Raw genomic sequence first — 72,089 nt, forward strand, 5'->3', positions numbered from 1 at the left:
GAGCAGATCCTTTCACATGTTCAACGATGCGCTCTTTATCTTTGATAATGGTAGCAACGGTCGAACGGCTAAGGCCAAGCGAGCGGCCAATGTTTGTTGGCGTTTCTCCCTTCTCGGATCGCTTTATAATGTCCACTTTAATTTCCATGGTGATGGCCTTTCTTTTCTTCGATGCACTACCATCAGAAGAGTCCGCCTTGCGCTTGGGAGCCATAACAAAGAGCAAAAAGTTACAAAAACGATACAACACGAGGGAGAGAGAGGCAGTGTAAACAACCAAAATGGCGTATGGGCGAGGACTGAGCGTAGCGAAGCGACGCCGTCCTCTCCCCCACAAAGCGTATTCTTCCGCCGTGCGCCTGGAACTAGTTCGCGTTTGTTTACGTTGCTTAGCGAACGCTAAACCGCGTAAGACGGAACGACGCAAAATATTATTTTTTTATATTTTTATGGGGGCGCGTTCGTAACCACGAAACATCGTAAGTCGAGACCAGCGTAACCCGAGGACTTACTGTATATATATATATATATATATATATATATATATATATATATATATATATGTGTGTGTGTGTGTGTGTGTGTGTGTAAATATATATGTATATATATATTAGAATATATATATATATTGATATAATATATATATCTATATATATATATATATATTATATCCAGGATGTTTGCTATGCCAAGTTTGCAGCCCCCAGACGGGCTAGTACTAAATACGGCAAAACAGTGTAGAAAAAAAAAAAACACGCAGGTAGACTGCTTACTAAAGTAGCACCTATATATATATATATATATATATATATATATATATATATATATATATATATATATATATATATTCCAGGATGTTTGCTATGCAGGTTGGGCAGCCCTCTGACGTTTTCCAAAATATGTAATAAATTCTATAAAGCAGGCCTACCAACCCTTCCGCTTTTTGCGGGGGGCCACCGCATTTTGAAAATACCTCCCGCATTGGCACTCGATTCTCCCGCGTTTAGATAAAATCTCCCGAACTTTATTTGTTTAAGTTCGTAATTGTTACTAATGCTTATTTTTAATTATTTCCTGGAATATTTTGATAAAAATGTTCAACACAATCATACGTATTAACAACAAAAATGATAAATTTGAACAACAAACGTTACATTGCTAAGTAGTTTTTTCAATAAGAACTTCACCTCTCAGAGAGCCAGTCAATATTGAAGGGACAATAGAATCACTTATTGCCTGTAAAACGAATGAGTTCACCCATAAGGCTTGCTATGTGTAGGATGGTTGAACTTGTGTAATGTCAGTTGCCGAGAGGGCAGCGCGATTGGCGCCAATGTAGCCTGCGTGTCTGCAACCAGGGTTGCCCTTTTGAAGAATTTTGTTTATTATTGTGGCTTTCTGGTGACATCTGGCAACCCTCCATGACTTTTCCGACCACAGGCCACGGCACTGACGAAAAAAATTCCTCACTTTGCTTTTTATGTTTTATTATGAAAATAAAAATATAAAACATATCCTGCTTATTTATACAAATGAATATTATTGAAATCCTTTATTTTTCTTCGTCAAAAATACTTTATATTGAGCTAGTGACGTGTAGTTTTCTAACATCACGGAAAATAATTCTACATTGGGAAATACGCATTCTAACCATTAAATCATAAATAAAGTAAAAAAAATCAGATGAACTGCATATGGTAACACTGCTAAAAACCACTGTTGTGAAGAAAAAACGGCATCACTGTCTGCAACTCACTTGCTGTCACGCCTCTGTATAGACTGGACGTGTAATAAACCACTCTAGTGACACACGGGTTTCCTTCTGTTTCCTACATGGCGCAGTGAGTAGGATTCATAAAGAATAATCATGTCTACACCAGGGAGACCATCTTTCACGGCAAGGAGGGCACAACGATCCTCCAGGGGTGCCCACAGTACTCCCGTCGGAGTGGCATCAAGATCACCAGCTCTGCAACATGTGGTTGCCGAGGGTCGGGATGCATTGCAAGCCCTTAACGACCGTTTGGCTACAATGGCGAGTGGCTTGCATCTACAGAGCGGCCCCAGGGCCTCGGCCCTACCGCTACCAGAGAAGTGTGCTTTGGAAATGTCATCAGCCTCCTACAGGACTTGGAAACGGTTCATGACACATTGGCTTAGGCTACATAAGCTTCAACCAGCGGATCCAGTTCAACACATCAAGCTTCATTGCATCCCAGAGTTGCAACGTACACTGGATGCCAGGTATAGTGATTTACAGTGGGCTAACTTGTCCCCAGAAGGGGTTTTGGATGCTATAGGGGCCATGGTTCTGCGTGCATCGAACCAGGCTGTGCATTGGGCTGAGTTTTTTGTGTATATGCAAGGGCGTGAGGAATCCATTAGCGAATATTTTGCAAAGTGCTCTCAAAAGATCACGGACTGTGGCTTCCAGTGCCCTAGGTGTCATTGTGATTTGTCGAATATATGTTCATCAGAAAGCTTATGGTAGGTCTAAGGGATGAGATATTGAAAAGAGACCTTTACAGGTCATGTGATTCTGTTTGTAGTGTAGATCCCCTAAGGGCAGTGTGTGCAACATGCGAAGCAGCCCGCAAAGATGCATCTATGCCCCAGCATGACACCTGGCATCAAGAGCCATGTGCGGCCGATGTGGAGACAGACCCCAGCCACCCCCGAGTGTGCAGCAATGAAGAGTAGTGAGAGGGCCTCGGTTCTCATCAGTGCTCGTGTGTGTGGGAACTGCGGAGTGCAGCACAAGCCCAGAAAGGTGTTGTGCCCAGCGAGAAATAATGTTTATCATGGCTGCCAAAAAATTGGCCACTTGAAACGGTTTTGTAGAAGCAAGTAGAAGATGGTGAATGATGCCCCTGCTTCATCAGTAACACTGGGGGCAGTCACTGCTGGGGTACAACCCAGTATGCAGCCTACTATACAAGTGGTAGTGTCTTCATCAGTGCATAGCCCTTGGCCTAAGGGTCACAGCCCTGCACAGGCTGTGGTAGACACTGGGGCCCAAGTGTGTGTTGCAGGCCCCACCCTGCTGTTGACCCTCGTTGTAAGGCCTACCCTTTCACAACGCTGTGGGGCCCTACGTGACGTTCCCAACATTAGACTGGAGTGTATGGGAACTGGCCCCCTTTGCGTTCAATATGGTAACAGGACAACCATCCAAGAAGTGTACTTCATCAAGTCTGCGAGGTCATTCTTTCTTTCATTGGCTGCTTGCAAGGACCTTGGCCTTGTGCCCCAGTCCTTTCCCCACCACTTACCGGTGTCAGCAAGCCTCGCACTGGAGCATGAGGTACTCACCCCCATTGGGCAGTCCTTGCCTAAGCCCTCATCCATACCCTTCCCACCAGTGGAGGAGAAAGTCCCAAAGTTGGAGCAGTGCTCTTGCACCATTTTTCGTCATCGACATTCAATACAGAAAGGGAGCCCCTCCCTGTCATGGAGGGTAAGCCGCACCATATTCATCTACTGCCAGGGGCAATGCCCTATGCATGCCACACCCCAGCATCTGTGCCCAAGCATTGGGAATCAGAAGTGAAGATGCAGTTGGACCAGGACATCAAGAAAGGCATCATTGAGGAGGTACCGACTGGTGAAGCAACAGAATGGTGCGAGGATGGTCGTTGTTGCCAAGAAGTCAGGTCAGCCCCGCCGCACCATGGATTTTCAACGTCTCAATGCCTCCTGCAGAAGAGAGACTCATCACACCCCTGCTCCTTTCGACATGATCTCAGGGGTACCCTTACATTCCTTTAAGACGGTGGCAGATGCGCATTGGGGTTTCCACCAGGTGGAGTTAGATGAAGAAAGCCGCAAACTCACAACCTTTATCACTCCCTGGGGGCGTTATCAGTACAGAAGAACACCCATGGGACACTGTTCAGCTTCAGATGCCTACACCAAGAGGTTTGATGACGCCATCAAGGACATTCTCCAAAAACACAGGTGTGTGGATGATACTCTTCTATATGACTACAGCGTCGAAGAGGCCTTCTCGCACATGTATAATTTCTTGGACACATGTGCCAAAAAGGGAATAACCCTCAAGCCAGAGAAATTCAGCTTCTGCCAAAGAGAAGTGAGCTTCATTGGATTCCAGCTAGGATGGGATTCCTATAGGCCCACAGAAGAGAGTCTAGTTGCCATACAGAGATTCCCTATGCCTGACAACCGCTCGGTCACTGACATCAGGTCATGGTTTGGCTTTGTCAACCAGTTGGCACCCTTCCTTGCCACTGCCCCGCTGATGGAACCCTTCAGAGACCTCCTGAAGAAGTCTGCAAGCAAGAATGTCTACTGGGATAACAACCTACAAGAGAGATTCCACCAAGCACAGGAGGCCATATGCAAGCTGGCCAAGGATGGGCTGGTATACTATGACAAGACCCGACCCACGGCAGCCCTAACAGATTGGAGCATAGATGGGATCGGGTTTGTTATCCTGCAGCAGCACTGTGCTTGTACCTCAACTGATGTCCCATTCTACTGCATTGGTGGGTGCCGTATTGCCCTATGTGGGAGCCGTCACTGTCACAAGCTGAAGCTGGGTATGCTGCTGTTGAGGGAGAGGCAGTAGCTGTCACGTGGTGTCTCAAGAAGGCCAGGCTACTCCTGTTGGGCTACCCCAACTTATTGATCGTGACTGACCACCGCCCGCTGGTCAAGCTCCTGGGTGATAGAGAGCTGAAGGATATACTGAACCCAAGACTCTTCCGTCTCAAGGAGAAAACCCTGCAATACAGGTTCCAGGTAAGATACCTACCAGGGAAGAGGAACTGCGCTGCTGACTTCTTATCACGTTTCCCTGCTCTCCGTTGTGAACCAGATGACAAGGACTCTGAACTTGAAAAGGATATGACTGCTGCCCTTGTCGCTGCTTCAGCCACTGCCCTTGAGCAAGAATGCCTCATACTTGACGAGGAGAGGGTCAAAGTAGCAGCCTCTAAAGACCCCGTATACCAGTTGTTGGTAGCTAAAGTGACAGCAAATGACTGGCGCCCACAGAAGGCACAGGAGTTGGCCTGCCTACGTCAGTTCTACACAGTTAGGGACAGGTTATCTATGGTAGAAGACCTGATAGTCTGCACTTAAAAGCAAGGATGCCCACGTCTGCTCATCCCAGAGGAACTCCACCTTCAAGTCATCCCAGGCCTTCACGCAGGAAATCAGGGGGTGGACTCCATGCTTCGCAGGGCTAGGCAATCAGTTTACTGGCCAGGCATGGAAGGTGACCTGCAGAGCCACAGGGATGGATGTGCCTCTTGTGATACACATGCTCCATCACAACCTGCTGAACCATTAGTACTCACAGCACCCCCAGAATATCCATTCCAGTCAACGGTGGTGGACATGCTACAGTTGGAGGGCCATATGTACATGGCCTATGCAGACAGGTTCACCGGGTGGCTGGAAGTCGCACACTTTCCACATGGTACAACGTCATCAAGAATCATATCAGTGTTGAGGACGTACTTCACAAGATGGGGAGCACCAGAGCTAATCTCGACAGATGGGGGCACAAACCTCATTAGCGAAGAGACCACCTCATTCTTCAGAAAATGGGGGGTTACTGTACGCCTTTTGCCAGCCCATTACCCCCAGTCCAATGGAAGGGCTGAAGCAGCAGTCAAGACCGCCAAGAGGATCATCAGGGCAAATATAGGCAACGGAGGTAGCCTCGATTGCAACAAGGCATCTCTGGCAATTCTTCAGTACCTCAACACCCCTCCTAAGGGGTTCGACAAGTCACCAGCACAGCTTGCCATCGGTAGGCAGTTCAGAGATGGAGTCCAACGCCCAGACAGCATTACAAGGTGGAGAGACACTGGGACGAGATCATCCAGAAGAGGGAACTACAAATGGCAGAGTCCCAGAAGGAGACCCAACCACTTGCTGGGACCAGGGAGCTTCTACCCATTGTTGTAGGCTGCAGGGTAAGAGTGCAGGATCATGTAACCAAAACCTGGGCCCGATCTGGGTTGGTAGTGGAGTCCAAGAGCCACCGACAGTATCTCATTAGGCTGGATGGAAGCGGTCGAGTGTCACTCAGAAACAGGAAGCACCAGAAAGTGATAAAACGTCAGCCCCCAACGTCGTCAGCAACTTCCCCACGCCCGGACCCCGCTCCACCTCGTCCAAAAAGGCGAGTATGCCATGGGTGATGTCGAGTGTTAACCCATGCTCATGCTTGTACAGTAAGTTCCAAAACTGAAGCGACAAATTTCAGAGAATTTCATTCGAAATTCACTAACTGGCAACTACAACTCATAGCTGAAAAATTTTTTTTTTTTTCTACAGTGAAAGCTCTTTCAAGCAAAATAAAGCTAACATAAGATGCACAAATATCAAATCTATGATATTTATAACAATCATAAGAAAAAATTACGGTAATAGTAATTATTTTAAAGTATAGCAATTACTTCAAACTATAGAAACGAAACAATTTGAAATTCTCGTTCAACACAGGATTACCAACATTACCAATGTATATTTCGAGCAATGTGGAAACAAATATTTAATATTATAGTGTATTATCATTTATTTTAGCAAAGATGCATAAAACCATGCAAGTATCAATAGAATGTGAAGGGAAAATCTCCGCGACATTAAGCATAACCAACATGAATGCACTAGATTCAATAGAGAAGTTGGGTGTGGTTGATAGTTCTGATTCTAGCTTCTAGGACCGAGCATAAAACACCATCTTCGAGAGAGGCTCTAACTTCTGCGGCTACCTTCAGGTGACTAGGCCTAGTTCCGGGCATTGCAAGGCTTACAATGCAGGGCCACTGTCTGTTATTTAAGCAAAGATAGAACCTTCAGGACCGATACCAGGACCTGTCCTTGCACCTGGGAAACAAACTCGCTATACAAAAAATAAGAAAGACGGTCATAAGCAACCAGAACACCCGTAAATATCACCACCTGGTTAAGTAGGGAGACGACAGACCCCAACCACACCTCCCCCCCTCTACCTCTACCTCTACCCACAATACTAACTCCGCCTTTTTCACTTCAACCTTTTACCTCAAATCTTCGAATCATATCCCAACCGTGAAATTTAAGACTGAATTTGCGTAAGTGGGCGTATCATAAGAGTGATATCACCCAAATTCATATTTCCACGGACAACCAGTAATCAGTTATTTCCAGTCAAGCATTAGTTGTTGTAAACAGAAAATTTGTGAGTTTTTGGGGCTTATATATATATATAATTATAAGATCTATATATATAGATATAGAAGAAAGCACCCGAGCATGACCAATAGGCCTAGTGCTTGATTCTTAAAACAGAACTGGTTATTCCTGACTAGATAAAAAGGACCTGAGAGAGAGAGAGAGAGAGAGAGAGAGAGAGAGAGCATAACAGGAGATACTCGAATTAAAATAGTGCTCGCCAAGCGTATTCACACTCCGGATCGTATGGACAAGAAAAGTCTTACTTATGCACTGAAAAAAAAAGGTGGAAACCTACGAAAATACTTGTTTGGTGCGACCCTGAACGCAATTCCATGTGCAAAAGTGTGCACAATTGAAAAATTCGATGAAATTATTAACTAACAAGCTGGGAAATATATTTCCTTGATTCTTGACATGGGCGTAACCAATGCTAAACGCTCATATAACTTGGATTTTGTCTTATTTGTATTTCATTTAATCAGATGGTAAACTTCTCTGTGCTTTATCAAAAGAAACATAATAACTTTCGATATAACGCTATATAAGTAGAAAGTTAATTTACAAATATTAGGCCAATGCTTATGCACTCGGTTCCTGCTGCCACTCTATAACACTTGATATCACGCTTTGAGACCCGCAAATGTTTCTTTGGGGAATTTTTTTTTTCTTTTAATAAACAATTATTGAACTAATTATATACTAACTGACAACCCCATGAGTTTCTAAAGAAGTACGATCAATTCTGAGGTTTGTCGCTTCACTTCTGGAACTTACTGTACCACTGTAAAATGGTCTTATATTGACCCTCGTGCTTTTCTTGTCTTCTATTTTTGATAAGCCGAATTGGCTACAATTAATTTTTGCAGACATATTTTTATGCATATTCATGTTGCTGCCATGCATGTCAATTTATGCTGTGATAACTGTGCATTAACCTTGCATTTTTCCTGTAAGATTTTTTTTCTTGCATATTTTCTTTGTGTGTAAATATATGTATTTAATACATGTTTGCTTATTGCCATCTCTGATTATTTACATTTAATATTATGCCATTCTGCCATGCCATAATCTTAGGGGGGTGGGGGTGGGGGGGGGGGGGGGGGGGGGGGGGTGGGGGTATGAATTAGGATTGGTTGAACTTGTGTCATGTCTGTTGCCGAGAGGGCAGCGCCATTGACGCCAATGTAGCCTGCGTGTCTGCAACTCACTTGCAGTCACTCTGTATAGACTGGACGTGTAATAAAGCACTCTAGTGACACACGGGTTTCCTTCTGTTTCTTACACTATGAGTATAAACCAAACAATGAATTACATATGCATATAACGCAGCACACACTAATGTTAAAAAATGATATAACTCTGTCATATTCTGCCCATAAAATACAGTGCAATAATATGCACAACAGGCTGCAAACAACACGGCATTTTGTCATTTAGATAATTATATGTACTTTTTTTAATTTGGTGTATTTAATCATGAAATAATGCATCTATGTTCTTAGTAGGTAGATAAAATGCGATATATTGAGAATTATTGTATGAATGTTATTAAAATATGACATTCTGCCTTGGATTTAGGAATCCAACGCAATTTTTTTAAATCTCCAGCATTTTCTTTTTATATAAAATCAGCAAAAGTTTCAGGTAGGGTTGAAAGGTCTGCAAAGCCAAAGTCCTTAATTACTCAATTGCTTTTTTTTTCTTTTACTGCCGTGTTTATTTCGTCTAAGTCTGGTTATATATATATATATATATATATATATATATATATATAATTATATATATATAGATATCTATATATATATCTATAGATATATTATATTAGTATATATATAGATATATATATTATATAATATATCTATATATATAATATATATAAAGTGTGTGTGTAGGTAGATAACTGAATCACGAAAATTTGAAACACGATGAATATATAAATAAAGGTAAAAGCCACGAAGGAACGTAAAACAGTGGAGATGCTGCGAGATATGTATGTATGTATATGAATATGTATGTGTGTGTGTGTATTTCCCACAGAATTTTCAGACTCCTCGATAGTAGCCATTTGTTGATCTATGACATCATTGCATGGGCTGTATATCCTTCATATGAGTGTACGATGATAACCAAATCTAAACAAACTTTTACTTAAGATTTACAACCTTACTATTGTATTTACAAAATGTATAGTACAAAATTAATTAAATATAATGTCATTATTTTATACTTCCAAAATATTTTAAGCTCATAATGTTACAAACTAAAATATTATTATAGTGTACGTTAGTTTACATGTCCAACCGGTGCCTCAGCCATCTTGTATCAGCTGCCCGACTTCTGTACTTCGCCAGCCCATCCTCCATACAGGTAGTGACGTTAGTTTTAGGCTTCGATAATACAAAAGTCATAGTAGTAGTTATTTATCTAGCAAGAAAAAGAACGTTTGAAACCATAACTCTAGTGGCTCGTTGTGAACTCTGCAACTCCTTTAATAAACATAGGTGTTATATACTACCTAAGCCTAGGTTGTTGTACCGGTGCCTGTTTAGGTTAATAGGTATAGCCTAGCTGGTAACTTACGGTAAGGTTAACTTAAGGTTGTTTTATTTATACGTTAAAGGTAATTAACCGCTTCACCTCTAGGTATATTTCTGTAAGTCCTAAACAGCATCCGTATCCTAGGCCTACCACGTAAATGGAAGGCGATTACCTATTCACCGTAGGTTTTTAGGTTATTCCTGTATTAGGGATAAACGTCAGAAATTAAGGCTTGGAGTTTTTCCGAAAAATATTTAGGCTAGGTATTATACCTAGCTAGCTAGTACTAGCTAGGCTAGGTACTACCTAGTAGCTAACTAGGTAGCTAGCTATCTACTACATTGTTTCCTAGACGAATTGGGCATTTTCATTGGAAATGTTTAGTGAACCCACTGTAACCCCACTGCGGTAGGCTAGGCCTACACCTGTAATGGCGGCCCTTTATGTGTATTAAGTATTTTGGTGCAGGAATGATTAAGTAGGTAGTACAGTCGAGAAGCAAGGTGCAACTAGCGAAGCCTTCTTAATCTAACTTAGGATGCCAGCTGTCGATGGATAGTACTACCTAGCCTAGTACTCGCTTACTGATCAGTGGTAGCCTTACATAACCTCCTTCCTTAGGCTTATCCTGACCTAAATCTTGTGGCTTCTCACAGAGGTCCATCCAGTAGGTCTATGTTAGACGTGGGTTGCAGTGGGTTAACAAAATATGGGTTAAACTGACAAGTACTACTTAGGCCTATACCTAGGCTATAGGCACTCTGTTTTTTCCATCGGGCCACTCGCCTGTGGTGCTCTCTCATGGTAGCACTCCCGGGCTTTAAATAATTACGCTATATGGGTATTTCTACAGAAGCAATATGCGGTGGCCTTAGTCTATGGCAATTGACGTTTTACTATGTTATTTTACTTACTGAACAAGAATTTTAAGTAATATTTATTCGGACGACTGTAATTAACCCCCAGGGGCCAGTACTAAAAATGGCAAAATACATTGGACGCCCCAATCCCTAGTGGATGTCGTATCTGCGGTTACGTTCCTTGCAGTCCGTGCAGAACTATTCTTTAGATTTTTAGAATTACCCTGCAAGAAACGTAACCGCGGATACGACATTCACTAGGGATTGGGGCGTCCAATGTATTTCGCCGTGTTTAGTACTGGGCCCGGGGGGGTTAATTACAGTCGTTCGAATAAATATTACCTAAAATTCTTGTAAAGTAGGTAAAACTGCATAGAGAAACCGCAACTGCCATAGTCTGGGCCGCCGCGGATAGGTACCCTAGATCTACCGCTGTGTGTAAGTGTTAGGTAAATAAAAGGATATCTGGGTGTACATTTGCAACAGAGGTATTTCTAAGTATCGAGGACATGGCTGCTTTTATCTCGCGAAATTTATTTGGCACAGGATATTGGTACAGCAGCCGTATACTTATTGCGATAGATATTGGTACGGCTGGGAATTGTGCATGCGTCAATTTCAGACTTCCTTCTGTACAAATAAGAGTGTGGTGGGGGTACATCAGATTCTGTCAGTGGTGCTTTATTGCGCTATTGACTTGCTGTAGGTACAGCAGTTGACTGTATCCATTTACCAGTTTGCTAATCATGCAGCAGTTGCCATACACTGTTGCGTAGAGCTATTGGTATGACACTAGAAGATCAGCGACAGTAGTAATAATAGTGGAACTGAATTGTGTCGCTGAACATGTTCAGTTCAAAATGTCAAAGTGAACACTATACTGTCATCACCAAAATATTTTGACAGTAAATGAAAATATAAAAAATCCCTAATACTTAAACACACTTAGATTTTGACTACATGAAAAAATAAAACTAAACTAATTCATCTGTGTACTTCAAATCGTCTTTGAATCTCCTCTGAACAGTGTAATAGTAATACGTCAGTTTTTGCCGAAAAACAGATGTTTTCAGGTTTCAACAAGCTGGAAAAAGGCAATAGATGTCTACAAAGAGTCAAACTTTCAGAAATTGTATACCCTTAGGTCACAAAGTATCGAATCTTCCTAAAACCCCCTTCTAGTCCCACCCCTTTGACATTTTTCTGGGGCGTGCCCTTAATTACAAGGCAATATTGCAAGAGAAATAGAGCAAAATTATGAAGTGAGAACACGTCAATGCACATATTTAACAAATACTATGATAAACGGAACAGAAATAAAAGGTTGAAATAATATAACATGATTATAAAACAAATGGGGAAAAGTAATATATATAACTTAATGTATGAATCCCCCCAAAATTCTCCACTCGTTAAGGTTGATAATGCAACGTGATTGGCTAGATACATGTCTACCCCAAAATCCCCCCACCATTCCTCTCAGGAGTGGGTATCTGAAACAAAAGCTCCCCTATGACGTGGCACTTGCACCGTAGGATTTGGCCTCGTAACTGAAGTAGTATTAGGTGGATATTGTCTATGAAACTGCTCCAAAATTGATTTTATCGATTATTTCCGCTTTTATTTCGTCTTTCAAATGTCATAAATAAGTGGAAATAACACAATAACACGGCAAAACTTTCCCCCAAGTTTTTTAACCCACCCAAAATCCCTCATTCCGATTGGTCCCTATTAGCGTAGGATAGAGTTGAATGGCATAATTTTCCCAAGAGATTTGCCCCACCCAAAACCCCGCATTCCCATCAGTCCCCCTTACCGTAGGATAGAGTTCAAAGGTAAATTCTCAGTTAATTACAGCTGTCCCCCAAAAACTAATGTTGAATTGTCAGTAAGCAACCAAAATACTATAGGAAACTGCAATTTGCCGCTAAGTACCTGCCATGTATCGATAACTTAGATTTACCACAATAGTAAAGTGTTTTGATAATTTACTGTATGCAAATTACACCGTTAATATTCGAAATAGGATATTGTTTATTATTGTTGAATGTAAGCTGCCTTTTCGGGGTGGCAAATGGAACAGCCAGACCCCAATTCCATTAAACAGATGCTAAACCAAGTTACGACATGTCGTATCTGGCTAAAACGCACTTTATAAAAATAAAAAGTATATACTGATATACTTACGTGTAATGAAGTAACATGTAGCTTAGCAGAATAGGTGTGGTCCGATAAAGTTGACATCTTGCTGTAGTGAACAGTGAGAGAAGCAATTTTCCTGACACTGCGTCTGGCTGTTCCATTCGCCTACCCGAAAAGGCAGCTTACATTCAACAATAATAACTATCCTATTTCGAATATTAATGGTGTAGTTCACATACAGTAAATTATTAAAACACTTTTCAGTTGCAAATATACACCCATATATCCTTTTCTTTACCTAAAACTTCCACAGTGTAACTATTTAAAGCCGGGACGCAGTGTTACCATACGTGAGCACCACAAGCGTGTGGACAGATGGAAAAAAAGAACGATTTTAGGTACCCACTGTGCCCCTTTTGTTCAGTAAGCTAACTACTAGTAGGGTTGGGTAGTAGTTTACTTGGGAACCAGACCATGGTGTAGTTTTCAGTTTTACACAAATAACAGAGACGGTCATTCTGAGGAACCACTCCACGTGTAGATATTGTTTTTTAATTAGTCTTTTGACTGAACTGTGTATATAGACCTAAAATTTGAAAAGTGAGAAAAATTTACCCTTTATTTTTCATATTTATCTCAGAGGGGTTGGGCTAAAACTTACTTTAATTGCTTGCGCAGCCAGATTCCTGCCTGTCATTGACCGGGACATGTTCCTCTTCCATAAGTAGACATAACCTTTCCTATACCTAATGCCAAGTCTTGTCCTAACCAGATCTTGCCTACTTAACATAATCTAGGGCGATGTCCTCAGACCTGGCTGGGGGCAAACCCCCAAAAAGGCAGTAACCGCGACTGACAGGAATCAGGCTACATCTCTAAAGTACTTCAACCTGGGTTAATGCTAAACATGTTGTCCTGCGGAGTTATTCTGCTTGACGACACCAAAGACAGTAAATTTTTAAAATTATTTTTGGAAATTTTTCAAGTTTCACAGGTACTGGTTCATTCACACTTTTTTACATTGTTCAGTCAGATAATTTCATCAATAAACAGTAGGCCTGTCATGGTGCTGAGCTCTTCCTTAGAATTACTAAAGTGGTTAATATATAAGTAATAGCAACTTTGTAGAAAAGTATGTTTAATATTAAGAATATGAAGGAGACTCAAGAGGCACAGCATTAAAACTCCAAGCCAGGCAACTATTCACAATCTTGACAACTATAAATCTGTATCAACTAAAATGAAAATTTCATGGCATCACCACATAAGACATGAGTGACCCTGCAGTCTGCAGTATTACCATCTAATTGAATGAAATGTGCAATTTTCCTGTGATGTGATGAGTTGCAGTGGGTGGAATGTACATTAGGCTAGAGCATTTAGTTTGGACGAGAAGAACAGCAATCACTGAATATCTCACATTCACATCGTTAAATTTTGAATGAATAGAAAATGGCAACGGATGACATGGAGGGTGAAAGATGTGTATTTCTGGGTTCAACCTGTGTCTGCCGGTGAAAAGTTCGTGTAGCTCACTTTTCCAAGTGTAGATAGATCCTAAATATACCAGAGAAAAGCTAGCATGGTATGCTGAAGTTACTACCTTCAGCTCGATCACCCCAAGGGCGTCGGTATAGCACTAGGGCGAGTGGAAGCCACTACCAACGGGTCTTCTTGCCAATTAGAGGATTCCTTTCAAAATTCCTCCCACAGCGACTGCTGTTACAACGGTTACTCCTCTTACCTTCCGCTTGCACTAGCTACTACTACTACTACACGGCCGCCATCTTCATTCCTGTAATTAGCTTTGTGTATGTGCACGCATTTTGTTACAGCTCCCTGGTATTCGTTTGATTTAGCGATGTCGTCTGTGGAACTTCCTCCTTCAGCTAAGTTGAGTACTCCAATTTGTGTTTTCGTAACTCATACAGTTACGGTGCATCCCAATTTTGCCTTCGGCCCCTCAGAAAACGTATTGGCTTAGCCGCCATTTTGGGAGCATCATCAGAACGCGTGTGGTTCTGTTACACATTATTTCCCTTCTAAATTTATATTATGTCAATTGTTATATACACATATACACTATAGTCATCAGTGACGTATTTTCATATTACGTGCTTATTTATTAACCGATCGAGTTAGGATTGGTTCGGAGTAAGGCCTAACACGCTCATGATGTCCTCTGGGGTTTAAAGAAAGGTTGATTACTTTATATTTTATCATCTGCCCCCCCCCCCTCTCTTTTTCTCAAGAGCGTGTTCATGCCTATCTCTACGTAATTTTATCATATTGTATATGTGAAATTGTTAGGCTTCTAGTACCCTATCGCATTTATCACGGGAGAGGAGAAAGTCCTCTCTCTCTCTCTCTCTCTCTCTCTCTCTCTCTCTCTCTCTCTCTCTCTCTCTCTCTCTCTCTCTCTCTCTCTCTCTCTCTCTCTCTCTCTCTCTCTCCCGGTGTGAGACATGCATGAGTTATTGTTTAATATGAACCAGATAGATTCTTGATTTATGCACGTTCATGATTTTCATATCACTAAGAGGTTGGAAGAGTTGCTTCCCTCCCTGGCTTAACCGACCAAGCCTAGGCTAGGTCTTGGAAGGTAGGCTAGGTTTCCCTACCCTTGTACCCTTTATGCCTCTCCCCCTGTTGGTGCTACGGTGCTAGCAGGGAGGATATCAAAGATAGAGAGCCTCTCTCTTATCATATTGTTGGACCTATCCTCCCTACCGGTCTAGATAGAAAAATTCGGTTTGTTCATGAAACTTACCTGACAGATATATATATAGCTGTATTCTCTGAAGTCCGACAGAATTTCAAAATTCGTGGCACACGCAGTGGGCGGCCAGGTGGTAGTACCCATTCCCGCCGCTGGGAGGCGGATATCAGGAACTATTCCCATTTTCTATTCATATTTTTTCTGTCGCCAGTCGGTAAACAACTGTTTACAGACCTCCGCCTAGGATTTTGAAACTTCATTAGCCGCTTAAGTATCCTAATTATTCTTTCGATTATTGACTTGGATTTGTGGCTAGGCATACGCTATCGTAAATTTTTTTTATTGCATTTGATGTCTGAAGCTAGTTAGCCTAGTTTCAGACTTTGTTGTCTGCATGGGGTAAGGTGAGGCTACCGGAACTTTCGGTAGACACTCGCTTAGTATATATGACGTTTACATGTTTTCTTTGCATAATGTAATTAGTGTAATGTGTGACTGATTACGGAAGAAGTAGGATTCATGTACGCATTTTAGAGCGTGTTAGAATCAGGAGTTTTCTTCCACAGTAAACAGAAGTTAGAAATAATGAACCTTCTAACCTCCTGTAGATTTTATTTTGCCTAACCCTGTGGTATGGCTTACGGGCCTAGAAGAAGTGTCTGCTAGAGGATTACATCAAGTAATCTTAGACTAAAGTGCTCGCTCTCCAATCAGTGTTTGTGAAGTGTAGTGCCCCCTTGTGTTGTGGAGGGGGCGTCAGATCGGTCCCCATAATGCCTCTAGGCCTGGACCTCTGTCGGACTCCCAGGACTCAGGGAGAGGACATGTCGAAAGCCGCAAGAGGGTTACGGGGGCTCCCCACCGAACTGGCGTCCCTTCGGCAGGACCTGTTGACGCTTCCCAGGCTGCTAAAGATCGTGCACGTGCACGAATCTTGAAGGATTGCTTCTCGTCCTCCGAGGCGTCCTCCCCGCACAAGGGTTGGAGCTCTCGGAAGGACTCGCGCCCTCTAAGAAGCTTTAGAGAAGAGGACGCTTCACGTCCTCTCTCTCGTCAGGAGGGAACGTCAGATCGGCCCCATAACGCCTCTAGGCCTAGACCTCTGTCGGACTCCCAGGAAACCAGGGAGAGGGCATGTCAAAAGCCGAAGGAGGGTTACGGGTTTTTCATGCTGATCTGGCTTCCTTTCGGCAGGTCCTGTTGTCGCTTCCCAGGCTGCCGAAGATCGAGCACGTGCACGAATCTTGAAGGATTGCTTCTCGTCCTCCGAGGCGTCCTCCCCACACGGGTTGGAGCTCTCGGAAGGGCTCGCGCCCCCTAAAGAAGCTTTAGAGAAGAGGACGCTTCACTTCTCTCTCTCGTCACGAGAGGATGAAAGAGTCCTGTGCCCTGTCAGGGCTCTCGAATTTTATTTACATAAACGAAGGAAGTAAGAGGTCCTTCGGGTAATTTATGGTGCTCAGGAAGAGACCACATTTACCCTTTTCGAAGAATGCACTGGCTCTTTTCCTAAGGGACATATTAAGGAGGCTCATTCATCTTGCCAGAAGAGTGATTTGAGCCTCCTGCGAGTGAACGCTCCATGAATAGTTTAGAGCCGTTTCAACCTCGCTAGCATTCCAAAAGAATTTGGTAATCAAGGACATTCTTGATTCCACCTTTTGGAGGAGCAACTCAGTATTCGTCTCGTCTCCTCTCCTCATGGCGCTCCGTATACGTTATGTAACGTTCGCTTTACTTCGAAAAAGCAAGCTGATAAGTTTGACGTCCGGCAAGCTGCTTTGCACAGTCAAACAACTTATGTCTCTGGTTCGGCATAAGAAGGGCAATTTAGACGTGAGGAAGCTTTTGGAGGTGCTCGACGTCCTATAAGTAGAGACATTCTCCAGGACGCTCGGCAAGCACCTTGCGAGGGTGTCTTTTGGACGCTCGGCGTTCCTTTGCTGAGTGCGTTTCTGGAGATGTTCTTTTGCATTACTAAGACGCAAGTTGTCGCACAGGCGGCCACTGTCTTTGTAAGAAGGTATGAAGGTCTTTAAGGCCCGTCTTGAAGACGAAAGCCATACGTCTTCCTTTAGTGTTCACACACTTCAGGAGCAGCGTGCGGCTCTCCATGGAGACTCGCATGAGGACGTCCCTTGAAAATATTCAACGTCATACGCAAAACGCGGTTCGTCATAACATTGAGATGTTGGCAAGGTCGCTCGCCAGGACGCCTCTTGGCGGGCCTTGCATGCATCAGGGCGCTCAACGAGATCCTCTCTGAAACGTCGTTCAGAAGACTTGGTGTTCTCTGCTCAGACACGCTCGCAGCTAAGCAGGACGTTTTTTGAGGACGCTCGGCAGGATGCTTTTGAGGACGCTCGGCAGGACGCTTATGAGGACGCTTTTGTGGACATTCGCCAGGACGCTTCGGTGGAAGCTCGGCAGGACGCTTTGCGAGAGAAAAGACTTGTAGAAGGCGTCTTATTTGCTGTTCAGGACGTTTCTTAGGACGCTTGACGCTTTCTAAACGCTCGTCAAGAGGAGGTTTTTTCAGGACTCTCCACAGGACATTCCTTTACAGAAATTTTTAAAAAAGGATTCGGAGTTAGCGGAGAGACATACCCGAATTTTTATTGTAGTGTCTTACCGAACAATTATAGAGCCGTGATTTCCACGAGCGGCAGGATACTAAATTCAAATTTAGCGCGTCGGCGTCGCCAACACTGGTGGTGATGACGTCATCTCCCTCCACTCGCGGGAGAACCAGGTACAACTGCCCAGGTGAATTCAATTCTTTTCCTGCCGGCGTCCGGTGAACATCGGTGGTCGGTGCGGTTGGATAACTTTGCTTCGCTTTTTTCTTGTGGATTTGATCTTCGGAATTGGTGAAGTACTCTTTTTTTGGCGTTGTTGTTATTTTGCTTTTTATTTAGGCGTTGCCATGTCGGATTCTAGTCCGTCGGGAGTTAGGTTTTGCATCTCAGGATGTAAAACTAGATTATCCAAGCTAGAGTATGATTCTCACACTAAATGTGTTAAGTGTAGGGGACAGGTTTGTTCAGCAGATCGAACATGTAACGAGTGTAGTGATTGGACTGATTCTCAATGGAAGTTTTTTAGTTCATACTCGGAGAAATTAGCTAAAGACAGAATTAGAAAAGCAGCGCTTAGGGAAAGTAGACTTAGCTCTGCTTCGTCTTGCGATGCATCTGTTCCTTCTGTTTCTCCTCAAATTGTTATGTCTCCTTTAACTACACCTCCTATTCCTCCTACTAATCCCACTTCTCCGGCTTCCCGTGTAGTTTCTTCCGACACCATTGCCAGTCTGGAATCGAGGTAGATCAGAAATTTTCGGTACTAGCGAATACGGTTTTTGCAACTTGGTAATTCAGTTAAGACGTTTTTGGAGAAAGCGGCCTCAGGTAAGAGTGTAGTTGAGGGTGCGTCTGTCTGTCCTGACACGTCTCCTAGACAAAGGTCACTGTCCAGCTCCCCCGCACCGGGGAGAAGACATACCGGAAGTCCAAGGGAGTCGATCGGGATTTGCCCACAGACAGGCGCCTCTCTTGTTGAGCCTGTTGCGCCTCAACAGGGCTCGGTTAAGCGTTGGAAAGGTGTTGCGGTCAGACGCCTTTCAAATGATTCAAGCGATTCGTCTCCGGTCGCACGGCGCTCTTGGCGAGATTCGCCCGTTTCGCGTCCCTTAAAGAGGCGTTCAGGCGCCGATTCTTCGCCTCCTCCAGTCAAGCGGTATAAGGAGCCTGAGAGTAGGGTTGCGCCTCGGCCGTTAGCGGCTCGTTCGTCGCCTCAATCTGTGCCTTTTTCGGCTCCATCTACTAGTAGAGATTGTGGTTTTAGCGCTGTAGCTAGCAGTTCTAAGGGTGTTTCTTTAGGCGCTTTTTCGTCTGTTACGCCTGATGCGCCTGTTTCGCCTCGAATTTCGGCGGCTCCGAGCGAGGCGCAAGTAGTTTTTTCCGCCTCCTGCTGAACATTTAGGCTCTTCCAAGCCTACGTTAACTGTTTTTGATTCGTCTCTGGCGCCTTTGCGCAAGCAGTTAGAGATGTTAACCAACTGGATGAATGAGTCCAAGGGTGGTTCGAAACCTTCAGATCCGGTTGTTGTAGTTCCGTCTACTTCTTCGGCGGTATCGGAGAATGAAGAAGAAGTAGAGGAGGAGGATTCACATCACCTCTCGTGTTATTCACGTCTCCTTAGATTTCTTCTGGTATCTTATCCAGATTATTTTGAGAAAGCGGCTCCGCGCTCCCCAACTTCGACTTTTTTGATGAGGAGGAAAACTTCAGACCCTCTCCTCCCAAAACTTGTTCTATCTAAAGCGGTTAGACATTCGTTGAAAGAGACGGAGAAATGGATGTCTATGAAAGAGACTTAGGGAAGGCTCTTTTTGCTTACCCTCCCTCTAAGTTGCTTCGTAAGAGGTATAGGTTTTATGTAACTGGGGAAGCTCCTTCTCTGGGAGTTTCTGCCTCCTCCCAGGGAGACTTCTCCAGTTTAATCGACTCCTCTAGAAGATCTGCTTTCGCCGCAGCGAAAGTTTTCTTTACAGCGCCTGAGTTGGACCACGTTGTAAAGAATCAATTTAAACTTTTGGAAGTCTTTAGCTTCCTTGATTGACTATTGGCGCTTTAGCGGCCAAGATCGAAGACTGTCCTTCTCTTTCCCAGGAGTTAGCGGAGGATTGGATTGGTGTTCTGTCCTGTGCGGACAAATCCATTAGGGATGGATGTGATGAGTTAGCTTCGCTCATCGCCTTTGGTACCCTTAAGAAAAGGCAACTTTGGTGCTCCTTTGCTTCTAAAAGGGTTACGTCCCAACAGAAGTCTGCTCTCTGTTTGCTCCTTTTGTGAAAGATAACCTCTTTCCAGACGATGTAGTATTGTCAATTTCGTCTGCGCTAGATAAGAAATCTACTTCGGATTTTACTGGCACAGTCTACTAAGAGACCTAAAGCTCCTGTGGAGACTGTTCCTTCGGTTTCTCCTCTGGCCCAAGCGCCTTTTCGAGGGAGAAACCCAAGCGCTTCTTTCGGCCGAAATCGAATTTGCGACCTCAGTCTAAGGCCTCGGCCAAGGTTAACAAACCTTCCAAATGAAAGTTCGGTTCTTCATGCACCAGTGGGAGCCAGGCTGGCTCTGTTTTGGGAGGAATGGGAAAACAGAGGAGCAGAAGCCTGGGTAGTGCAAGTACTCAAGTTCGGCTATCGTATTCCTCTCGTTTCACCTCCCTCGCTCTCACCTGTGCCAATTCCATTCCAGGCATACTCTCCGGGCTCAGACAAATTTCTGGCGCTAGCCGCAGAAGTGGAAGCGCTTGTTCTCAAGAAGCGATAGAACAGATAGAAGGGGATTTTCCTCCAGGCTTTTACAATCGCCTTTTTGTAGTTCCCAAGTCATCAGGGGGCTGGAGGCCGGTTTTGGATGTGAGCGCCCTGAACTTGCATGTCCAGAAAACAAAATTTCATATGGAGACCACTCGGTCGGTTCTGGAGTCCATCAGACAGGGGGATTGGATGGTCTCTCTGGACATGCAAGACGCTTATTTTCACATTCCGATACATCGCGAATCTCGGAAGTACCTGAGGTTCATGTTCGAAGGCAAGGTGTTTCAGTTTCGGGCGCTTTGCTTCGGACTAGCGACCGCTCCTCAAGTTTTCACCAGGGTTCTATCCCCGATAGGAAGCTGGCTACACATATTAGGAGTAAGAATCTCCCTCTATCTGGACGATTGGCTTCTCCGGTCGGAATCAGAGAGTCGGTGCATGAAGGACCTTGGAACAACTCTGGATCTTGCCAGAAAGTTAGGAATTCTGGTCAACAAACAGAAGTCCCAGTTGGTTCCATCTCAGAGCATCCTTTATTTGGGGATGATTCTGAATGCTCAAGTTTTTCGGGCTTTTCTGTCCCCGAAGAGGGTTCAAGGCTGTCTGGAGACAGTTCAGGAGTTCTTGGACAAAAAGGTAAGTTCTGCCAATCAGTGGATGAGGCTCCTGGGCAAATTGACGTCAGTGGAGAAATTTGTGACGTTGGGAAGACTGCACATGAGACCTCTGCAGTTTTTCCTGAGAGCCTCTTGGTGCAGGAAGACACAACCAGACTCGATTACCTTTCCTGTCACAGATCAAATAAAAGAGGACCTAAGGTGGTGGCTCTCTCGAGCAAGGTTGGAAGAAGGGTTAGATTTACGACCCATCCTCCCGAACCTACAGTTCTTTTCCGACGCATCGGACACAGGTTGGGGAGCCCTACTGGGAAATCAACGGACTTCAGGAGCTTGGTCGGAGAAGGAGAAGAAGTTCCACATAAATGTAAAGGAACTGTTAGCAATTTTCTTAGGGCTCAGACAGTTTCGGAGCTTAGTAGAAGGCCGAGTAGTGGCAGTGCATTCCGACAACTCCACGGCTCTCTCGTACGTGCGGAAACAGGGGGGTACTCAGTCTTTCTCTCTGTACGAAGTAGCCAAGGATCTCCTCCTGTGGTCAAACGAAGCGAAGGTTCAGCTAGTCCCGAGATTTGTTCCGGGAAAGATGAACGTCCTGGCGGACGAGTTAAGTCGTCAACAGCAAGTGTTACCTCTGGAGTGGACTTTGGACAACAAGATTTGTCAGAAACTTTGGCGCCTTTGGGGACGACCGTCAATAGACCTGTTCGCGACATCGAGGAACAACCGTCTTCCTCTCTTTTGTTCTCCAGTCCCAGATCCTCTAGCTTGGTCGGTGGACGCAATGCTGTTGGATTGGTCGGGTCTGGAAGCTTATGCATTCCCTCCGTTCGGTCTAATAAGAGAGGTGCTGAACAAGTTCATGTCGCACAGCAATGTAACGCTAACGTTAATCGCTCCCTTTTGGCCCAGGAAAGAGTGGTTCCCGGACCTTCTCCAGTTGTTAGTAGACTTCCCCAGACTTCTTCCTCCAGAGAAGTGGCTTCTCAAACAACCTCACTTCAAGAGGTTCCACCAAAACTTGTCCGCTCTAGCTCTGACAGGGTTCAGACTGTCCGGAATCTTGTCAGAGCGAAAGGATTTTCAAGAAGAGCTGCAGAAGCTATCGCTCGTTGTAGGAGAGAGTCTTCTAACAAACTCTATCAAGGGAAGTGGAGAATCTTCAGAGAGTGGTGTAGAAGTGCTAAAGTCTCTACTTCTGCGACCTCTTTAACAGAAATAGCAGATTTTTCTTCTATTTCTTAGGAACTCTAAGAAACTGGCTCCTTCGACGATCAGAGGATATAGAGCCATGCTCTCTTCGGTTTTTCGACATCGAGGTTTGGATATTTCCTCCAATTCAGATCTGTCGGACCTCATTAGGTCTTTCGAAACCACTAAGCTCCCGCAAGATACAGTGGCTTGGAACTTGATGTGGTGCTTAAGTTCCTCATGGGGCCACCGTTTGAGCCTTTGAAGTCGGCTTCACTCAGGAACTTGACTAAGAAGGCACTCTTTCTTATTGCACTAGCTTCTGCTAAGCGTGTCAGCGAATTGCACGCTATAGACAAAAGAGTCGGTTTCTCTCAAGGCAATGCTGTATTTTCGGTATCTTTGACCTTTCTAGCCAAAAATGAGAATCCTTCTAATCCTTGCCGAGGAGTTTTGTGGTAAGGAACTTATCTGATTTGGTTGGACATGAGGAGGAAGAAAGGCTCTTATGTCCAGTCAGGGCTATTAAGCAGTATCTGTTTGCCACTAAGGGTATCAGAGGACAATCTTCTAAGCTCTGGACCTCGGTTCAAAATCCCTCTCGTCCTCTTTCTAAGAATGCTATATCGTTCTTTATTAGAGAGCTTATCAGGGAAGCTCACTCGCAGTCCGAGAACGACAATCTTTCCGTTCTGAGAGTTAAAGCTCACGAGGTTAGAGCAGTGGCAACTTCTTTAGCATTCAGAAAGCAATTTATCTTTAGCTTCGATTCTTCAGAGCACGTTCTGGAGATCGAATTCGGTTTTTGCGAGTCATTATCTCAAAGAGATAGAAACGGTTTTCGAGAATTGTAAAAAGTTAGGTCCGGTGGCGGTTTCTGGCATGGTGTTGGGAGAAACGGCACAGGGGTCGTCACCTCTATGCTAACTTTTCACCTTGAATAGGTTGTCGAGTTCAAGGGAAGCTGGGGGTACTGAGTACCTGGGATACTCACCAGTCTGTTAGGTCAGATTTTACAATGGTTGGGTATATATGTTTTTAAATCTGGTGTTGGTGACAAATGTTTTGTATGATTGAATTTCTGGTCTTAGCCCAGGGCAAGGGCAATCTTTGTTGTTACTATCCTCCGTCAGTCAGCCTTGACTCGCTTGAACTACGGAAGGATTCCACTCCTGTAGAGGCTAACTTTGGTCAAATTCCAATTCCTCTACAATAGTAAGAAGAGCACCGACCAGAGGCAGTAACAGTCTGCTGTAGCTCTCTTACAAGGTAAGGTACAACAGACACCTTGAGTGTTTACTGGTATTGCAATAAATGTAACCATTTAAAAATACTAGTGGTCCACTGAATCCCACCTTCCCATAAATGTGTAATCAGCTCTATAATTGTTCGGTAAGACACTACAATAAAAATGAAATTTTCATTATTAAAATGAAGTTTTATTGTATTGTACTTACCGAACAATTATGATTATACCCACCCTCCTCCCCCCTTAGGTGGACGGACGGCAGAAAGAATTGGATTCACCTGGGCAGTTGTACCTGGTTCTCCCGCGAGTGGAGGGAGATGACGTCATCACCACCAGTGTTGGCGACGCCGACGCGCTAAATTTGAATTTAGTATCCTGCCGCTCGTGGAAATCACGGCTCTATAATTGTTCGGTAAGTATACAATAAAACTTCATTTTAATAATGAAAATTTCATTTTTTCTTTTCGATCCCTCTTTCCTCTTCATCGATTTCTCTGAGAATCGGGAAGATTATATACTCGGATTCCTGGGTGACTTTCGGTCATGTTAAAGGGTTTCCCCCTATTAGCAAAGTGCTAATAGTTTTGTCAAGTAAGGACGTTTTCCCCATTGTCAAGATACTAAACGTTTTGTCATTTAAGTGGGGGACCCCTCATAAATGGGGTAGTTCTCATTGACATAGATTTTAACGTTTTTATCGTTTAAGCGGATAAACTCATTAACAAATATCGGAAGAGCTCTCATTCATTTTCAGAGGCTCATCCAGGGAGTAAGAAAAAGACTTGTAGACTAGATCCAGGAAGTCTTATGTCCAATATCATAAGAACATTGAACGGTCCTTTTCGATCCTCGGTTCTCTCTTGATCTCTATTCGAATATTACTCCCTTTTCTTGGCAAAGAGTCAAGGAGTTCTTTTAAAAAGTCTCATTCATTAGAACGTGGACAGTCGTTTTCCTTTCTTTCTCTCTTCCTCGTCGAGGGAAAATGTAGTAGAGAATTCGATGTTCAAATTACTACAATACTTACGTAGTTTATCTTTGCGTCATTTTGCTAACGCATGGGTCAAGTCATATACGCATATCGTATTTACCTCTGCGGATAGAAGCAGAAAGAACTGTTGTTCTAATGTATTTAATTGACACTCCCTTCAACCTTCCAAGAGTTTTCGGAGTAAGAACAACTCTTCAGGTATTGTTACAACAACACCAACTCAGCTTCTGTATTTAGCGAATTTTGTTTCGTTTAAATATGCCTGCTTGAGAGTTTCCTTTTGCTCGATAATTTCATACCTATCCCTTCGTAAAAGGAGTAGCTGGCAACTCAGGCAGATAGTGCGAGACGATGAATGAACAAGGCTGCTGTTACTGTGATCTACGCAGTACCGGCTAGCTCTGTGACATGCGCGGTTGGTTACGTCTCTCTCCCCTGCGGGAATGGCTGACTAAGCCGTCTCTCTGCCCTACAATCATGGATTTTAGCCTCGGGTTGAGGAAATTTCTAGTAATCATGAATGAACATGCCTTCCGTTTACTTAGAAAATTTCAACAAGATATCTCTTATACTTGTTCGGTGCGGGTTTACCGCACGGTAACAGAATTCTGTACGAATCTACCGCGGCATAGCACTATAATAATGCTCTCCTGCTTATGCAAAGCGCAGCCTTATTTAGGGAAGGAAGCAGGCTGAGTGAGGGAATGGATGAGTTTGCTGGGGACCATTTCCTCGCTGGAGAAGCTTGTTTTCCCTGAATAAATAGCAATTCAGACCTCTACAATTTTTCCTCATGGAGAAATTGGAATAACATCAAAGATCTAGTAATATTTCTAATTTTCTCTCAACGGCTTGAGGATCACCTCGGGTGATAGCGAGAGGGTGCCAGACATCCGAACAGAGGAACAGATGTTCTGGCACATTATCTGAAAGAATTGGAAGCCAAATTGGTCGGCTCTCCAGTTCCTCGAAGGGTGAGTTTGGATCGAGTGGTCCAAATCATCTCTGATAATTTCTCAGCTCTCTCATAGCTCAAGAAGAGAGAGTTGGTTATGGACTTGCACGGAACGTAACGATCCTCAAGAGGTTCGTTAAACTAGTGCACGTCCATGCGGGTCTTCTCGATCGAAGGCAACAACTACTGACGTCTTGAGTAATCCTCACTTAGAAGTATGTCGAAAGTTGAGGAGAGACTGAGGGCGTCCTTTCGTTAAGTTTTCGTAATATTGAAGACGAAGGAGCTTCCTCTTAAGTTGTTCCATTATTCATGATCCTAGAGGATTAGCATTAGTCGCCACATGTTGGCCTTTAAGAGGTTGGATTCACAGAGGTCATGTCATTCAGAGAATTGTCCAAAGACCCTTCCCGAGAGAATCGGTGTAATCTAACATCGTCACTTAGTGAAGTATCTAATATCTCTCCTCTCTGAGTCTGAAGGCGTTCAGACTATCGAGAAGCGATAAGATCTTCAAGATTAATGGCAGTCTCTTGGCCAAGGCAAAGCAGTGCTGCCTATTTTCAGTGTTCAATCGGAGGGGGCCGTTTCTGGAGATAGTGAAGGGAAATGACTGTTCCTCCACCTCGACCTCTGTGAATTTCTTTATGGTTCTATCTTTCTGTCTGAAGTATGAGATAAGCTAGAAGTCCTAACTATTGTAGAATATGCAAATATGTTGTTGACGGCCTCTAGGCTCAGAGATTCGGTTCTGTCAAACAACAAAGCTTCACGATCTTTGAGGTCTGGGGAGATCTTGAAATTCTCTGGATCGCAGGTTCCGGCATGGAACTTAGACATAGTCTGAGTTTCTGATGCCAAAAGCATTTCGAACCTATCCTTTCTGCAAACTTAATACACGTGACCAGAAAGGCTAACATTCTAACCGCTCTAGCCACGGCAAAGAGGGTTAGTGAGGTTTTAGCCATCATCAGAGGTTTTAGCTTTAAAGGACATAATGCGGTCTGTCCTCTAAGCCTTCCGTTCTTGATAAGAACGAAAACCTGTCTAACCCTTGACCCGAAGGCTTGGAGACCAAGGGTAGGGCACAAATTATAGGGCAAGGGCATTAGAGAGTCCTGTGCCCTGTCGGGTCTCTCAAGTTTTATCTTGATAAAACTATAGAAAGTCGAGGTCAACGGACAATCTGCGGTGTTCCGTAAAAGACCAGACTGGTTCATGTCCAAGAACACCCTGGCATTATAGTCAAGGAGTTCTTTTAAGAAGTCTCATTCATTATGTTTGCATAAAGATTTGAGATTTTTTCTTAATATGAATGCTCAAGAGGTGAGGGCGCGGCCTCGGAAGCATTTCAACATAGCATGACACTCGTAACATCCCGAGTGCCACGCTTTAGCGAAGCAACTCTGTGTTCGCTTCACACTCCCGACGGGATGTGAAGACGACATTTGAGATCTGTAAGTCGCTAGGACCATACATAGTCCGTAGATATTATTGGGGGCAGGAAGCAACACGAATCCTATCCTATAGAAAAGGGATAGGTGTGCTTTTTAACTTTGAAGGGTTGGTCACTTGAGGCGCGTTCCTTTTCTTTAGCCTAGAAGTTATGGAACTAACTTTGATAGGTTAGGTCAGGTGGTGGTTTTAGCTTCGTTGCCCTCAGAAGTATGGTCATATGGTCTAGTCACATTGTGGTCACGCCCCCGTTGACAGATCATCTAGAGCGCACCAGCATTACAGGTCTCTACCTCGCTCGCAACTCTAGTAACGCAGAAGCAGACTTTGGTGACAGTAATCACGAAGTCGGCTATGCTAACAGGTGAGGAACCAAGATGTATATCATCTACTTAATTTAGTTTCCCAAAAAATCCTATTCTGTCTCTTCCCACCATCCGAAGGTGGGATTCAGCTATATATATATCTGTCAGGTAAGTTTCATGAACAAAATGTTATTGTTATAATACAATTAAGTTTGTTCATACTTACCTGGCAGATATATATAATTAAAGTGCCCACCCACCTCCCCTCAGGAGACAGTGGCACTGATAAAATATGAATAGAAAATGGGAATAGTTCCTGATATCCGCCTCCTACGGCGGGAATGGGTACTACCACCTGGCCGCCCACTGCGTGTGCCGCGAATTTTGAAATTCTGTCGGACTTCAGAGAATACAGCTATATATATATCTGCCAGGTAAGTATGAACAAACTTAATTGTATTATAACAATAACATATTAAGTAGGTTTGGTTGAGGGCCACCGTCCACACCATGATGTCTTTGGAGGTTATTTGGCCTACCTGTCCGGTTCTATAGTGATCTCGGAAGGTTAAGCTGGATCCATACTTGGGTATTCTCCTTTCGTCTTATATTCCTTTGCAACTCTTCCATGATACCTCATTAATAATTTGTTATATTATTATTGTATATTGTTTATTGTATTACTGTATATTAAGTGGTCTGGAATGTTGTCGTCTTGGCCTAGCCTCCTTTAGTACAACCTTTAGTAGTAGGCCATGTCCTCCCGGTTGAGAGCAATTACCGATCGGTTGCTGTACCAATCATGACAGGCCATAGGCACAGTTGGCCTACTACCCATGAAGTAGTAGGCTACACAGCCTTCAATAGGTGTCCATCTCTGATCGGGTTGGTGGCCAGACGATCACGACCGACCACCCCACATACCACTCCCCCTTCCCCCACTTCCTAGCTCGGCTCTGCCGGACGCTTATAACTCGCGGTTCTCGTAGTCTTATCGATGAACGACCGCTCGAGTTTTCACTTAGTGGGGAAGAGAGGGGTGAGAGCGGTGGGGTTACTGGTACGTATATGTAATCCCTTATGTCTCCGAGTGAATAGCTCCGCCGGCCTTACAGCGGTCTAGTATTGCACCAGCCGGTGGACATCGCTCCGGATTGTACATTTATACAGCTCCGCCGCTCAGTGGGCTCTCCCTCCAGTTGTCCTCCTCCGGTTACAGATTCGGGCTAGGAGTTACGCTCCCCCCACTAGAGGCGTGCAGGTTCAGATAGAGGAATTACTTTCCCCTGATCCGCCGCTTCAGCCCATTTCGCCGGCATTACTTAGGACAATGAGAAAGGAGACTGGGTAGGCTAAGCTTTGGGGACTACACTATAGATATCTCCGGACCTTTAAGGTACAGACGAAGTGTGACTCACCCTCACATCCGCTGCTGGAGTGTCGCACTAAGTTGCTCAGTTTCCGTCCTTGTGTTGTTCCCCGCTCCGGTGGGGACGGTGGATGGATCAGGTATTCGACTAAGATAATACGTAGCCTTCTGATTTAGCAGACTGTAATAGAGATTAGGTCCTTCCTCTTCTCCGGTCCAGCGGATCTCAGATCCCACATACTGAACTTGCATCTACATTCCAAGGACGGAATCGGGAGCAGGCAAATACACCCTAAGTATTTCTTTTCATTCAGTGAGTTGAAATCATTAGTGCGTAAGTCTTGAACCAATATCTAGGTTAAGGTGCATGCTCTTGTAGGAGTTAACGCCGGCCCCTTGGGCTGCTACTCATAAGGGATTTTCAACTTACAGATGGTCCATTGCCCGGTGGAAGGGTGCTCCGCTTCCCTAGGCAAGCCATATGGCCATGTAGTCTGCCGCTCGCACGCGAATTGCGCTGTGCAACTCGAGCACTACATGGTCTGGCATCCAGATGCATGCACCGTCTGCTACGAGATGGTGTCCCTTCTTACTGATGAGCAGGTAAGTATCTTTGCTGCATCATTGACATGAAATTTTATAATAACCTAAGAAGTTTATTATAGATACTATTCCCCAAGTGGAATGTTAATTCGATTTCCTCTCTGACAGGCTGCCAATGACGCCCGGCATGAGGCAAGGGTGGCGCTGAGAGGATGGGTCTCCGGATTCGGGAAGAATGCGCCGGCAGGACAGCCGTACGTCCTGGATGCAGGATTGTGCTCCCTTCTGTACAAGGGGGCCACGGCTACGACGGCTGTTCCGGCGCACGTTGCCGCCCCCATCATAGATGCCATCCGCGTGGCGACAATGCCCATCCCGGAGGATCAGGAAGACTTGATGGTGGAAGAGGTGGCGGCCATCAACATTCATCTCGAACCCATGGCCACTAAGGAGGAGGTAGGGGGGGGAGGTAAGTGAGGCAAGTAGTCTACTAAGTCCTACCCCTACGCTGGAGGACTTTGAGCTCTTCCTGCCGGGTCTCACTTCCCATTCCCTGGTTTTGTCAGACTAGCAGAACATGCGCTAGTCAGAGTTGACAAGGTCCCGAAGGAGACAGTGATCTTCCTTAGGGACCAAGCTCAAGCTGTTTGGGTTCACACCCTCTCCGACTGGGGTTGTGTTAATACCAGACTAACGCTACATAAGGGTAGCTTTACGATGTTTGTGACCCCAGACAGAGTTCCGTCGCCCTGTACATCTAAGTTGGTGGAAATAACTGCAAGCGGTGGCGGAGGATAAGCCCCAACCAGTGCTAAAAGAGACTGACGCTACCTCTACTCTTCCCCACAGGTATGGAGTTTTGGAACGACGCTCCGGCTACGTTTACAGCAGGTAAACTTGACCCGGATTGCGCTTCCACCCTATTCTCTTGAGAAGCTACCTAGAATTCCGGACCACTTGGTCAAAGCGGAATTCGAGGCAAGGAACAGACTAGCAAGATCTATCAACTCCGTCACTGTGGCAGAGTTGGTAGCATCGACATACACCGACGAACAGTTGTTCCGGGTCCTTACGAAAGCTCTACTACAGACTTTCCAAACGGACCTGTATGACTTCGGGATGGCGAGACGAGCATGCAGGAAGCACGTCCTGGCAGGTGCCTCTATAATGCATGAGCCTATAGGCTCATAAAGTCATCAGTATGGGGAGAAAATTTATTCCCGAAAGACGAAGTCGACAAAGTCTTTCATGAGGCATCCAGAGCCGACCAGAGTCTTCGGGTCCGTTGAGGACTTCCGTTTGAGGGCCCCGGACATCAAACCAGACCCAAGAAGAGGCCAAGGAGATTTAATCCCTACCAGGCGGTCGTGCAAGCGGTTCCAGTATCCCAGGTTGGCAAACCTTCAACATCTAAGGCTCAACTGCAGCAACAGTTTGTCTTAGTACAAACTCCGCTGGCTCAACAGCCTTCAACTTCCACAGCCATTATGACCTCCCCAGCCTTCAACCCCGCCTATGAAGCACGGGATCTATTTCGCAGCTACAATAGGCATGCTGGAAGTAGCAGGGCCAGAGGTGGCTCCCGGCTACGAGGCGGACCAAGGGGTAGAGGCTTCCATGGAGGTAGAGGTAGCAGACCTGCAGCCAACCAGTGAGAGCCCGCAGGTGGGAGGGAGATTATATCTCTTCCGGGACCATTGGACCTTCAGTCCATGGGATCACAGTATAGTCTCAAAAGGTCTGGGGTGGAAATGGGAGAAAGGGCCCCCTCCGCCAATCAGTTTTTATCAGAAGTTTCAAGGATGTCTGTTCAGTGTGCCAAAGAAAGACTGATAAAAGAAGAGTGATTCTGGACTTGTCCCGTCTCAACTCATACATTCATTGCGACAGGTTTCGCATGCTGGCTGTCTCGCAAGTGCGGACCTTACTTCCCCGTGGGGCCGTCACCAGCTCTATAGATCTTACAGACGCCTACTATCATGTTCCAATAGCAAGGAACTTCTCTCCGTACCTAGGCTTCAAGCTAGGAAAGCAGGCTTACTCATCCAGTCATGCCGTTCGGGCTCAACATTGCGCCCAGGATATTCTCCAAACTAGGAGAGACGATAGTTCAAGAACTAAGAACGCAAGGGGTAATGTTAGTAGCCTATCTAGACGACTGGCTCATTTGGGCAGCCAGCGTCGACGAGTGCCGCAAATCAACAGCCAAAGTGATAAAATTCTTGGAATTTCTGGGTTTCCAGATAAACAAGGAAAAATCTCGGCTCATTCCGGTTTCCCGCTTCCAATGGCTGGGAATCCAATGGGACCTAAACAAGCACAAACTATCTCTATCATCCAAGAAGATCAAGGAGATAGCGAAGGCTACGAAACAGTTCAAGAACAAAAAGGCTTCTCGATGTACCCAAGAGAGAATCCTAGGTTCACTACAGTTTGGGTCAATGACAGACGTCATATTGAAAGCCAGATTGAAGGATATCAATCAAGTTTGGAGGAAGAGAGCCAACATCAATCTCAGGGACAAGATCTCGGTAATTCCGCCCATTTTAACAAAAAGGCTCCGTCCATGGACAGAACGCTGCAACCTGGCCAAGTCAGTACCATTACAATTCCCTCCGCCGTTTCTAACTATCCACACAGATGCATCTCTGAGCGGCTGGGGAGGCTATTCGTAACACAAGAAAGTCCAAGGAACGTGGTCAGATGTTCTGCCAGTTCCACATCAATGTTCTAGAAGCGATGGCCATTTTCCTGACCCTGAAACGACTGACTCTGGCCAGGAACAGTCATATAAGGATAGTCTCAGACAGTTCAGTAGTAGTCCACTGCATAAACAGGGGAGGCTCCAGGTCAAGCAAACTAAATCACGTCATGATTGCGATATTTTCGTTATCAATGAAAAATCATTGGCACCTGTCAGCAACTCACCTGGCAGGAGTGAAAAATGTTATCGCAGATGCACTTTCCAGGACAACTCCCTGGACAAAAAGTCGTTCCAGTGGAATTGCAATCAAACCCCGGACCTTCAAGTAGACCTATTCGCCACGGAATCCAATCACAAACTACCTTGTTACGTGGCACCCAACCTGGACCCTCTAGCTTACGCCACAGATGCAATGTCCATAAATTGGAACATTTGGCAGAGGATTTACCTGTTTCCACCAGTAAATCATCTGATGAAGGTCCTGCACAAGCTAAGATCTTTCACGGGACAGGTAGCATTGGTGGCTCCCAACTGGCCAAAGAGCAACCGGTTTCCACTTCTAGAACTGAATCTCCGGCCCTAACAGATCCCCCGTCCAGAACTGACACAGGTAGTACAAACTCAGACTGTGTCAGCTTCCTCAAAAACTCTGAGTGCCCTAACTTTATGGACTTCATGAAGTGTGCTGCCCAAAAGGAAGCTAGTATTGATCCACTGAACATCTTATTCATAGAATCAAATAAAAGCGAATCAACGCTCAGGCAGTATAATTCAGCAGTGAAAAAGTTAGCTAATTTTCTAAAAGATTCAGATGCTCCAAATATGACTACAGATCTGGCAATTTCGTTCTTTAGAACTATTTGAGAAAGGCCTAGCCGCTAGTACCATTACTACAGTCAAATTGGCCTTAAGGAAGATTTTTCAGCTTGGTTTTAACATTAACTTGTCAGATTCATACTTCTCTTTGATTCCAAGAGCATGTGCACGACTGAGACCAATAGATGCCCTCAAACGGTCTCCTGGTTTTTGAATGATGTACTTAAATTAGCCTCAGACACTGAACTTTCGGCTCTCTAGAAATCCAGATCATGTTGAATTCCTCCCGTCGGGTGAAGTATTACTATCCCCAGATCGGAAGTTCTTGGCTAAGAATGAAGACCCACAAAACAGATGGGCTCCATAGAAGATTATTCCTCTGACAGGACGCATCATTGTGTCCTGTAGTTACTCTTAAATCCTATCTAGCCAGAACTTCCAAAAAAAACTTCAGGCCCCCTTTTCATTAGGGAGAAAGGTGGTACGATCTCTCTTAAAGGTATTAGACAACAAATACTCTACTACATTAAACAGGCCAACCCAGATTCAGTCCCACTCGTCCATGATATCCGGGCAGTAGCTACCTCCATTAACTATTTTCACAATATGAATTTTGAAGACCTGAAGAAATATACGGGTTGGAAATCTCCAGTAGTATTTAAACGCCACTATCTAAAGAACTTAGAGGCCCTTAAATTCCCAACAGTGGCTGCAGGGAGCATAGTCTCCCCTGAATGACCGAGTCTTATCAACTCCTTTCCTTAGCCCCTTTCTGTTACTCCCTTTCCCTTAAATACTCTCCTTCCTACCTGCCTCACTTGTATTCCCTGCCAACCCTCTCTCTTCCAGGCCGGGCTGGTTGGTTGCCATCCCGTCTCTGGAACTTGTACTTAGCATTGAGACCATATTGGTATCAACTAACATGTCTGTACATAATCTATTGTATATTGCTTCAGATACCATTCTGTTATATTATTTTTATTACTAATCTTAAGCTCTAGTTTAAGTCCTAATTAGAATTAGTAAGTAAGTTGTCCGCCCTATTACAGCGCATTAAATTTATTCTTATGAGAAACTTGGGTTTCATTATCCCTTTTATATACTAGTTTGGTATCTGTTAAGCTGGGATGGCAATTCTCTGATACTTTTTCACCAGCAGACACAGGTCAAACCCAGAAAAGGGATTTTGACAAAGGAAAAGTCTATTTCTGGGGGAAGACCTGTGTTGCCCAGTGAACCCATCCCTTCTCCTAGTCCCACCCTTAGCCAGTCCAAGCTTGGGTGTCTATTCCAGGAATGAAGATGGCGGCCGTGTAGTAGTAGTAGCGAGTGCGAGCGGAAGGTAAGAGGAGTAACCGTTGTAACAGCACTCACCGTGGGAGGGATTTTGAAAGGAATCCTCTAATTGGCAAGAAGACCTGTTGGTAGTGGCTTCCACTCGCCCTAGTGCTATACCAATGCCCTTGGGGTGATCGAGCTGAAGGTAGTAACTTCAGCATACCATGCTAGCTTTTCTCTGGTGTATTTAGGATCTATTTATGCTTAAAAGAGTGAGCTACAGGAACTTTTCACCGGGCGACACTGGTCTTCCCCCAGAAATAGATTTTTCCTTTGTCAAAATCCCTTTTCTGTTGATAGAAGTTCACTCTTGACGGTTCAGAAGTCATGTATAGCCATTGCTCCTGTTGCTGAAAAACCACTGGTAATGTGCAACGTAAAAACACCATACATACAAACAAATAAACAAACAGCCAAATCAGCTGTCACTGTAGACAGATCAAATACTAAAAGACAAAGGTTTATGTACCAATGAAAAATGCAGGTCACCGTGACTTTGTTACTTTTGTTTCATGTACATCAGTGCTGTAATCATTTGAGAAACAAAGACTTATCAGTTTGATATGACAAAAATTAGACCTAACAATTGTGAAACTAACAATGTTTAAAAATATTTTGTATACTGTTTGAGAATGTTATGGTTATGTTGCTTTTGGAGTTTTACTAAAGAATTTGGCCCCAGTTTTAAAATTTAAGTTAGGTATGTCAGTAGAAAGTGAAAGTTATTGACTGGGCCTTGAAGGTTTGCCAATAGAAAGTGAAGCTGAATTGACCAGGACATTATATGTATGTTATTTTCAGTGACAGTACTTTTATATGATAGGGGTTTTATCATATTTTAATGTGTGCTGTATGTTTAGTGAGTTGCTTAGTAATCTTTTGAGTTGCTTAGCAATGGTCAAGCTTTTGTGCATAAGCTCACTGTTGAGCTGTTAGCTTGGTTGGTTTTGAGCCACTATAGTACTCTTTCTTTTAGAATGTTTGCTTTAACGGGCACTGTTTAGATTTAGTATTAAAATTAAGTTCTACTCCGTAGCTGCCAGGAAAATGGCTGAAAAAGGGTAAGTAATGTCAAGTCTGTAAAAAAGTCTCACCCTCCTCAATTCTCTTGTTTTGACACGCTTTTCATAACCTTGCCTCTCTTCTAACTATACCTATACACTTAGTTTTCCAGTTACCATCTTTGGTGTTCAGTATCCTTAGAAAATTATTCAGAAATCCTTCAGAAAAGTGGACTAATGTAGAGGGAGAAAGAAATGGCCATAAGTAACTGTACTTACTTGTAGAGGTATTTAAGTAGGAACATATATGACATTCATCTTTGAAAAAATTCTTATAAGAGTAGTAAAAAGCACTGGAGATAAACAAAATAAAAAGCTTAAAATAATTGGCACTCCCGAGAGGATGAATGACCAGCTGCACAATCATTCCTATGAGACTTAATTTGAAAGTTGATATGCAGGCTTGGGTTATTTTTTTATTTTTTTTTTTAAATAAGAAATTCAAAAGGTTATAATGATGTTGAAGGCAGATGTGGGAAAAATTATTGTTGATCATTTTGTTGTGTAAAGACCATTCTTTAAAAGTACTGAACGTACATACAATTTAGGTCAAGAAAAAAGAAAGCTAAAAGGAAAAATAATTACATAAAATTTCATAGATTTTAACTACGTACTTGTAAATTTAAAATTGCCTGGGGGAAAAAAATAAATTTGTTCAGGTGAACAAAAAACTTGAATATTACGTATACATATTAGTGTGTACTTAAAGGCAGAATTATAGTACTGTACCTGTCTTTTTTGTAGGGAAACTATGAATGGTGTTCCACATTGTCTGTGTGTTTGTCTAGCAGAGACTAGTTCTGAGACCTTGAAAAAGAGAGAGAATGAATTACAATGCTCCTATCAGTCATTCCTTAGCCCTTAATTGCAAAGTTATAGAAAGATGCAACAGTTTTCTCTTTTGAGAAAAAAGGGTATTGACTTGAGAATTGTGAAAAAAAACTTTATTTTATGCTTAGGGAGCTTTCATAGAGCACTATTATATGTTAAGAAATAAGAAACTTGGAAGATTTGTATAACATTGCAAATATAAAATATATTGTACTCTATATATAAGCTCTTTAAGGGTAGGCTAATTGTGTAGCATAGAATTTTTCAACAATGCCTTCTAGTTTTTCCCGAGTCTTTACTTTGTTTTGACAATCCCCCATTATGACAAATGATGTCTTCATTATGTACCTATTTTCACTACAGAAGTTTGTGGAATATTTGCTTGTTAATTAAGAGAGGAGGATTGAAACATACATCACAAAACAAAAAAATCACAAAAAAAGAAAAGATAGCAAGTTATTGTAGTTGAGTTTTTATATTGTTTGCTGGTGTTCACCTTTTATCCCATGTTTGGTTAGGTTGTGCTTGTGGTATGGTTTTGAATTAACATAGTCCTACACGAGCAGAAGTTGACAGAGTAGTAGTTGGTCTTGAGTAGACAATTGGAATAGTATATTCATTTGTGAAAGTGTAAGTAAAAAGAATTGTTTGAACAAAATTTCTCAAAGCAACTAAGCAGTTTTTTTTCTGTGTATTCTCAATGTTAGTAACTATTATATGTAAGCGATTTCCTGGAAGTTTAGCCACAAATATAACTTAACTGGTTATTTACAGAGCCGCCGCCACCAGTAGCAGCCCTCTTGATAACTTCGTGAATCGCTTCAAGATAGACAAAATGAGTGGTCGTATGATGAAGTACCCTTACACCCTTAGTGCCAAGATTGCACAGTTCCCATTTAATTACTATATCAAGAATCAGTGGGTTTTCAGGTACTATGCCATCGGCTTGATTGTCTGTGCTCCTGTCTTCAGCTGGATCCAGAAGCAGAGTATGTATTGTTTCCTTTAAAAAAAGTATTAAGTGTTGAGATTTGTGTATGTGAAATGATGTGGGCTTTTATCATTGGAAATTTTCAAAGGTCACATCTCCATGGTGGAAAGACTTTTTTTTTTTTTTTTTTTTTTTTTTTTTTTTTTTTTTTTTTTTTTTTTTTTTTTTTAATATAAAATGCACTTTCTGTGATAAAACTATTAAAAAAAAGATATAATTATTTTTAGTGGGTTTTTCTTGAGTTTGAACTAACAAAATAGGAGGTTTTATTCATTTGTATAGGGGTTCCAACTATTCACGGCAGGGTCTGGTACACATCCCCCGCGAATATGGGGACCACTGTACATAGTATTATTCATACAGTATTCAGTTGTAGGTGTGCTGAGGAGTGGCAAACTCACCATTCGTAAATACGAAGAGTTATCGGCATTAGTTTCACTAGCAAACATATGTATGTATACAGAAATTATGTATGATAAATTCGTAAAGTAATCAAGTCTACGGGCATAAGTAGCCCTGTTTCACAGGCAGACCCAGCTCCGTTTCAGGGAATCCCTTCTCACCCCCACCCCCTTTAGAGTGGAGGGGGGGGGGGGTAAGATGAAACCCCATAGTAAACCATCTTAGGGGTCCCCATTATAACCCTGCCAAATTTCATGCCCGTCCGACTAGCTGTTTGGCCGTGATTGAATGCCAGACGGATGGACAGACGTAACGCCCATTATAGTAAAATTGTAATTTTTCTATGCCTCATTCATTTGGATGATCACAATCTCACAATGACTAAATTTAGTATACTGCAGTATGTTTTGATGGAATAGTGTTATTTGTTCATGTTGTATTCAAGTTTATGTATTATGTTAATTTGGTTTTAAACTACACTTTAGTGAGAGTTCGCCTGAGGAAGGGATTTTTTTTTTTTTTTTTTTTTTTTTTTTTCTCTCTCTCTCTCTCTCTCTCTCTCTCTCTCTCTCTCTCTCTCTCTCTCTCTCTCTCTCTCTCTCTCTCTCTTTATTTTCAAGTATGTTGACAGAGTGGTGGTTTGGGTTCCAATTTTAAAGCAAAGTTTAGGCATCATTAAAAAAAAGAGAAAGCACTATCCACTCAAAACTTGTTAATGGGTATGCTTTAGCATTACAGCATTATGTACTTAATAACTTCACCTTGGGAGCTGTTTTCTACATTCCCTCTAACACTTGTACTCCGTCTTGCATGTGGAAATTAATCATAACTCAACCTAGGTCTTCATGTCTTTCCTAACCATGGGTTGGTTTTTGCTTACCCTTGAACTTGTTCTTAACGATGCATACACCTGAATATCATTCCCTTTTGTGTAGCATTTTCAAGATACTCTTAAATTTTTGCAATAATAGAACCTCTGTTTAGCATTCTAGAGGGAAGGATGTTAAAGTGATTCAGGATAAAATGTTGGGTGTTACATCTTATTGAGGTTGAGCTCTCACTTTGAAGGAGCAAGATAAAATTCTTGGTAACTTCTTAGCCTCCTGCCCTTTCCTTTTAAAGGTTGTTTTAATTGGGTTAAACCAACTGAGATGCTTAATTAAGGATCTGTATTTTCTCATCCTTTTTCTTGACTTGTTTCTTTTAGCAACAAGTACTATTAAGCTCTAGGTCAGATATCCTTCAATTGATGAACAGGCTTGTATGTTAATAAACAGCAGACTGCTTGTAGTGTTTCATCATTTCTGTTAACAAATTTCTTTCTTTTTTTTTCAGCCAATTCTCCTGCCAACGTGGAGTTGTGGAAAAAGAAGCGTGCAGCAGAACATTAATTTTTTAGTGATTACAGAATTCATGAAAACTTCTTTATGTATTTTGTCAGAATTTGTTAGGTGTAAGAAAGAGAATACACTGTAAATATGTATTTATTTGTTTAATTCATTCATTGTTGCTAGTTTATTATTTTCATAAGTTAGTCCAGTGAGACCATAGTTAGATTTCTAAACTAACTTGTAGCTCCCTTGGATTTGTTCTAAATTGAGTGGTGTAAATTAGAGCTAAGTTAAAAGTTGAGCAATTAAGTAGGATGAAACTAAAGGAGGCAGTGAAAGGCAAAGGCAGAAAGCAGTGCAGCTTGTGCTGAAGGTATGCTGCAAAGAATCTTTAATACCATGTTCAGTACGTAGTACGTATAATATCCAGGCATAGTGAATATGAAATTTTGGTTCTGGAGTTCCAGAAGTATAACTTTTACTCTGTATTAGATTTCTAATACTGTACTATGGATGGCCTAGTCAAGAAAAAACTAAGAAACTTTTTGTACCCTTCTTCTTCTAACTGAATTTTTCAGTTTTTCCATTCACACTATACTTGCATTTTATGAAAAAATAGGTAACGGTAAGTGCATTGTGGTTGAGGGATACTACTTGATAACGTTTCCATGAGTGCAAGATGTTGAGCAAAGGTTTTTATTGTATTTATCTTGATTTTCAGTAAAGTGAATATGTACTACTGATTATGCATAGCTGTGTAAGTGCAGTGTTACCCCAGTATATACTGATATTTTCAAATGTCTATTAGTCATTTTGGTTAATAATTCAGTTATCAAGCTCTGGGAGACCAGTGATGAAGTCACTGTGTAGAAATCTCTTAAAAAGAAAACACAGAGAATCATGATCTTCATAGAAATGGGGAAGATGAGGAAAGCCGGGAGGCAGGGTCAGGTAAAGTGGAAGATTTTGTGGGAATGCGATCAGAAATTCAGCACAGCAGAAGGAAAAAAGAAAGTATTTGATATAACAAAGTGAATGAAGGAAGAATAAAAAAAGATGTATACAAAGTACAAAATATGTTAAAGGTGAGTGGAGAGAAATAATCTTTGAAAGGAGAATACAAGTACTGAATATCGTGAAAATGTGAATTAATAAAAGATGGAAGATATGAGAGAGAGGCTGAACAAGATAAGACAATGGAAGTAAGGAGGGAAGATGCGCTAAAAAGTTTGCAGGATTGCCAGGAAAGCAAAGCTATTTATTGCTGGTGAATTTTCGTTATAATTTATTTTGAAACCATTTAGTTACATTTATAGACTTTATACCATAAACAATAACATGATGAAAAGAAATAGTGTAAGGAAGAGGTAAAGATGCACTGTAGTGTGAGCAATATTGGGAAAAAACGATTGCTAGTACATTAGCAATGAAGGTATTAGAGAAGGTACAAAAAATTATTAAAGTTGATATATGTAACTCAGTTTGGCTTTGTGGTGGGGAAATTCAAATGGAGATTTAGAAACAGGATCAAATCCTGTGTCCCATCAGGACTAGAGTGAAGATTACTGTAGCCATATCAAACATTTGAGATAAATCACAGTAGAACCTGATGAATAATTTGATTACTGAAAACCCCATGAGCAAGAACTAAGCTAACAGTGACTAAAGAAGTTGAGTAAAATGGAAGAGGGATAGGTATCAGGGTGTATTCACTATTTTATACTGAATGTAACAAGGTTACAAGAGTTGCTAAGTCCTGAAAAATGTACAGTAAGAAATTTTCAGTGCCAGAATTATTTAACTAGGTCATTGAGTAAAATACCTACCATGAAGGGTTTGTCTTTAATAGTAAAATAAAAGTCAGTCTGATAACTTGCAGCTAAGCAAAAATTTACTAACTGGATAAACTGAAGGTGATGAAGAGGCCTAAATTAGTGGTTATTTGATGATGGAAGCTTAGATATTAACATAAAATGTATATCACTGTTATATACCTGCATTGTCTCTATAAAAGAAAATGTATGCTGCAAATAAATTTCTGTGGTGGCATATTTTAATGTTGAACTCGGTAGGCTACTGAGTTATTGCGCACGTCTCTGGTTTGAAAACATGCATTTTTGGTGAAGAAACTTTATTTTTTAGGTGGAATTGACTGCAAATCCTATGTCTTGTAGATTTGGAGCCATCTTTATGAATGGCTTATTGGGGAACTTTGCATTATGTTCTAATCAGATTTGTTTATGATGGTCAAGAGTACGTATACTGTAGTATGTATATTTTTCCTGGACAGATAATGCAAGTTAGGCTTGGGTACTCAAAGGAGTGGTTAGTGTAAACTTATGTACAACTAATCAAAGCTTTGTAGCACATTACTGTACTAGGTGAACAGGACAAAAATATTTTGTTTGATAATGGTTACATAGTCATCTTAAACATTTCTGTTCGACCTCAGATCGGGGTTGAGACTACAAGCAATCTCAGTTTGCATTAAGGGCAAATGAACAATTATCAAAACAATAGTTACACATTGGATGATATAGGTTTAGTCTCATCAGAAACAATATCAGCAACATCAACTTTATTACCTGTTATTTAAGAACTACAGAGGCCTAGTTAATAACCTCCAAGCCCTTGGCAGTGTGAAAATCAATTTGAACTAGGAACTCACGCTCGTCAAGTTGTCTTTGCTGTTATTATTCAGAACTAGGGTGACATCACAAGGAACCAACTGGTCTCTGTAAGTACAGTATAGTGACTTTTGTGTAAAATATATATATATATATATATATATATATATATATATATATATATATATATATATATATATATATCATATTGATATTGTAAACTTAAGAGAGCCAGGAAAGCTTACCTTCATTAAAGACTAAAGGAAATTTTTTGAGTCTTCGTGATTCCCGTCGTTTCACCGCAAAAATGCCAATTAAGTGATGGCTACTATATAGTCGAAGGTCAGACCCACTTAGTACATTAAAAAGAGAGTAGTAGTAGTAGTTGGTGCCGAGTTGCGTAGAGACACCATATGCTGTTTATATCTCATCAACTCTGAGAATGGTATGGACTGGACTGCGCTTATCCAGAAATTCGATCATCTCTAAGCGATCAACAAGTAAATAATTTCTTTCCTGGTTTGATCTCAAACGCTAGTGTAAGCATGAAGTGTCCTGACCAAAGGAAGATTATTTCTTTAGACATAACATTCCAAAAGGATGGTAATTAAGATGCTGAAGAATGAGGCAGCATCTAGAGCTGGTTGGATTACAATAGTCCATGATTTTTAAGGCCAAAACATCATGAAATTGGACATAATTGGTACAGAAGAATTTTTTTTCCGGATAGAATGATGTGTGTAACATTCGAGAAAAAAAATCCTAGCATGGGAAAATCCGGGAACTTGAGCAAAGCTAGTGTCAAGTATGCACACAACTACTGACTGTATCTTTGGTTGCCTATTATATACATTATTAGCGGTGCCAAAGCAGTTTTTCCCTTTGTAGTGACACACTATATACAAAATTTATTGTACATACTCTTTCCCGCTTTAAATGTCTAGATTTTAATTCATTTTCGAGATTACAATAAAAAATACAGGTATAGACAGAAAAATCTGTAGGGCTTGTATATACAAAATGTTGTATTAAAGTTCTGAAAAAAATACATTTCTACCTTTTATAAAAAAAAAAACATTATTAATGCTTTCAATACAAATAAACTGATATTAGGAATGAATTAAATGTATTTTGATAAATTCCAGTAAGATGAAAAATATATAAGTTGAGATTTATTAAACAACAATTGTGTTAGCAGTAAACACATCCTAACATTTTACAGTACAATTCCACAGCTTGTACAAATAACTGTGCTTTGAGGAAGTAAAACGTAGTTTCAAATGACTTTACTAGAAATAAACTAGACACTAAAGAATTCTGACCATCAAAAGATACATCTTAACAATTGGTGATCCAAACACAAGAAGTTCACTCGATCTATAAATGATTTACATTGCTTTTCAGTATGCTAGGCACAAATTTACATTTCATATATTTTGGTCCTGTAAAAAAGGCATTTGCAGCAAAGGGATACTGAGAGTTGTTTTTTTATCAGAAATAGAAAAAATATTGCAATGTAAGAACGAGAAAAGTCTCTTTCATCCACACAGATCAGAATAAAAAAAAAGTTAGAATGACAGTATGACTGACATCTGTGACTTTTCTTTTTACATAGTACATTCATCACTGTCATCTATATCATCATCTTTACAAATGTCATATAAGGAGTTGGAGCATCCTGAGCCACGACACTGACCACATGCTTGGGAACATTCAAGGAGCAAGGATAATGCGGGGTCTAGTTGCTTGTATGATAGCCTGCCCAATTGGTGCAGTTTTTACTGCATCTTTGTTGCTGACAATGCCTTCTAGTAATAGCTTCAAACTTTGAGGTAGGTACTGTAATGCCTTCTCCACACTCTCTACTTCAGTGGCAGCTGGATAGGATGCAAAAGATATATCCATAGCTTTGATGTCCTCCCTTATAAATCTAGAAGCTGGTTCAATAATTTTCTGCTTCTCATCCCCTGATTTACTGCTGTGAAACTCTAATAAGATATTCTCAGCTGTGCGTCTCATTGTTGCTACTTTTACCTTCCTGTTAATAGTTGCTATTATAATATTGTCTCCAAAATGCTCTTTCAATTTCCTTTTCATGTGTTTGTGACTGTATGGGCCAGCTCCAGATCCCTCAAGGAATTCAGACATTTTGACAATCAAGTCATCAACTGTGGTCTGTTCATCATCATTCTCCATAAGATAGTGGGTGACTTTCAGGAATGCTTCTGTGTGCTCTTCCAGTGATGGACGACCACAGCGCTTAGATTTTGAAGGACGTCCTACTTTCTGCTTCTTCTCTGCTGTATCTGCTGGAGTAGCATACTTCTGAGGAACAGCCTTTCCCTGACGTAATGCTACACTGCATTGCTGATGGTAAATGGCATCAGCAGCTGGAAGGTCATGCACACGCATTAGTCTAACACACACACGTCTAGCCCAATCATCATCTCTAAAATGGCATTCATCTAAAAGAGTTTGCTGTGCACCTTTGGTCACAACTGAGTGAACTCCAGTCCCTCTTTTCTTTACATAGTCAGAAATGTGAGTTCCACAAAAAGTACAGTCCGTTTTGAAGCTGAAGGTTGTTCTGATGACCTGCGTTTACGACCAACAGTGATGCTTTTATCAGAGGTGTTTTTCTTTGCCTTTGCTATATTTGTAGGATGACAGTATAAGCGACGACAAGTTTGATGCACTGTTTGGCCTGGCTTTACACTGATGTCATCGTTTATCTGTTGGCTACATAGGTTGGTGGCTTTAGCTCCCTTTTCTCTAAGGAGTGCTGTTAGCTCCCCATTGTCAAGCTGTTGACGACACAATGCGCAACTATCATCCATCATCCTCTTCAGATCCTGTAAAAATGAAAATAGTTTTGATTATAATAATATGCATTTGGAAGTACATAACAGAAAGCATACTGCTAAGTGCATGACAGAAACCATAGTGCTAAAACTATATTAATGTTACTGTTAGTGATACATGCAAACTTCTATATATCACTTGTATGCTATATCGGATATTCTTATGATTCACACAATGCTTGCCACTTCATAGTGTAATCTAATCATCTGGAAAGATGAAAAAACACCTTATTCATCCGACCCAGCCTGAATATGGCCTGAAATGAGTGAAATCGAAAAAGTGAATTTTCATTACTTTCCCATATTTTTCGGACTGGGACTTTTAATATGTTGTTAGTATTGCTTGACTGTAAATGAACCAGGAAAGATTTCTTCTGTACCATTTTTGTCCCCCAAAAACTGTAAAATGCCTGGACTACAAGGAAGATGCTGGAGGTACAGAGGTGAAAGTGTGGCTGGCTAGGTTTAGCAAAGCGTAGGCGAAGAAGGTTAAAGGATGCAGACGAACTAGTGAGAGGAATAATTTTTCCTTTTTGTAAAGGTATAGGTAATATAATTGAATGTAAGATTTTGATTTAGAAAGCAAGAAAAGGGACGAAACTAATATGTTAAGAATAGTATGGGTTACACTGCGAAGTGTTTATTATGAAAGTTATGTGAGAAGTTTGAGAGCAAAAGGATTGTAATTTATTGAGAGCAATTGCACTTTTTTTTAATGAAAGCTAAATATGTTGGATAAGTAGATGGGAAAGTGGCTGGTTTGTTGTAAAAGTTGACCTGAAAGAAAGAGACATAATTTTCATGCTGGTTAAGTAACTTTAAGGAAGGAATAACTCGAAAAGTCAAATAACGACTGTAGATATTTCCCAAGTAGTGAAATAAGAAAACGGGACGTGAATGGAGTGTGAAATGGTTAATATGCTGGCAAATTATATACATTACTGCTTCAAGATAGTGAAGAGAAACTACAGAAACTTGTGAGTCTGGAAAAGTAAGGGTTTAAGAATAATAGGTGAGGTAAAAGCTATTGTTAGAACGCATAGAGAGGCTGTTGAGTCAAGCCTCCCCAATGAAAAGTCAATTTTGATTCTCTAATACCAAGTAAAATTTCGCTGGTGAGATTAACTGTTTGCTTTGTATCTATGTCATAAGAGAGATTAACATCGCGAGAAATGTTGAGATAGTAGTAGAAATGGCAAAAAGATTAGCATTGGTAAAACGATGGATCAGAGTGTCATTTGAATGTTTTATCGTAAGAAAAGTACGGAGGATGACATGAGAGTGAAATAGTACAAAATTCGGAAGTATTATAAAGAAAAAAGGGAGGAAAACTCAGAAGCTGGGTAAAGGGGGAGTGAAAGAGGTAGGGTATTGAAATGAGGCGTAGGGTATTGAAATGTTGTGAAAGAGTCTTTTATATATATCCTATGTTGTGTAAATATATTATGATGTCTTTATATATATATATATATATATATCTATATATATATATTTATATATATATATATATATATATATATAGAATATATATATATATATATATATATATATATATATATATATATATACTATTTATATTATCTATTATATATATATATATATATATATTATATACATATATATATATGTATATATATATATATATATATATATATATATATATATATATATATATATGATATATATATATAATATATATATATATATATATTTTAGATATATATAGTATTTAGTATATACATATATATTATATAGAATGGTATGTGGGTAAGGGTTAAGATAAGCTACTGAAGAGCGTTCAATGAAGTCTCGTCCACGGTTCAGCAGTTAAAATAACAATTTTGTTTTTTCTCTGACTTCCTCTGTTAAGGGGAATGGCGCAATGTTGAACTATTTTTCCTTTATCATTATCATGAGTAACCAAAATAAAAAAAAAATATAAAATCAGGAGAGGGCTATGTTACTAACATTCTAAGTACACACGATTGTTATTTATCTCCAAAGTACTCTCATGTAGAAAAAAAAAAAGACCACCAATCGCTAGTGGACACTGAATGTGAAAGTGGGTGTTGAAATGGTACAATTGAACGCTGTTTAGTTTTTATGGAGATCAACCTGATCTGTGTTTTTAGTTATGGTCCTATATCTTTATATTTTTAATATGTGTATTGAGAGAAGAAAAAAGTTTAAAATTATAATCAAATTGAACAGTTAAAGCACATAAAAATACTTAATTTGACAGAAATTGGTTTCCTTAATTAAAAATAATTATCTATAGGTGTGTCACCTCGGGACTGAGTGACATCAAAACATTGTCTAGTTGGCAGGGTGTAAATCTGCTTATTCTATTCTACGAAGTGTCGTATCAAAATTATGTAGTGTGTCCTCAACGAAGTGATTGAAGCCCTGAGTTGAAATTATGTCGTGGTTAGGAGTGAATCTCAATGAAAGCCTTTCGTCTTTAAAGGGCCAGCTGTCAAATTTAACTAAAGAAGTTTTATCCGAGGATTTTGGGGAAGAAGGTGAGCCAGCCTACCTAAATACCACCTAACCAATCGTACCATGTAACCTTTACGTATCGTCTTTATTTAGGTCTGTAAACCAGTTTTATTATTTTTTGTTCTTAAATTTTGCAGGACCGAGGTTACATATTAGTAGGTAGTAGGTATACCTAGTACCTACCTAGCTACCTACTGAGACTGGGTTCTGTCATACCAGACTAGGCTAACTAGGTTAGGGTAAAAAACCGTAGGGTCCAGAGTGGACCATGTACGATCAGCTTGGACAATCCCAAAAAGAGTACATTATAACGCGTCCTGACATCGGAGATGGGCATCAGTCGCGACTTGTTGGTGAGAAACGGAGCTAAAGACCTCTACTATCCTTTTGAAGTATTTTCTCCAAAGTTAGAAATTAAGGCCAAATTTTAAGATTTAAACAGAGGGTAGTGAAAACGGTGTCAAACGTAGTGCAAATCTCACCAAAACGCGTTCAACATTTTTACTTATATAACTCAAAATATTTAGAAGATTGACGCCATCTTGATATTTACGGAGTCGCTTGTGTCAATAAACTAACCATTTCCTGTGATAAATCCGCACACCACTTGTACCCACAGACGCTGGGGCACTTTCATCACAACAATCGGAAAACTTTCCCTCACCAAGTAAACAACTGTTTTGTAGAAGAAGACGACGAAGCATGCACTTCGATAATTTTTTAAATAAATAGTAAAACATCAATATTTTACATATTTATGATGATTAATTTGAAAATATTCGTTATTGAAAAAGTAACTCGATTCTGACTCAAATTTAAGTAATTATTTTTTGGAATTAGAACGTTCTTTTAAGTCCTGTATTATGACGTCACGACATCTTGACTTTCGTACCTATTGTAAATAATTGCTTTACTCAACTTTCTTGCAGAACAGTTTACCAGTTATTCATGCAATTATCAGCTCTTCATGTAATTGGTATAATCGTAATGCGCATATATATCTGTATTATTTATATACTTTTAGAATATATGAAGATGTTTTACTGCCGGATTATCGCCGTAGTGTGACGCAATCGTTTTCGGTCGCTGGGCCTCTGTTTTGGCACCATAAGAAATTATGGGGCCGAATTTGCAATGACCAGAAAGTCGTTAAAAGAGGAAAGTTAGCATTGAGGGGCATAAGTTTTGATTGAGAAAAATACAAATTTATTCAATAGCTAGCTTATAAAAAATACTTGATTACAAAAAACTTGATTGACAACTAAGCAGCATACCTACTATGGGTTTCAGAGACAGTGCAAGCACGTGTTTGGGCAATACCTATTTCTGTAACGAACACTCGTATCAGAACGAGATTTTGCTATAATGCATTACATACACCCAGTGCCGTAATTTATAAGGGTATCGTGAATCACTAATCGTAAAGAATAACGGCACTAGTCCTTGTACCAAGAGACAAAAACTCCATTATGCAGAAATGGATACGAACACGCGTATAAAGCTCCACCTACCCCCCCCCTCCCCCCCCCCCCCCCCCCCCCCCCCCCCCCCTCCACCGCCACCCCTTCCCTTCTTCGTTCCTTCGCCTTCCTTTCTCTCTCTCTCTGTTGCCATTCGGTATGTGTTGACCCTCCAAACTGGGTATAAGACTACACAAAACGTTGAAATTGGTGAAATTAGGCTATGTATTGGAAGTATATATACATAAATATTAAAGCAATTTTATCATTATTGCATTACTATGACAACTAAAATTCATGGAAACAGTTTATAATAATGAATCGGCGTATGTGTGAAGCCTCCACTAATGTGGCATCGATGATTTTGCCATTCTTAGCATGCAAACATTAAAGGTTACATTTATTTCTGGCATACGGTTATTAAAGAAATTCAAAATACTAATATAGACTGAAATAAATGAAAAGTGCTAGCAAAAACAAAAAAGCAAAAAAAAAAAATGTATATAATTCACTTATTCGTAGTCGTTCCTCTATGGTTTTCGGCAGCCAGATGTACGAAAACATTAGAAACGTTTGATTGTATCTACTTTAGAAATATCTGTAATTTTTCGGTGTAATTTGGTTGCAAAAAAGGGATAATATACATGAATTAAATAAAAAATTTTAAATAACAAAGTAAATTTGAACTAAATAACGAGTAAAGAAAACAATTTAGGGAATAAAACTTTGCAGTTTTGTCTTTGTGGCGCGCACGCTTAGGAACCAGTAACAGCAACTTGTTTAAAGTGCAATGTGGAGTGAACTGAGACCAAAATGTGTATACTAATAACAATCAAATAAGCACTGTGGAGTTTCAGTAGTGATGGCAGTAAGGATAAAAACCACCGATTACAAGGTAAGAATGAATTCAGTTCAAACCATGACCCCGGGAATAAAAAGTTTGTTGTTTTATTGTGCTGATTACAACTGCAATCTTGAGTAAGATCAATAAACATTACATATATACGCTAACATTGTTCAAATGATTGCTGGGAAGGCTGGGAAAGATGATTTTCGTCACTGATCAGAACCTGTACATCCCACGGTAGCTGCCATATTGGATTTCAAAACTGCCTTGAAAACATATTGTACGAAGAGCGTCACATGCTTATTTTAGTTCGTATGGGGCTTTCATATATCACATTATGTTGACGAAACTTCAATCTTTTGAATGGTATGCTTGGAGTTGTAATTGTATTCTTGTTTCACCATTTAAATATCGAGTGAATAAGACCTGTCCACCGTGATAAGGGTTGGTAGTTGCTGGTTTTTCCCCCTAGGTATCTTTGTCATAGAGTGTAGGCTGTTCTTTCCGTTTTTAGGAGTTATTTTATTTTATTTTTAGATTAATAGTCCTTTAACTTCAGGATAGAACCTTTATTAAGAGGCCAATTTGACTAAGTTGTCCCCTGTAGATTTGGTATGGTAGCAGGACTAGATTAGGTAAAATTACCTAAGCCACAATTAGCTTATTTGACAGGCCGTACCCATCTTTTGAAAGGTGATAGCTAGTTAACGTACTTGGACACCTAGGCTACCTATATGCCTTGAAAGTAAGAATCTGAGCAAAATAGGTAATCTGGTAAGATTTGAAGAGGCAGACAGCTCATGGGTTTAGGGGGAACAACCAACTGGACTAGCGGATCCAGTTTTCACTGCGTGTGGATCCACCCTCCAAGAAAGTACTTTAACACGTCCTGACACTGGAGAGGGGCACCAGTCCTGAGTTGTTGGTGGTGAGTGTAAGAGCTCGAGACCTCTACTCTCCTTTCGAAGTAAGTATTTTCTCCAAAGTTAGAAATTAAGATCATAGTTTAAGATTAAACAGAGGTTATTGAAAGGCTGGCTCTACGCAGTGCACACACACCTCCATGACGCTTTCAAAATTTTTACTTACAACTCCGAATATGTAGAAGATTAACTCCATCTCGATGTTTGCGGAGTCACTTGTGTCAATAAATTTCCCATCCCATGTGCTAAATCCACACACCACTTGTACCCATAGACTCTGGGGCACTTTCTTCACAAAAATCGTAAACAATGACACCAACCACAGAAACTACGATTTTTTGGTAGAAGAAGAAGAAGTGTGCACTAGATAATTATTTAGATAAATAGTTAAACGGTCATGAATTGCATAAATTTTTTACTTATTCATGATTCTAGTGAGGTTATCAGAGGAAATGTCCTATATCTATTTATATATAAAATATTTCCAGGCTTCAGCAGTGTATAATATTCCTGTATCAGATTAAAAGATGCCAGACTTATTCTTGGAATCAAAGGAAATTAAATTTAATGAAGACTTAGAAAAGATTTGGGTTTTTTGGGTGATGATAAGGAATACCTCTTCATTTATCATTATGAATCATTATGAAGCATCCTTTAATGAGGCTCTGACATGAATTTCTGAAGCTCTTTGCTCTTAGAGGCAACTGGTGTCTTCCCAGGTTGTTCAGTGGTAGGCCCAAAATTAAAATGTGGCCTTAGAGCACTTATTTGGGCTTATCTCTTTCACCAGCCATTGCTGCAGGAGCTGGAAGGAATGAATAGAAGGAAAAGGTACCATGTTAGGCTACAGACAGCTCATGAGAATTCTTCATATTTTATTCTTTCCTTATGCTCCATCTCACTAAGACATTGATTCCTTGGCTAGAGATCCATCTTCCCTTCCAAGACCATCGATTGTACTTTCACCAGAAAAGCCTATTCTTGGGAAAAATTTTCAAGAGAAGTTTGGTTACTATTAACTGACAGATGATCATCCTCAATTCTACTGGTAAGTCATTGGAATTTGTCAACAAAATCCTGATGACCTACATAATGCTAGGGGAGTAGTTGCTTCACTGGGGAGGGCTTCATTACTGAAAATTCACACCATAGTGACACTTCAGCAAACTCAGTCTTCCAGAAAGGAGATACAAACCTTACAAGCTTCTCCAATATCCTAATAGAATTAGATTTCAGAAGCTTAAGGATTGCAGTTTCCCCTCAGGTGTTTACTCAACTCTTCTCTGTTGCTGTTTTAGTCCACAAGGAGGAGATCAGACTGTTGAGGTACTTGGTTGGTTAGCTAGTAATGGCTTGTCTTTTAAATAATCTCACAAACACCTGAAGGTCGAATTTCAATCTACACTTCTTCAATCTTTTTGTCAGCTTAGAGTTTCTTTTTCTTGAGATAGATGAGAGATTCCTGTTGATGTTACAGGGATAACTATACTCACAAGCACCTTCAGCAAAGTTATGGAGAAGGGTTCTAATCCACTAGTCAACTCTATAAAAGTTGGTGCCTCTTAGCAGATGCATGTTATATTCCCTCCAGTGGTATTTGAAAGAGTAGTAGTCTTCTCAGTTAGACCCAGAAAACTCTCTGCTCCCATTTCTGACTGTGTACCAATACCTGAAGTGGTCGCAGGACATTTGAAACTGCTTTGTAGGGATGCCTGTAACCCATCTAGCCCCATTATCTCTTATTCTTGAATGCCTCGAGAAAGGTATGGGTTGCTTACATCTCCGACCTAGCAGCATCAGGTTGTTGGTCAAGGAATTCCCTGGCCATTTTGTCTGTACAGTTCCATGACCATGTCTTACCTGACAAATAAAGGGGGGACCAGATCTCCAGAAATATGTTGAACAGCAGTATAGATTTTGTCATGGAACATAATGTTGATTCTTATGAATTTTTCACGGAGTTCAAAATTAGTAGTCAACTCTCAAAAAACCAAACCAGATTACACCTGATGTTTGGTTTCTTCATCTCAATGTCTGCAAGGTGTTATGGAAAATGTTGGACATTCCATTGGTGGACCTATTGGGACCTCAACATGAATAACAAGCTGCCAAATCAGGTAGCCTGTAGAAGCAAAGTGTTTATAGTTTCTCTTGGCTTGGCCTGGAAGGTTATTCTTTCATCCCTTCTCACCAAGTCTTAAAAGTACAGTACTGATAAACTTAAGAGGCTCAGAAGCTATGAATTTAACACTGGTGACTCCTCTGTGACCTCACCAGGAGTGGTACTTGGACCTTCCAGCACTCCTGGTAGATAACCTGTGAACCTGTCCACCTTGGGACAAGTAATTGCATCAACCTCCCTTCAGGTCTTTCAACCAAATATTGCACTAGCTCAAACCTCACACCTGGAGGTTGTAGCCCTAGATTTCATTAAGAGAGGAGTTTTGTGCTAGGTAGGCAATGTCATTGCCATTTCAACTAAACTCTCTACCACCAAACTTTACCAGCCTTGTGGAGAATTTATTATGGGTCATTGTCAACAAAGTGATATTGTTTGAGAAGTAGTGGACTTTTTGTTTTAGGAAACATGGAAGTTTTGTGTAGTCAATTAAAAGTTATAGATCAGCCTTGGAACACGTGTTTAAAAGCAAGTGAATTAGGCACATGTGCCAGAGCTTTGAGAGAGAGAGCTATCTCAGAATCCTGATGCCTTGTTTCTGTGATGTGTTTCTTGTTGTGAGAAATTTTTATAGTTCATTTTCTTAACTTTTAGAGACAACATCCCTTAGGAACCTGACCCTCAAGATCATATTCTCTCTATCCTTAGCATCAGCAAGAAACCAAAACATGAGCCATTCCCACTCATTGGCAGGCAACTCCAGTTTGTTATTCCTGTTCCTGTCGTGCTTGTTATAACAAAGATCTTGCCTGTTGCCAAGCCAGTTCTGTAAGAATGCTTGTAGAGAAGATGAAATCTTTTAAGAAAATGAGGTTTGCAGTTTTTTAGCACTGGAAATGTGAAAGTGTGAAAATTCAAAGTGAGTCAGAACACATTTCTTTGGTTGAGAAAGGTGATTCATGATGCATAACACACTTGTGAATCTCAGGCATCCAAGATTAAGTTAGATATCATGGTATTTGGATTATTTCAACATTCTTATCTTCTGTAAGAGGAACATGGAAGCAAAAGTTGTTGTCAGTGTGGCTACATGGAGATCTCCTATGACTTCAGTGAACCTTTACCCAGGAGACCTACCTCATAAATTTCTGGATTTTCATTCCAATGGTCCTGTTTGTGTTTGCTGGCCAAGTACTGTAGTAATACCTCCTGAAAGGAGCACAACTCCTTCATGGTCTTCAACCTCTACTTCATAACTTTAATCCTTATGATTGAATGTAGCTCTGTGGGGATACTTGCAGCTATGCTTTACAGAAGGGGTGAGGATTCATATATTTTGTTCAAGTTTGAAAGGAAAGAGTACATACTAATGTGCCACTAGTCAGTAGCTAGTCCAGCTATATGACTGTATAAGCGTCGAGAACTTTTCCTTCTTGATCACGTTCTTGTACCAATTTGCCTGAGTTGCAAATATTTCATTTCAACAAAAATCATACCCTTCTGAAAAGTCATAAAGGCTGATGTAAATTATTTTTTTTTTATTTGAACCTAGGAATTAAAAAAAAAATTCCTAATAATAAACCCATTACTTTATAACACTGGAATGACTGACAATCAGAGGTGTTGCTGGGGTTCCAAGGTATTTGTCTCAAGAGGTAGAGTGTTCTTTACAATGTGCATCAGTTTATGGTGTTTTCGTTGCAGAATGTTGGTGAACTGACAAGCAGAAATATGTGTGGTCAGGATGAAAATTAGCCCTTTCATTATCATCCTTGTTAAATTTAGAAGCTGAGCCTTTCTTTTCAACATTTGGTTCTTCCAGCAGGTTCCATTTATTTGTCACAGTTTATACTTTTCTTGAATACAGTAATTTGTTACTACAGCTTATGGTTACTTGAGTAGTCATGTGTTATTTTATCACTTTTGTACTGAAATGTCATGTTATTTTAATGTATGTTTTTTAGCATTCTACTGTGCATTGTAAATGTTTTAATTGAATAACCTCTTTTTAGATGATGACACTCAAGTTGTTGTGCCAAAAGACCGAATCAAAGAACTGGAGTCACTGTGTCAGTTACAGAAACATGAGGTAAGTAATGAAAGCAATAGTGTGATAAAAATGACTGTGTAAATATTTTGAGTTTTTATTTTAATCTTGGCTATATCAAGAATTATTTAGTCTAATTCTTAAGACTTTAAAAAGGTCAGTAAAGTATATTACAGAATTTTATAGGGAAGGACATGTGTACACACAGATTATAAATATGTTTCACTAAGTTCACCAAATTTGTAAACAGTGAGCTGGTGAGTTTTGCAAAATGAGCTTTTGAGAATAAAATTTTAGAGATTATTTAAAAATTTAATGAAGTTTCTATTAAGGGATTTTGTATTTTCATACAAACAACAAACCTTTTATTTCATATACGTTACGTTACCAAGTATTTTTAGCTTTTGTTTTGCACGACAGCTTAAATTTTGAAAATCTAGGTAGCATTTCTATTGTTTTTGTGTAGGTGACTAGCCCCACCCACTTTTTGAGAAAGAGAGCAACAAATTAGCAAAGAGCTTCAATTTGTCCCTGTCGGCTGAGGACTGAACATTGGTTGTAAGAAGCAGGTTGTTTTGAATTCTGATCACTGACTGGTTGATAATTTCCCTAATTGGTGAAGCGCTGAATGATCATAATAGGTCCCAGTGCTTGGGCTTGGCCCTGAATTTCATAATACATCCATCCATCCTAATTGGTGAAGTATTTTACCTTTGGTAGCCTTCGGCATGATTTTCTTTTGAGACCTGTTTTTTTTATGAATTAAGACTTATTTCCACTGATCATAGACTTATTTTCACTGAATTAAGACTTATTTTCCTGGTTTGAGATTTGTTAGCACAATAATATGTCAGATTCAAGTTCTGCTAGTATTCGTAAAGCCTCGTATGATTCACATACCATAGGTACTTATTGTAGGGGCAACTGTGTTCAATAGATTTAACTTGTAACAAGTGTAGGGACTGGGATGATAAAAGATGGAAAGTTTTAAAGTTACATTTGACCAAATTAAAAAGGGGCAGGAAAAGAAAGGTGGCTTCTAGAGCCAGAAGTAAGACTTTAACTAGCCAGGAATCTACTCCTAAGGCTACTTTTATTGGTAATATTCCTATTATCTTTTCTCTTGTGTCTGTTAAGTCTCACATCACCAGTCCATTGACTGTACCACCTACTCCTTTGCCTGGCTTCCATGTTCCTGACCCTGATCCCTTAGCCAGTCTTGAATTAAGGTTTGACCAGAAATGTGGTCTAATTGTGAACACTGTGGCCCAATTAAGGGCAACTATTAAGGTCCTCATGGACAATATGAGTGATAGGAATGAAATTGCAGTGTTAGTGGAGGGGTCTTCCCACAGGTAGTCACTCTCCTCAGTCGAGCCTGTTGTTACTTCCCAGGCTGTGACAGACAACCATTGGAAAGGCATCATTTGTCCTCTAGTTTGGAGGCATTCAGTCCTGACAAGAGGCACCAGTGGGGCTTTGTGGAAGAGTCTTGGTCTTTGAAAAGGCATGCAGCAGATGCTGACCACTCTTCTCTGCTGCCCTGTAAGAGGTTCAGAGAACCTAATTGTAGCCCACAGCCTTCCTGCAGCACCTGGGATAGTCCAGAGAGCTTTTTTCCTGAGCGCCCTGTGGTAGAGTGCCAGTACTTAGCTCCTAAGCGTTCTTCCTCTACTCGTAAGCGCCCATCGTCCTTGTCTTAGCATCAGTTGTCTCACAAGTGCCCGCATACCACCTCCAAGTGCCTGGCGCCAACTACTGACCTTTCAGTGCCAGCTTCCTGCTGCCCGGCACCACTGTACATGAGAGCTGCAGTTCTTCCTGAGAGCCAGCTGCGACAAGAGAGTTCATCCAGATGCTTTTGTGTTTCCTAGAACTCGGAAGTCAAGATGGACTTGCAATGGTGGAAATCTAAAAGAAGACTTTTGAAAGGAAAGTCTCCCCCCTCTCTGAGCCCTGACCTAGAATTCTACTTAAGACGCATCAGAGCTTTGTTGGGAACTGCACAGCAGCTTCAAGAAATTGAAGGCCATTTGTATTTAGGCCTTCAATCCTTTGCGAAGAGGTTTTCAACAAGACAGTGGCAGTCTACTTGGACAACACCACTGCCCTGCCTTACATCAAGAAGCAAGGAGGGAGTCACCCTTTCTCCCTCTGCAAGCCCAAAGGATCTTCTCTGGACAAAGGAGAATCGAACCAGGATTGTCACTCTATTCTGTCCACTATTCTGTTCTCCAGTCGTGGACCCTCTGACATCAGCGACAGATGCCGTGCTACAGGACTGGTCAAACATGGACCTTTATGCATTCTCACCATTCAGCATGGTCAGGGATAATGACCTTAGTAGCCATAGTATGGCCTCTGAAGGAGTGGTTCCCAGATCTCCTCGAACAACTAGTAAACTTTCTGAAGCTACTTCCACAAAAACCAAGTCTTCTCAGACAGCCTCATTTCAGGCCCTTCCATTGAGGATTATTCACTCTGACACTAATAGGATTCAGACTGCCAGGAAACTCTTTAGAGTTAAAGGCTGTTGCAAGGTGTAGATGTCAATCCTTCAGCAAAGTCTACCAAGCTAAATTGACAGTCTTCTGCAACAAGTGTAGCAGAAGAAATAATGTCTTGTCTTCTCAGATGTCTATACATATTGCAGATTGTGGATTTTCTGCTATTTTTTAGATCCTCTAGAGGCCTGTCTTCCTCTACCATAAGAGGTTGCAGAGCCATGCTGGGCTTTTTTTTGTCACAGAAGTTTGGATCTATCTTCAAACCAGGATCTTTCCGACTTTATTAAATCCTTCAATCCTGAAATGGGTGCCTGGTCCCCATTTTGAGCCTCTTCGTTCAGCAACGGTAAGGGATCTTACTAAGAAGACCCTCTTCCTTCTGGCTTTAGCAAATACTTAGCAGGTCAGTGAGCTTCATGCTATTGATAAAAGGATTAAGTTCTCACAAGGTACGCAGTCTGCTCTTTTACCCTCGGTTTTCTGGCCAAGAACGAGACTCCATCCAAACCCTGGCCACTTTCTTTTACCATTAAGAACTTAGTGGAGATCCTGGGCCCAGAGGAGGAAGAGAGAGCTCTTTGCCCTGTGAGAGCATAAGATACTGCCTGCAAGGTACTGAGAGAATCGGAGGACCTGCCAGTAACCTATGGTACTGTGTTCAAAATCCCTCCCGATCCCTTTCTAAGAATGCCTTGTCATTCATTCTAAGGGACCTTTTTACTGAGGAGCTCATGAGATTGGAACAGTTGCTACCTCATTAGCTTTCAGACATAACTTGTCTCTCTCCTCTATTCTTCAGTCCACATATCGGAGGTGTAATTCAATTTTTGTGACTCATTACTTACGTGAAGTGAAAACTGTGTTTGATAACTGCAGTACCTACCCTGGATCCGTTATTAATGGCTGGCATGGTTTTGGGGGACGAAGCATAGGAGGTATTCCTTCCAGCCTTTTTTCTCTTCGCCTTGCCATGGGGTGTTCGAGTCTTAAGGGAGGCTAGGGGTACCATGTATCTGGAGTACCCACTAGTTTTTTGGTGATGGGTGGTAGTTTTTTATTATTTTGTGTAGGTGACAGTGTTGTCTGGTTTTATTGTGGTACTGTGGCCATGGCAGGGGCAACTGATGTGATTCACCGCACTAAGTAGAGACGCTCCACAGCTATACTGCCATGCCACTACAGGTTAAGTTGAGCACCAACCAGAGGCAGTATCTACCAAGTAAGGAAACAAGCATTGTATCAATGCTAGCAACACTTCTATTTTCAAGTTCATTACCATTACTAATGTTATGGAATAGAATATATCCATGTATCCCACCTCCTGTCAGTGTGGAATTCAAATAAGTAATTACTTAGTAAGTTACGTTTATGAAAATGTTATTTTCATGATAAAATTAACTTTTATATGAACTTACCAAGTAATTACAGAATAGAGCCCTCCCTCCTCCCCTTGCATGGATATAAGGGGACAAACAAGTTGAACCTCTTTGCTAAGTTGTTCCTCTCTTTCCCCTAAAGTGGGCAGGACTAGTCACCTATACAAAAAGAAAAAAAAATACAGAAGCACTACTGCGATTTTCAAAATTTAAGCTGCTGTAAGAGTTGAAACTATAGCTATGTAATTACTTAGTAAGTATATGTGAAACTTAACGTTGTCACAAAAGTAACATTTTTATTAATGCTGTAAATCTTAAAATGATAAAAATCCTGAAGAAGAGAAGTAAGATAACAAAAAAGGGATTTTGACGTAAGGAAAAATCTATTTCTGGGCGATTGGCTCGTGTCGCCAGCGAAATATCCTTTAATCTATTATTTCTAGGGTAAATGTACTAACACATACCAGAGAATAAATAAAATAAAGAAAAAGGTCAGTATAACTGACTCGCTCACCCTCCAGGAGGGTGTCGGTATGAACACTAGGCGAGTGAGACCACAACCACGAGCCAAATGCCAATAGAAATCTCCCACTACCAAATCCCTCCAAGAGGGGAGCCGACCCACAGAGTGAGCAGCTCGTACTACTACTACTCCATCCCATGCTGTCGACTGCTGCGCCTCTGGTGGCCATCCTGAAGTTAGCAGACAATCTTGGGCGAAGGGATGGGTAGGGTGGGATTTCGCTGGCGACACGAGCCAATCGCCCAGAAATAGATTTTTCCTTACGTCAAAATCCCTTTTCTGGGCTCAGCTCGTGTCGCTGCGCGAAATCGTACCAGAGAAATAGCACAAGATTGTAAACAAAAGTAATAAATTAAAATAATCATAGGTCTCAAATAAAATAAAGTAAATATAAAAAAGAATATAATTGCTAAAAAGATACAAATACACAGTGATACAAACTAAAAATATGCTTAAATTACCCTTAATTCTAAACATGTTTCTTAACATAAGGTAATTTACATATGTACAGAGGTAAATTGGCTTACATGTAACAAAATGGTATCTGTGTAAAGGCATGTATCAAAAATATAATAGCAATTAAAACAATCAAATTAACAAAATAACCAACAATGATAATATATAAGGAATGTATATGACTTAATATACAAAACCCGTAACCATTATAAATGAGATGTATCCCCTAGCATAAAAATAAGGGGGTAACATCCATGAGATCAATATGCATAATCATCTGTGAGTGCCTAGCCAAAGTAAAGGGGCACCACTACATTATCAAAAAGCAGCTAAGGCACAAGGTGAATGTAAATGAACACGGTAGGAATAGACGAACTGTTGGGTGAAGCAGGTAGAAAGGAGGACTGAATCTTCTACTACGAATTAACTAGAGTCAGGGGAAACTATGTTTCCCGCTGCTACTGCTGAAAATTTCAGAGCTTCCAAGGACTTAAGGTAATGGCGTTTGAACACTGTCGGCGATTTCCATCCGGTATACTTTTTCAACTCATCGAAGTTCATGTGTTGGAAATAATTAATTGAGGTGGCTACCGCTCTGACATCATGTGCTTTTGGGAAAGAGTCAGGATTGGCTTGTTTAATAAAGTACAGGATTTGTTGCCTGATGCCTTTAATGGATAAAGTTCCACCTTTTTCCCTCTTAAAGAGGGGCCCCGATGAAGATGAGGAGGTCCTGGATAGAAAGGCTCGTAAGGTTGCAACTGGACAAAGGGATACATCTTGTGGAAGAGGTAATACTTTCCAAGGTTCCCACCTCATCAAAGGATCTTCATTTTTCGCCAAAAAGCTACGTTCCGGAGAAAGTAGAACTTCCCCTGTGGGAAGGAATTGAATATGATCCGGATCTCTGGATAAAGCCGACAGTTCTGAAATTCTTGCTCCTGAAGCCAGGCTTAATAAAAATAGGGTTTTCCTTAGGAGCATCATAAACGAGCATGTGTCATTATCGGTTTCGGAAGCCAGTTTTAGAACGTCGTTTAAGAACCATGAAACTGACGTAGGCCTCACAGAAGGCCTAAGTCTAGCACATGCCTTAGGAATAGACGAGAAGTAGGTATCCGTCAAGTCTATGTTAAATCCAAATTGAAATATCTTTTTCAAGGCTGACTTGTTTGTCGTAATCGTGCTAGCTGCTAAACCTTTTTCAAATAAGGATCTGAAGAAGGATATAGCTGAATTAACTGTCATGATTCTGATATCTGACTCTCTCAGGAAGGTTGCTAACTTTTTGACAGCAGCATCATACTGCCTCAAAGTTGAATCCCTTTTATCGGATTCCAAGAAGAGAATATTCTGAGGGTCAATATTCGCATCTCTTTTTGCCGCAAACTTCATGAAATCCATAAAGTTAGGGTTTTGAGAATCCCTGAGGAAGCGAACACAGTCTTCGTTTGTACTGACTGGGAGAGCTTGGGACTGGGGATCCGAAGGGGACGAAGACCCAGTTCCAAAATCAGGGGGTACCAATTGCTCTTCGGCCAGTCTGGGGCTACTAGAGCCACTTGACCCTTGAATGTCCTGAGTTTGTCCAATACTTTCATAAGGAGATTCACTGGAGGGAAGACGTAAATCTTCCCCCAGTTGTTCCAGTCTAGAGCTAGGGCGTCCGTGGCGTAAGCCAGAGGGTCCAGGTTGGGGGCTACATAACACGGTAGTTTGTGGTTCGCTTGGGATGCGAAGAGATCCACCTGAAGCCCTGGGACTCTTTGAAGGATCCATTGGAACGAACTGTCGTCTAGTGACCATTCCGACTCTAGGGGTACTGATCGGGATAGGGCGTCTGCTATGACGTTTCTGACTCCAGCTATGTGGGTGGAGGAAAGATGCCAACTGAATTTGTCTGCCAGGGAGAAGATGGCTATCATGACGTGATTTAGATGACGTGACTGGAGCCTCCTCTGTTTATGCAATGTACTACCACTGCGCTGTCCAGGACTAGCTTTATGTGGGAGTACTTCGGTGGGAGTAATCTTTTCAGAGTCAAGAATACTGCCATCGCCTCCAGTACGTTTATATGGAACTGACGGAACTGAGGTGACCAAATCCCTTGAACCTTTTTGACTTGGGAGTACCCTCCCCAGCCGCTTAAGGACGCGTCTGTGTGGATGGTGATCCCTGGTGGAGGGAACTGAAGGGGTACTGACACTGATAGATTCTTGACTTTTGCCCACGGTCGAAGCCGATTCTTTAGAATCAGAGGCACTGAGGATAGCTTGTCCCTGGACCTGACATTTGCTCGTGAGCGCCAGATCCTGGTTAGGTCTTTCAGTTTGGCTTTCATCAAGATGTTCGTTACTGATGCAAACTGGAGAGAGCCGAGGATCCTTTCTTGAGCTCTCCTGGATGCTAGTTTGTGATTCAGAAATTGCTTGACTGACTTCGCTATTTCTCTCCTTTTGGTAGATGGAATCGACAGAGTGTGTGAGGATAGATTCCATTGAATGCCTAGCCACTGAAAGTTTGACTCTGGAGTGAGTCTCGACTTGGATTTGTTTATCTTGAATCCTAGATATTCTAGGAACTGGATCACTTTCAGTGTGGCCTTGTTGCATTCTTCGACTGATGGGGCCCAGATCAACCAATCGTCGAGATACGCCACTACCATAATCCCTTGCGCTCTGAGCTGTTGCACTACTACTTCCGCTAGTTTCGTGAACACCCTGGGTGCCACGTTGAGCCCGAATGGAACTACCTTGAAGGAGAATGTCTGGTCTCCTATCTTGAATCCCAGATATGGACGGAAGTGTCTTGCAATAGGGATATGATAGTAGGCGTCTGTAAGATCGATAGAGGTGGTGACGGCCCCACGGGGAAGTAAGGTCCGCACCTGTGAGATCGTGAGCATCTTGAACTTGTCGCAGCGGATGGCTAAGTTTAAGCGGGACAAGTCTAAGATTACCCTTCTTTTGTTTGAGCCTTTCTTTGGCACGCTGAACAAGCGACCTTGAAATTTTAACCTCTTGACTTTGGCTATAGCTCCTTTCTGAAGGAGGTCCTCTGCGTACTCTGTCAATTCTTTGGAAGGAAGTTGACGGAAAGGTCTGGCTGGAGGTGGGTTCGTCAACCAGCTCCAACCCAGCCCTTTTGACACTATGCTCTGAGCCCACTGGCTGAAGTTCCACCGGTGGCGAAAGTGAAACAGCCTCCCTCCTACTGAAGTTCTTCATTGGTTCTTGTAACCACCTCGGCCTCCTCTGAAGTGCTTTCCCCTATTGAAGGGGTCTCCCGATCCTCTCCCACGAAAGGACCGCTTACCTCTGCCTCCCTTGCCCGAGCGGTCATACTTCTGAGAAGCTTGACTCTCGAAGGCTTGATTGTAAGCTGGAGAGATGGCGTATGAGGTGGAGGGTTGAGGCTGAGGGGATATCACATAAATAGGTTGTGATTGACCTTTAGACGTGGAGGGTTGGGCTGTCTGCACTAACGGCACAGCTGGAACTTGCTGAGGGAAGCGCGGTTGCTTCTTTTGGTAAGGTTGGAAACGTCTGGGTTTCCTTTGTCCCTTACCTTTAGGTGTCAGGTCTTGCCTTCTCCTAGCCGTAAGACCCCAACGGTCTTTAAGGCTCTGGTTCAACCTCGTAGCCTCTGCCTGTACTTCCTTAACCATGGCCTCTGGGAAGAGATCTGCGCCCCAGATGTTAGAAGAGAGTAACCTATTCGGTTCATGTCGAATGGTTGCCTCTAGCAGGACATGCTTCCTACAATTCGTTCTAGCAGTGGCAAACTCGAACATATCTGACTGCACCGTTTGAGTCAGGGCTTTGGTCATAAGCTTAAAAATTGGTTCTGAACCATAAGCCATGGTTGCTACCTCAGACATAGCCATCGAGTTGATTGATCTGGCTAGTCGTGATTTTGAGTCAAATTCAGCCTGAATAAGACTATCTGGGAGCCTGGGTAGCTTTTCACCAAACTGCTCCATAGCACAGTCAGGTTTGAGTTTGCCAGCTGAGAATGTATTTGGCAAGTCTTCCCACAATTCTCCGATTGAAGGGAGCAATGGAGATGTGGGATCTGCTTCTTTCAACTGAGGCATGGGTTCCCCCTTCTGAGCTGCTGAGATGGTCGACCTTGCTATCTTGGTTAGGAACGGGAGCGGGGTACTCTCATCCATTGTGAAAATGGTAAAGGGACTTTTAAATGGTTGTACCTTGGTGTTCGAACAATCCATGTCCTCTAAACATCTGAGCCATTCTCGCTGAGCCTGGTCTCGAGAATAGAGGACTGTCTCCTTTGGTACCCTATCGTCCCGAACCATAGCCGAAGGCGTGAGCCTTGCGTAGCCTATCAAAAGGCGGCTGTAGGCCTTCCGGGTAGAACTCGAAGTCCTCTATTCTTCGAGTTCCGAACTCCGGTATGGAGATGAGACCATCCTGGAAGGGGGCGTATGACGCTACTCTCCAAGGATTGTTCATGGAGAAAGCGGGCAGCGAGTCATACGGGGGAAGCTGAGATCCACTAGTGTTGGAGGTTGAGGGAGAGGCTAGAGGAGCTTCTCTTAGGCCGGCTATAATAGAATCCTGAGAAGTGATCCTGTCCGATAGGCGAGATATCATTTGTTCCATACTACTCTTAAGGGATCCCACTAGATCGCCCACCTGTTGCAACAGGCCAGCATTGGAGTCCAAAGCCGGAGCTGCTGCGGAGGTGGAGGGTAGGCTCTGAATAGGAACCAAAGGTAGCGGAACTGGTGATACTGCCGGGGTGCGAGATCTCTCCTTGGGTTTACTTTTCGAGGACTTAGAGCCGGAGCTAGACCCTTTAGACCTGTCTGGGCCGGGATTACGAGCCGGAGACTTACGCGAGGAAGAAGACGAGGACGTCTTCTTCGAAGACGATGACGTCTTAGTCAAGGTCATTACTTTAGACTTGATCTTAGGTCTAACCGAAGCCTCAGGAGGAGTATACAATTCATCAGCCGTAAAGCCTTGGAAGGATGGAGAGGTTGCAGGAGTAGAAGAGACAGTCAGACTCAAGGGAGACCCTTGGGTACCTGCATTACTTACCTCGACCAACAGGTCGTCTATACCTACCATAGGTTCAACATTAATATCCAGGGTAGCGACATCCGTGGAGATATCCTGGTCTTGTTCAGTTAAGGAGGCCGCCAGCTGTTGTTGGATGAAGGCAATAGAAGGGTCCGCCTCTACCGGGTCGACGTACCCTGTCGCCTTGCCTCCGGGAAAGATGAGCAATGCCAATCGCTTCTCAAGTATGTAGGGCTGACCCTTGGCGGCGTTCTTGCCAAAACCTCCGACCCAGGCCCGCAGGGTAGCCAGTGCTGTATCCCTTACTGCCGGAGCCTGTAAGAGAGGGCGTATTTTAGACTTAAGAATCACTTAAAACTAAAACTTAGAGTATAACTTAAACTAGATGCCTTAAGTTAATAAATGATGAAAACTTAAGTACTAAAAGAAGCGAAGCAGCTACTGGAGGTGGAATACTTACGCCTTCCAAAAGCTGGCTCACCAGATCGTAACATATGGTACACGTTTCATGGTACCAGACCTGGATGTCCCCGTGCGGAGTCGCGCATGGAGCATGGGACCGGCAAACTTCGTGTCCACAGGGGTCCTGAAGTGTAGCGGAACATCCCGGATGCTCACAGTTGGTGGCCTGTAAGTGGGAAGACACATGAGTATCTTAAAGGGATATCACTTACAGACTAAAGGGCAAAAGAACTCCGTTACATGCCGGAGCTTGGAAAAAAATTGGGCATAACCCCTCCCTGCATTGCCTGAATAGGCTATAATCCCGGAGAGATCCGGTAAAATATGAAAGGGAGGGGGGGGATGGTTTAAGATACTTAAGATAAACTTAAAAATAACTTAAACCTAAGCACAAGCGAACCGGACTAGGTCCAGTTGAAGCGGAGTGTAGTAACTCAGCTAACGGTAAGGTTAGTAGAGACCTGCTGTATGCACCGATCCAACTATGGTTGGACTATCTCCTTCCGCTGGATACCAGGACTCCGATAGGGAGGAGCTCTAGTAAGGAGGGAAGGGCGAGAGGACATACATGCTCGAGCTAACCCGGAGCGACAAGGCAGTAACGGAGGGGGGGGAAGGCCAGGGCCCCCCCACAACGTACCACCCGGCCGGACCGAGAAGCGGAGAGGTCGGAACCAGTCTGGGTCTGTCCGACTCCCTAGCCCCTCCGGTGGAGGGGAGAGGGGGAGGCAGGCTCGGGTATGTGAGGCGAGCAAGGACAGACCGACCCACCCCCGCCCGACTCTATGGGAGAGCGGGGTAGGGGGAGAGGGGACTGGGCAGGCGTCTGGCTGACCCGTGATCACGCAGTGACCACGAGGCGGTAAACTGGGATACGGTAACCCAACCTAGGCCAACCAACTGATCAGAGAGAAGCTATCGGGAAGCAACCTGAACTGAAAAGCGGTAGCATATAGGCCCATAGGGCTAAAACCAACTGATCAGAGAGAAGCTATGTGGAAGCAACCGAACTGATCAGCGGTAGAATAGGCTCTGCGAGCCGGGACCTAGGCTAAGCCAGACGCCAAACTAACCTAAAAATGACAAAATACACATATAAATAAAATAAAAATGAAAGAAAGAAGGTAAAATAGCAGGAGAAAAAATCCAGGAGTGTACGACTAACCCGAAGGCAAGTCTACCACTCAAAGCTAGTCAGGGGCCGATACTAAGAACCCAGACTAGGGTCTGGATAGAAAAAGCCTACATAAGGTGATAAACATGCATGCATGACAACCTGAGTAGACCTTAAATAACGCGGATAATCAAAATAGAGCGTAAATGAAAGGGGGATGTTCTAGGTATGGAAGACCAAGAACGAACCCATCACGCGGCAGGACCATGCCGCCATGCTTCCGACCCCGAGAACGTATTTATACCTAAAAAACGGCAAATACTGTCTCAGGGACGGAAAAAACCAAATAACCGTAAATACTGAGTACTTAACTTAGCTGCTGCAATAGCTGCACGCTCCATTATCGAAAATCCGAAGAAAGGGCACAAAATACACAGAGAGAAAAATAGCACTTGTGACTCGTGCGAGCTAACTGAAAAGGATGTCCACCAGAGGCGCAGCAGTCGACAGCATGGGATGGAGTAGTAGTAGTACGAGCTGCTCACTCTGTGGGTCGGCTCCCCTCTTGGAGGGATTTGATAGTGGGAGATTTCTATTGGCATTTGGCTCGTGGTTGTGGTCTCACTCGCCTAGTGTTCATACCGACACCCTCCTGGAGGGTGAGCGAGTCAGTTATACTGACCTTTTTCTTTATTTTATTTATTCTCTGGTATGTGTTAGTACATTTACCCTAGAAATAATAGATTAAAGGATATTTCGCGCAGCGACACGAGCTGAGCCCAGAAATAAAAATTTTGTGAGTGTAGTACTTCCATTTTTTCTCATTTCTTTCAACTTACAGTGATAAGAAATGGCATGAAGAGAGCTCTTGGTTGCAGTTGGTGTCAGTTACTTAGGTATTGGTGGATGATGTGCAATTTGCTCCTGATTGTTTTTTTAACTTTTCATAGCTTAAGAAGCTTTAGCCTCTTTGCCAGTGCCAAAGTTCAGATCTATTCAATTCCCATTATTCCCACTGCAATTTCCCAATTATTGTGTGCCTGAGTCCAGAAAGATTCATCGTCATATTTCCCAAGAAGTTCAAAGCTTGTTCATTTAAACCTAAGAAAATATTTTTATTTATTTATTTTTTTGCTCATCCAAATATCCTTGATGTCTCCTGCTTTGTCTGTGCATTTAATTCCATGTCCTAACCCAGTGAATAAGTGTCAGAAGCCAGTAAGCTGTTATTTTGATTGGCTATGCTCTCATACTTCTCCACCTGGTTTCAAGTCCTTTTAACTAGATAGACTGCTAGAACTAACTGTAAGGCTGTTGCATATAGCGGGATTTATCAGGCTCTGTCCTTCTTTTTTAAAGTCAGACAACCTTTTTGATTCCAAGATCCTATCATTTTGATATTCCCTTGACTAACCAAACAAAAACTTCTTTCAGTTTTCTTCTGCAGATTGAAAAAGAAACCCACAAAATTACTGTGTATAATGTGTTTACTTATAAGTATTTACATTTTATTTTACTCAACACTTGAGTACCTTTAGGCTCTATTTGTGGGCCTTTTAACCAATGCGTCTCTAGAAAAAGGGCCACAGATAGGGCCTGAAAGTACTCGAATGTTGAGTAAAATAAAATGTAAATACTTATAAGTAAACATGTTATACACAGTAATTTTGTGGGTTTCTTTTTCAATTCCCTTGACTCTTGGCTTACCGTAGAACATGATAAAGTTTTCTCTTCTGTCACATCCTATCAAAGGCCTTTTGTTTGCCAACCCCCTTCCTTCTGTGTCACCCATTGTACAAATCTCCTACGGCTTTCCCTGTTCCTGCAGTTCCTCTTATTCTAACCAGTAAAGGATAGGCATTGGTCTTAATTTTTCCAGATTTCCCAAAGTCTGGGAGAAAAGGAAATTGTCAATGGTGCGTCAATGGTGCAGTTTACTGATTCATATCATGGCCAAAAGTTCTGGCAGACCTCTCTCACTACCTTCCATAAACCTGTTATTCATTGACACCTTGAAGGATGATAAGTGCGTGAATGCTAGGCTTCTAGGTTTCAGGCCTTTAGTCCCAAGAAGACTGTGAGATACACATCAGTCTCTTAGAACTGAAAGCAATGGAAAATAATGAAAGGTATTGGGCAGGTGTCTTCATAATTATTCACAGCATGGCCAATTTTTTAAATAATGTAGAAGGCTTGCATGTATTTATAAAACATAGAAAATGTGATGTCAAATTTTGTATTGTGGTATTTTCCATGCATATAAATTAATTATTCAGGGTACATATGTGATTTACATAGATTCCTATCCTGTGTACAGAAGAAGATATAGCATAGCTATAATAACAACAATAATGCAAAGTGCTAGCAGTTTTCTCCATAGGGTGTAGGTGGGCAGCAGAATATGTCTTATGGTCTTGAATTTAGTTTTTACCATTTGCGTTCATGATCTCTACAGATACTGTAAGTTTATGACTTGTTTCAATTACAGTTAGAAGAATGTAAAAGAGCAAGAGCTGAAGTCGAGGAAAGGCTGCATGCTGCTGATATTCATGCTGCTCACCAAAATAAACTTCTTCGACAGCAGCTGCAAGAATCTGAGGTATGTGTGGTTTTGTTTTTGCTGCTGTTGTTTGTGTAGATGGTTTTTTTTTTTTTTTTTTGTTGTTTTTTTTTTTTTTTTTTTTTTTTTTTTTTTTTTTGTTAAAGCTCCTTTACTCCAAAACATTGGTAATTTTAAAGAATGAGACATGGTTTCTAAGCCCTTTTTAGTGATTTTTTTATTTTTTTATTTTTAGAATTTCAGAAGGAGGTAGGAATTACAGAAAAACTATACCGATACAGTATAGTACATAATATAAAATTCCTTGCCTTTATTTAATCAGGTTTGGGAAAGCATTACAAAGCAGGATCTATGGATAAAGATAAGATTTAAAAGAAAGATTGGAGGATTTTGTAGATTTCAGCCAACATCTCCAAAGAGAGATTTAGAGATATATTTAGAGTAGCACACAAACCTAGAGAAAGAGCTTGATGAAAAGTTACAAGATAACTTTTTAAAATGTATTGGAGAACAGTCTTAAAAATGCAGAATAATGTCGTTCCATTGAAAGTCTGTGACCATGTCTTCTGGGTTTACTTTTCCCATAGTGTAACTTATTCTATTGCTTGTATTTTCATGAGTGGAATAGGTTTACTGTTCTCATGGTTAGGAGATAATAATAGCTTAGTATTTATAAACTCTATTTCATAGCACATAATTGTAAATTTTTGCTTTCGAAACAATTAAAATGAAATAATTGTGAATCCTGATGAACATCCTCTTCTATGAAATGGGCAGTGATTAAATCAGATTATTGGTACTTAAGCTTTTAGCTGAAACTGAAATGGTATTTCATATACTACTATGTAGGCTGATCTGTGGAAATGGAATGAGGAAACAAAGTCTGATGATTTGGAACTGGAAGCTATAGCTTAGGTAACAAATAAAGGTGATGTGACTGAAAGTGCTAACTGATGAGAGATTGCACTTATGTCAGTTGTATGAAAAATATTCTGTGTGCCTTTTCTCAGTAGGCTGGAGAAAGGAAAAGATGAAAAGCTTAGAGATGAACAAGATGGTTTTAAAAAAAAAAGCAGGTGTTACCCACAAAAAATCTCTGTATTAAGACATTGCAGCAATGTATGGAATTGAAAACACCCCATCCGGTGGCTTTTGTTGATTAAGAGGAGGCATTTGGTAGCATCCACAGACTATTGTTGTGGAAAGTCTTCCATCACTGTGTCATTCCTGTTAGATATGTAAAGCTGATTGAAATTATATCTCAGTCAGTGGGGGTATGGACAGTGGTTTAGATGTATTTGAACTTGTGTGACATAGTTTCAGGTGCCTTAAATTTTGTGTACGTTTGAGAGTTATATTCCCTTGAGCTGTCTGCATTCCCTGACAGAGGAGTTGGTGTAGGTAGGGTACATATATAATTAGGGCCCCAAAAGTCATCAACATGATGAGACTGAAACACAGGTGACAGAGCTAACATCTGACAACTGTAAAATTTAAGATAATATACACTAGGTGCCATTGACACATAAGGCAGTTGTATAAGATAAACCCCTAAAGCAGACTTAGGCAAACCGATGAACAGAAACAAGTGGTTGTAAAGTAAATAATGACTTCCCATGCATGACATCAAACAACTGTACAGGCAACCAAGCTTGTCAGGGGACCATACCAGCACCAGCGGTGCAAACATTATATCAGGCAACTGCAAAGCACTAAGCAACTATTCTGCAAGCACAACTTGACATTTTATTATGTGAAATTTGCAGAAAGTTGCTGTATACATCTTAATATATATTTGGTGTGTTAGTCATGTCACTTACTTCCTACCCCACTGCCATTTTATAGAAATATTACTCAACTTACACCTATTTTTCATCCAATAGGATGAAATTTCTTTCGACCTTGCTTGAACAGTTCTATGAAGTTTGGTGTCTGCTGAGACCTAAAAAAGAGCATTTTATCCTTACATTGCTTATTTTTCAACCCAGACTTCATAATCCATCATCCACAGGTGATTTGGTGACATAAACAAAATATAAAAGTTTCTCTGAAGCCTAACAGATTTTTTTATAAGTAAGGCCGTAGTTGCTATATTTTGTACATCATGAAGGATTGAGTATGATAATTTATATACTGTATTCTCATAGTTGATTTAAAATTATAATGAATTTTTATCCCAGCATTACATTAAGAGGGATGTCAAGAAAGGTTCAGCATGGAATATAAACACAATTTTTTTTCCATTTCCTATGGAGGTGGTGTTGAGATGAATTGATAATTCAACTCTGTTTAAGTGGTTGAAGCTATTGTAATTCCCATTCAACTGAAAGATGAGCATAAGGTAGCTTTGTCCTTTTAATAGGGACATTCATTTCCCCTTTTGTTTTGAACAGTCTTTTTCTCTCATTTTTTTTTTATTTCTTAGAATCAGTTGAAGAGTCTGAAAGAAAAAAGCTCAGAGTGGGGATGGGAGGCTGCTGACATCTCCAACCATACTGTGAACCATAACAGATCACAAAATCACGAGTGGGCAGATGGTCTACAGGGCCTCAACTATAACAATCCACATGATCCTGTATCTGGTGCACTTGAAGTGCAAAATCAGCAGGTGTGTTTTCCTTTATTTTTTTAAGCAAATTATATAGATTTTACATGAATTCTTTTCATTTGCTAGTATTTTAAGACATTTGTAATTTAGTGAAAGGGTTAAAATATCTTTGTGATTAGATGCCAGCTCCTTGAAGTCAGAATGTTCAGAGACCACTTAGTGTAATATATTGCCAAATTCTGCCATAAAACAGTATTTTTTGTTCATGAAACTTACCTGTCAGATATATATATAGCTGTATTCTCTGAAGTCCGACAGAATTTCTAAAACTTACGACACACGTAGTGGGAGTTAGGGTGGTTAGTACCCATTCCCGCCGCTGGGAGGCGGGTATCAGGAACCATTCCCATTTTCTATCAGATTTCTTCTGTCGCCGGTGTCGTAAACACCTGTTTACACACCTCCGCCTCAGGATTTTGGAAAACTTTTCATATTGCTTGAGTATCCTCTTGACTTTTTGGTTTCATACAATCAACTTACCTGTCAGATATATACATAGCTAAGACTCCGTCGTCCCCGACAGAAATTCAAATTTCGCGCCACTCGCTACAGGTAGGTCAGGTGATCTACCTGCCTGCCCTGGGCGGCAGGACTAGGAACCATCCCCGTTTTCTATCATATTTTCTCTGTCGCCGGTGGTATCAACATTGTTGTTATTACCTCCTGACTTAGATTCATTTTTCAACCTTTGATCAACGTTTTTCGGCTTTTTGGTGACGTATTTGGATCGTGTTTTGGCATTCGCTACTGTGGACTGTTTTTGGAATAACTCTTTTGGATTTCTCTCAGTATGTCTGATTCTAATGTGAGTGTGAGAATGTGTGTGAATGTAGGCTGCAGGGTGAGGATACCGAAAGCTTCGGTTGATCCTACACTGTATGCCGTAAATGTAGGGGGGTTCAGTGTTCTGCTATTAAACACTTGTAAGGAATGCGAGGGTTTGAATGCAGAGAGTGGAAGACTTTGACTTCTTATTTGAAGAAGTTAGAGAGGGATAGAGTTAGACGACTGAAAGGTGTGAGTACAAGGCCTATTGAGCCTTTCACGGATAATTCTAACCCTACTGATGTAGATTCTCCCTATAGATCTCATTCTCAGAGTGTTTTTTCGGATTCGGCATCGGAAA

At 41.5% G+C, this 72,089-nt stretch overlaps 2 protein-coding genes across 2 annotated transcripts in view; both read left to right on the forward strand.

The window, feature by feature from the left end:
* The first annotated feature begins 9,470 nt into the window (after positions 1-9,470).
* On the forward strand, positions 9,471-39,078 carry LOC135216766 (uncharacterized). The gene is made up of 4 exons (XM_064252243.1): positions 9,471-9,558; positions 35,347-35,371; positions 36,977-37,191; positions 38,931-39,078. The coding sequence occupies exons 2-4, from the start codon at positions 35,358-35,360 to the stop codon at positions 38,984-38,986; spliced, it is 285 nt and encodes a 94-aa protein (XP_064108313.1). The 5' UTR covers positions 9,471-9,558; positions 35,347-35,357; the 3' UTR covers positions 38,987-39,078.
* Positions 39,079-46,708: 7,630 nt separating this feature from the next.
* LOC135216771 (thyroid receptor-interacting protein 11-like) overlaps positions 46,709-72,089 on the forward strand; it is a 238,047-nt gene continuing 212,666 nt past the window's right edge. Inside the window, exons 1-4 of the mRNA XM_064252246.1 lie at positions 46,709-46,936; positions 54,275-54,351; positions 68,284-68,394; positions 70,781-70,963. Of these exons, the coding sequence (XP_064108316.1) occupies positions 46,834-46,936; positions 54,275-54,351; positions 68,284-68,394; positions 70,781-70,963 (474 nt within the window). The 5' untranslated portion in view covers positions 46,709-46,833. The remainder of the gene's footprint in view (positions 46,937-54,274; positions 54,352-68,283; positions 68,395-70,780; positions 70,964-72,089) is intronic.

This window comes from Macrobrachium nipponense, chromosome 6 (genome assembly GCF_015104395.2).
Source record: "Macrobrachium nipponense isolate FS-2020 chromosome 6, ASM1510439v2, whole genome shotgun sequence".
NCBI lineage: Eukaryota > Metazoa > Arthropoda > Malacostraca > Decapoda > Palaemonidae > Macrobrachium > Macrobrachium nipponense.

Excerpts from the sequence above, each read along its gene's own strand:
- LOC135216766 (XM_064252243.1), top strand. Across the intron at positions 37,192-38,930 it reads CAGCTGGATCCAGAAGCAGA|CCAATTCTCCTGCCAACGTG; the intron begins GTATGTATTGTT and ends TTTTTTTTTCAG.